This window comes from Apium graveolens, chromosome 6 (genome assembly GCF_009905375.1).
Source record: "Apium graveolens cultivar Ventura chromosome 6, ASM990537v1, whole genome shotgun sequence".
In the NCBI taxonomy this organism is placed as follows: Eukaryota; Viridiplantae; Streptophyta; class Magnoliopsida; order Apiales; family Apiaceae; genus Apium; species Apium graveolens.
Window position 1 is genome coordinate 241,776,527 of NC_133652.1, and position 72,089 is coordinate 241,848,615.

At 35.3% G+C, this 72,089-nt stretch overlaps 3 protein-coding genes and 1 long non-coding RNA gene across 9 annotated transcripts in view; all 4 read left to right on the top strand.

Moving 5' to 3' along the window:
• LOC141667819 ((+)-borneol dehydrogenase 2) overlaps window positions 1-3,265 on the top strand; it is a 3,337-nt gene extending 72 nt beyond the window's left edge. The window contains exons 1-3 of one of the 3 annotated variants that reach the window (XM_074474448.1): window positions 66-84; window positions 1,938-2,036; window positions 2,203-3,265. In XM_074474448.1, the coding sequence (XP_074330549.1) occupies window positions 2,005-2,036; window positions 2,203-2,995 (825 nt within the window). In that variant the 5' untranslated portion in view covers window positions 66-84; window positions 1,938-2,004 and the 3' untranslated portion in view covers window positions 2,996-3,265. Of the gene's footprint in view, window positions 85-156; window positions 339-1,937; window positions 2,037-2,202 lie in introns of those variants that run through there. The other 2 variants (XM_074474449.1, XM_074474447.1) reach the window with 2 other exon arrangements.
• A 3,160-nt stretch (window positions 3,266-6,425) lies between these two features.
• LOC141665822 (actin-depolymerizing factor 1-like) lies at window positions 6,426-9,233 on the top strand. Its single transcript, XM_074471804.1, has 6 exons — window positions 6,426-6,497; window positions 7,570-7,656; window positions 7,894-7,980; window positions 8,216-8,302; window positions 8,538-8,797; window positions 8,888-9,233. Exons 1-6 carry the CDS (start codon window positions 6,426-6,428, stop codon window positions 9,036-9,038), a joined length of 744 nt encoding a protein of 247 aa, XP_074327905.1. The 3' UTR covers window positions 9,039-9,233.
• Window positions 9,234-10,709: 1,476 nt separating this feature from the next.
• Window positions 10,710-16,004, top strand: LOC141666919 (uncharacterized). Of its 2 annotated transcripts, XR_012552416.1 has the most exons (3): window positions 10,803-11,000; window positions 13,464-13,639; window positions 15,187-16,004. It is a non-coding gene; the product is annotated as an uncharacterized LOC141666919 (long non-coding RNA). The 2 variants fall into 2 exon arrangements; XR_012552415.1 differs by lacking the exon at window positions 15,187-16,004 and having other exon boundaries at window positions 10,710-11,000; window positions 13,464-13,527.
• Window positions 16,005-16,876: 872 nt separating this feature from the next.
• Window positions 16,877-27,510, top strand: LOC141666917 (uncharacterized). 3 transcript variants are annotated; one of them, XM_074473164.1, is made up of 7 exons: window positions 16,877-17,026; window positions 17,964-18,341; window positions 20,278-20,450; window positions 23,078-23,173; window positions 24,693-24,949; window positions 26,522-26,742; window positions 26,859-27,510. In XM_074473164.1, exons 2-7 carry the CDS (start codon window positions 17,988-17,990, stop codon window positions 27,210-27,212), a joined length of 1,455 nt encoding a protein of 484 aa, XP_074329265.1. In that variant the 5' UTR covers window positions 16,877-17,026; window positions 17,964-17,987; the 3' UTR covers window positions 27,213-27,510. The 3 variants fall into 3 exon arrangements, with proteins under 3 accessions (XP_074329265.1, XP_074329267.1, XP_074329266.1); XM_074473166.1 differs by having other exon boundaries at window positions 16,885-17,026; window positions 17,817-18,341; XM_074473165.1 differs by having other exon boundaries at window positions 16,885-17,026; window positions 17,832-18,341.
• Window positions 27,511-72,089: the final 44,579 nt, after the last annotated feature.

The following is a 72,089-nucleotide window of genomic DNA, read 5'->3' on the forward strand; positions in this document are numbered from 1 at the left end:
TTTCACAATTAAGAACGTGCAGGGAGAGTTACTTACAAACATGGAATCTAACACCTCTTCTCTCTCTTCTCTTTCAGCTCAAAGGTATTTACATCTTTTCACTTTTCTTGCTTATTTTTTTTGTTAAATAATTTTTTATAATACTAGTACAATGACTGTTTGAAGTTTATATCTTAAGTGTGTGTTTGTGTGATCAAACCAGCACAAGTCAATAAGATTTTATCGAATGTGTTTGTTTGGTTGTTTAGCTTATTTAGAGTAGATTTGGTTTGTTCTAATCAAGAAAATAAGCTGTTTAATGATTACACAACCCACACACCATGTTGAAATGAACTCAGGTTTGATCCTTAAACCTTTTACCGAGATGAGAAAATATAAATTAAGCTTTTAAGAAATGGGTTAGTTACTACTGGTAGGCTGAAGCTAATACATACATATTGTGATACTGAATCTTAGAATAGTTTCAGAATACGTCGATCTTCTTTTTTTTCATCAACTGCCTGTTTTTTCATGTTAAGAAGTTTTTAGTGCCGTGTGTTAATACTTTTAAGACAATTGTATTTTTTGTGTATGTTTATTTTATTTCCTGTGTTTAGGTGTTAGATGGGTGGTGGACCTGGTGGTCAATTAACATAGTAACTAACATGAGGCTATTCTGGGTTTTTAGTTAGATCTACCCGTTTGATCTTAGTTTGGAAGGTGGAGTTTGGGCCGGCTATTAATTGATTTATAGCCTTGAGTAGCAATTTGGTAGCATGGGATCGAGCTAAACTGCTAAGATGTGAAGAGCGGCTGATAGTTCTACTTTGGGATTAGATTTATTTATGCTTATTAATCTGATTGGCAGTCAAGACTCAAGACACCAACTACCGTCTACCCATGTACCCCAAAGAAAATTAATTATTTAATGAGCTGTAGGAAGAAGATTATTTCCAATATCGAAGATGCCATGTATCACAGGTTACCATATTAGAGATTGTGAACCAGTGGCCTAAACCTTACATGTCCTTTTATACAGTTTAGAAGGCCCACCCACCCTACTCTAAAGTCTCCGGGTTCCGCTAATCTATTGGCTCTTGATCTGTAGAAAAATGGCTGTCTTCAGTTATCTCTGTGGGTATATGGCTGAAGGCAGATATCAGCGGGACCTAGATGAGGAATGAATGGGATCGGATCATCCATACACTTCAATTAATATTATGGAAGTGCTTCGGACAGTTACCACACCTGCTTCCTCATTTAGTTCTGTGATTCGTAAAAGAAGTTTTCGCCTGAGGAGCTAGAGTTGAAACATCTTAATAACCCCTGCCTGACTATTAATAGTCTATGACTGAGATAAGGCCTCCAGTTGTTCCATTGATAATTTCCGAATATCATTTATAACAATCTCTTAGCTTTATCCCTACCCGTAGTTGATTAAGTGATAATCCGAACCTCCAGTTTAGGGCTAGATATGGATTAAACTTAAGTTGAAGTACAGAAAAATTGAACCCTAAAGTTGACAATGACAAATTTAACATGAAGGCGGAACTTTTGCTTAAATTTAATCATAAGTTTTACCCTTTACTTTGTTATTTCTTTGCCTTGCCATTCCCACTATGTTCATAAACCTTGGTGAAGCTTAGTCATAGTTTCTCTTTTCTCTCAGTAAATTCGGAATGTCCATTTACTAAATTTGGGGTTTAATATGCACCTTTATGAACTATAAATTTCCATGTTCATCTTGGCGGCCCACCTTAAATTTCCCAGGAAAATAAACTATACGGGCTTTCGTTAGTGCTATAACTCAAGCAACAAACACAAGATTTAGGGAACAAAAAATGTTGGCTTTAGCTTATCAAATAAAGATCTTGGTAAAACTTGAGATAGCTGTTAATGGAGCCTATGCTGAAGCATACTCCACTGAAGCGTATTGTATATTTTCGTTTGCTCTTTAGGAGGCTGCAGATGTAATGTTTAGTATGGGAAAAGAAAGTGAAGTGATCGACCTAGTTGCATCAAAGGATGGTCCAATCTCATTATTTCCTTGTGCCTGAGTATGTGATATTGCTTTGTTTATGGTTACTATTGATCAGTTCACCTTACATGATGCTATACTTAAGTTCTATGCAGCATTCTGAATTTGATGACTTTCGTTTACAATCTGCAGTTGTTCATTTACACTCTCACTTGTTACTCAATATGTTTTTATTTTCTTTTCAGATTAGCAGGAAAAGTTGCATTGGTTACTGGCGGTGCTTCTGGGATAGGAGAGAGCATTGTGCGACTATTTGTGAGGCATGGCGCAAAAGTCTGTATTGTCGATATTCAAGATGACATGGGCCAACTTCTCTGTGAAACTCTTGGTGCAGACACATGTTTTTACCATTGTGACGTGACGGTTGAGAATGATGTTTGTAGTGCAGTGGACTTTACTGTTGAGAAATTTGGGGTGCTCGATGTTATGGTTAACAATGCAGGTATAGCAGAACCGCCCTGTCCGGATATCCGCAATACAGACATGTCAGTGTTTGAAAAGGTGTTTTCTGTGAATGTGAAGGGTACTTTTCTAGGAATGAAACATGCAGCTCGCATAATGATCCCTGTGAAGAAGGGTTCAATAATTTCCCTGAGCAGTGTAAGCAGCACCATGGGGGGGTTGGGCCCGCATGCATACACCGGTACCAAGCATGCTATTTTGGGGCTAACAAAAAATGTAGCAGCTGAGCTGGGAGCACATGGAATACGAGTGAACTGTGTTTCACCTTATGCAGTCGGGACGCCTATGGCTCTTGCGCACTTACCTGAGAAGGAAAGGACAGAGGATGCTATGGTAGGTTTCCGTGCTTTTGTTGCGAAACAAGCTAACCTTCAAAGTGTGGAGTTGACCACGAATGACGTAGCAAATTCTGTACTGTTTCTAGCGAGTGATGAAGCAAGGTACATAAGTGGAGCGAATCTTATGATTGATGGAGGTTTTGCATGTGTAAATCACTCACTTGGGGTCTTCCGGTGAGAGAGATTGTGTTTCAAGATATTCACAGGTTGTTTGGATATGTGCGGGTGCAAGATATCACAGTATTAGTTTCAGATATAAAATTTGTGGTATGAATTTCTTTCTTAGTGGTTAAAGACAGACAGTGCTTCTAAAGTGAGGGAGATGGTCAAATTGACATCCTATTATTAAGAAGAAGTAGCCTGATTTTACTTTAATCAAATTTCGACAAACTGGTATAAAGCCTTTACCATTAGGTCCTTGCTTTGCAAGATAACCCATATTTCAGTACGTACTGTTAGCGAACTTTATTTGTCTTATCCTCGTAAAAACACTTCCTAATGCACTGGTTTTTAACGAGAAAGATATTTTTTTATTATTATAATTTATTGGAATATAACTTTCCCTAGTCAAACGAGAAAGATATTTTTTTTCAAATTAAAACTTTCTTTCACAAGTTTTCATAATTTTTTAATGATAATCAAAATATCGGGAAAAAAAATCAAAAAGATTAATTGTCAGACAAATAAACTATTTTCCATGAAAGATAAATATGTTGGGAACAATAGTTTAGGCAGTGTTGTAAAAATCGGGGAGATCAGAGAATATCTGTAGAGTTATCGATTTATGATTAATCGGAGTAAGAATCAAATGTATTATAACGTTAAATTATATTAAATTATAGTATTATGATTATATTAGTTAATATATATATATATATCATAATTATATAATGGATTTTTTAAATGTGTGAACATGAGCACATATTAATAGTTAGTGCTTCATGAGGAGTCACAAAATATTGATAGAGAGCTCGTTAATTTCTTGGAGCAACATCGTCATCCGATGACTCGGAGTCTCTTTGAGTATAAAGCCCAGAGAATTATTGATTCTCCGGAATAGGAGCTAAGCCACGTTTGTATTGAGGCGTCCGCCCTTGTGCTTCACCCCTATCAGAGTGTCCACTCCCTCCTACTTCAGGGTATAAAGGCATCCCGTAAGGGGGGTTAGTGGTCACGATCGTCGAGTACTCATACCCAGTGGGTCGAGAGCTCACAGGTGTTGGAGATTCGTCCCTTTAGGAGCCGGGGGATTCGACCCTTGTGGTTGAGCCTCAATTTCCCCTACTAGGGTTCCTCCTTGGGGGAGGCATAAGTTGAATGTGGTGGTACCTCCACCGTTGATGTTATTGTTCGCGATGGTAACAAGATGTCTACATATCTCTGTGTTGTAGAGAATCAAGCCAAAAACGTAGTTCTACATTTAGGGGTAGAGCCGTTTATATAGTGGTGAGTTTAGGGTTAAACTTATGTTGGGAGACTTGGTCTCCAACTTAGATGGTGAATAGGAGTCCTCTTGGGGAAGGGGATCCAGAACCTTCTATGTAGGACTTTGAGTCCGTTTAGAACACGTGTCTCTACTCTTCCAGTCGTATTGGACCTAGTCCGTGAACAGCTCGTCTGTACGTGGACTTGGATGACCTCCGCTGGTGGGTCTTGGTTGTTTGGACCGTCGTAGGCCTGTTACGAAGCTTAAACCAGACAAGCCTGCTACGAAATTTGGACCAGACAAGTCTGTGTGACATTTTTCGGACAAGAAGCCCAAGTACAACTAATGCCATATTAATGTGACTTTAGGACATATTTTTATCTATATCAATATTAATAGGTTAAATCGAGTATTTTTAGAAGGGTGAATCCTGTTCTCCCCACATTAAGGGACCAACGTCCTCCGCCGCTGGAGTCAAAAGCCGTGCAATTTCAAATAGTATTTAATTCTTACCGGAGTAGTGTATTAATTTTAAAAAACTCAAAAGTTTTCCAAACTCCCCCAACTTTACTCTCTTATTATTATTTCCCATTTCTCGATTTACACTATCCTCTTCACAAACCCCCCCCCCCCCTCAATTACGTTACGCAATGGTACTTCCCCCTCTCTTGCTATCATTTGACTGCATTTCTTATTCTCTATTTGTTTTTATACATTTGTTATTATTTGCACGTAGTTTAGGTGTTTGATCTTTGATCGCTTTGATATTTTTAGGTTCAGTTTTTTTAATTCTAATCTATCTGTTTGTTTTGTAAATGCAATTTTTAACTCATGGATCTGTTGTTTTCGTATAACTAGCTAGGTTCCTGTACATACATACGAACCTGCAGGTGTTTGTTCCGTTTGCGAATTGATTTGATTTATTGGTAGGACCATGACAGGGTAATTTCTATACGACGATGAGTAATTTAGTGAATTAAAGCTCTGCTTTGTAGTGTTTGTAGCTCCTATATATAAACATGTTTATATGCACACCCTTTTACCAAAATTTCTCATTGTTCAAGATCAGCATTTGGTATGATATTCTTACAGGGTTAATAACTCATTTTATATCATATACTAAGATATGTAGAAAATTGCTCAGTTGTTATTTACTTAACATGCCTCATAAGAATTAACATTTACTTCGCCATATAATAGGAAGGACAATGAATTTATGAAAATAAAAGGCTATAATAGGTGGAAATTTAGGGCTTAAATAGTTTATTAGTTCTTGTCTTTTATGTTCTAAATTCAAGCTGTTCGAAACCTTAAGTACTTCGTCAGTACTCGGTACCCAGGGTACTTGATGGCTCAGTCATTTTTTTTTCAGGATTAATGGCCCAGTCATTGAATATAAAAAGGACTAGAAACCCAGGGTACTTGGTCGGTAACCCCAGATTACTTAATGACTCGACCTCTGTTTATGTACTTTATAATTTTTTAAGCGTTTGTAGTATAACACTATAATTTGAGATGCAAAGTTTTGAATGTATGTTTTGAGATAGATATATAAGATGCATCACCGTTGAGGATGCTAATTGCCACTAGTGCTTGGTTTTTAAAATTTCTGGTTTACAAGTTTTTTAGTGATAGGTTACATACATATAGATGTAGACGCAGGCAAATACCATGTTGAAGAATTGAGTAATCTTATTTGCTTTATTTCATATAATCTAAGTTGGTATTTTTGGCAATTTAATCTATAATCTGCAGCATTGGAATTTTTTTAACCACTAAATCATTTAAAAGTTTTGCAAGTTAGCCAGGGATTTCCTTTTAACAAACTGCAGTTAGATTGATCTTTTGGGTTGTTTCCCACTGTTTCAATAATCTTTGAGAAACCTCAGATCTTTTGGCAAATAGTAAATCAAATCGTAAATATGTCCAAGTGAGCTTTAACTACTCATTCTGTTCAGTTAAGTTAATATAGAAGCTGTGAATTCTATATATTTGGAGGAAAGCCAGAAACTGGTAAAAAAAATCCGGTGATTAATCTGATCCATAATTTAAAAATAGTGTAAAATTTGAATGTTTCACAGACAAGGTTGCGTGCGTACTTAGTGCTTGTGCTAAGGAAAGTAGTTCAACCTAGTGGACACGTGGAGGGAGCAGGCGAAGCGTGTCATTCGTAAAGGAAGGAATGATACCGCGGTTGATTACTCAGATTTGTTCTCACGTCCTTGTGCCTAAAAGGACAAGAAACCCAGTGTGGGTATGGGTGTTATGTCTGGAAGGCTGTTTTAACACCTTAAAGTGCACGGGGATGGAGGAATTCAACATTTAAGTTGATCTATTTATCTAAATTTTTAAGTTTCCTAATGTAGTCCATCAAGGCATTTACCATTGAACCATGTAGCGAAATTTTTTAGTAGCATATGGAGTAATATGAAGTATGAGTAGTTTTTTAATATCAAAATGTATGTGATTGGGTTTTTTTTAATTATATGTAGATCTTACTAAGTGTCAAAAATTAAGTTTCTGTGTCATCCTTGTCATTAGCTCTGCTTGTGTCTTGAACATGGTATCCTTGTCATTAGTTTCTGTGAACTTGTGAGTCTAGTATTTTACCAGAGAGTTAGTATATTTCTTGCATGAATTCTATGATTAAATTACTAATCCTAAAGTTTTAATTTCTTTTGTTGTCTCCCCAATAATATGCTCCATGTTTTGCGTTTCTTTCTTGATTATTCAGCAAACAACTGGTGATGGTAGTACAATCACTTGCCTATTAAATGAGTAACTCAGATTCTTAGCTTAGTGTTGTTGATGAAACATACCCAACTCAAACTGTACTTCCATTACTCTCTTTTTAAAATAAATAAATAGTTTATATGCACTTTAGAGCATATTGCCATGTTCTGCTTAATATAGTTTGCAAAGAATTGCATAGCAAATAGGTTAGTTTCAGCTCTGCATATGCTATTAAGGGGGTTCGAGTACTTGGCTCTGTTTCTATGTTCATACATAGGTCAGTGAGATTTATATAAGCATGCAGGCACAAATACATAGCGGTACTTGCAGAATGCAAATAAACTTTACGTTGCATTAGAGGTAGGAGTTGAGGACTTGGAAAGTTTGTTATTATAGTGTATAAATGTATTTTACATAATCAGCTCACAATATATAATAAGAAACAATTTTTGTTTCCCAGGAATTATTTGTTATATTGTTTTTATTGATTGTGGCTGTGGTTAGTTTAGAGAAGTAAATTAGATGTCTAAAAGACAAATATGTAGTACTTTCTTCTTTTTTTGTTTTTATCTCTTCCTGTATTGAATATGTAGGCTAATGCGGCATCAGGGATCGATGTGCACGACGATTGCAAGCTAAAGTTCTTGGAACTGAAAGCAAAAAGAACTTTTCGCTTCATAGTGTTCATTTATTTATTTCATTATTGTAGTGTATAAATGTATTTTACATAATCAGCTCACAATGTTTAAAAAGAAACAATTTTGGCTTCCCAGGAATTATTTGTTATATTGTTTTTATTGATTGTGGCTGTGTGTAGTTTAGAGAAGTAAATTAGATGTCTAAGAGATAAATATGTAGAGGATCAAATATTTTACTTTTTTTTTGTCCTTTTATCTCTTCCTGTATTGAATATGTAGGCTAATGCGGCATCAGGAATCGCCGTGCACGACGATTGCAAGCTAAAGTTCTTGGAACTGAAAGCAAAAAGAACTTTTCGCTTCATAGTGTTCATTTATTTATTTCATTATTGTAGTGTATAAATGTATTTTACATAATCAGCTCACAATGTTTAAAAAGAAACAATTTTGGCTTCCCAGGAATTATTTGTTATATTGTTTTTATTGATTGTGGCTGTGTGTAGTTTAGAGAAGTAAATTAGATGTCTAAGAGACAAATATGTAGAGGATCAAATATTTTACTTTTTTTGTCCTTTTATCTCTTCCTGTATTGAATATGTAGGCTAATGCGGCATCAGGAATCGCCGTGCACGACGATTGCAAGCTAAAGTTCTTGGAACTGAAAGCGAAAAGAACTTTTCGCTTCATAGTGTTCATTTATTTATTTCATTATTGTAGTGTATAAATGTATTTTACATAATCAGCTCACAATGTTTAAAAAGAAACAATTTTGGCTTCCCAGGAATTATTTGTTATATTGTTTTTATTGATTGTGGCTGTGTGTAGTTTAGAGAAGTAAATTAGATGTCTAAGAGACAAATATGTAGAGGATCAAATATTTTACTTTTTTTGTCCTTTTATCTCTTCCTGTATTGAATATGTAGGCTAATGCGGCATCAGGAATCGCCGTGCACGACGATTGCAAGCTAAAGTTCTTGGAACTGAAAGCAAAAAGAACTTTTCGCTTCATAGTGTTCAAAATTGAGGAGAAGCAAGTAATTGTGGAGAAGCTTGGTGAGCCAGCAGAGAGCTATGAAGATTTTGCAGCTAGCCTTCCTGAAGATGAGTGCCGTTATGCGGTTTATGACTATGATTTTGTGACTCTGGAGAATTGCCAGAAGAGCAGAATTTTCTTCATTGCATGGTAAGTACAATATGCAAAGTCTCAATAATGCTTATTTTGCATTCCATTTCTTTCAGTTCATTTAATTTTTATGTATATATGGTTGCAAAGGTGTCCCGATACTGCGAAGGTAAGGAGCAAAATGATTTACGCAAGCTCTAAGGACAGATTCAAGAGGGAACTCGATGGCATCCAGGTTGAGTTGCAAGCTACTGATCCAACAGAAATGGGACTTGATGTTTTTAGTAGCCGAGCCAATTAAAATGTCATCTTTTTTGTCTTTAGTGGAGCCCTGAGCCCTGTGTACTCTCTGCCTTTGCTCAAGGAGCACCTTGTTGGCATTGTTTCTCTTATAATCATGATATTATATCTGGTCTGTTGTTCGGGATTATATGTAGAACAGTTTCAGCCAGTTTAAGCATATTTTATGATGGTTGTGTGACCACGTTTTATCGAATACTGTATTTGGTCTTTTCTTACATGATCGAAATTGAGCAATATGAGCATCCCCTTGGTGCCCGTTTGGGGTTTTTAAAAAAACGTAATTTATGACTTAAAGATAATAACTTATAAGTTATTTAGGCGTTTGAATAATTTTACTTATAAGTTATTGAAGTGTTTGGTAAATAATAACTTCTAAGTTATAATTTTTCTAAGAAGAAATTTAAAATTTTAATATTTAATATAAAATTCAACAGAAATTTTAAAAAATTACTAAAAACAAAAAGTAAAGTAAAAATTACAATATTTAGAGCATTAACTATGCATTGCACATCTATAATATACTATAATAACCCGAATAAGGTATAATTTGTAGTTTGGTTATCCCTTATTTTGATTATCCATTTACATCACGATCGTCAAATCTTTTTCATCAAATAATTAGAGCCGTTAGATCCAAATACTAAAAAATATAGAACACAAGGTCTCAGGTTCGAATCCCGTGAACAACAAATATTTATATTATTATTTATAAGATACTTATAAGTTTTCAAGTTCGAATCTCGTTAACAACAAATATTTATATTATTATTTATAAAGATACATGTAAGTTTTCAGGTTTGAATCTCACCAACAACAAATATTTTCATTATTATTTATGAATAACATCCCATCAATCATATATTATTTATACTATTTGAACTTAACTTGAAATTATAATTATATAATCATTATATAGTATATAATTAATATATAAAATTTTAATAAATTATATAAAATAAAATTAAAAAATATATAAATATTAATTAAGACCTGTGTATCGCACGGGTTGTAAGCTGGTATATATAATACTCCATTCGTCCATTTTAAGTTGTCATATTTTCTATTTAGTGGTCAAATTAACGATTTTTTGTGTAAAGATTAAACATTACTCTTATATTAATTAAAAAAAATAGAAAATTATTTATTAAAGTAGATTAAATATATTTTTTAATGACATAATTTTTTTATTTGGATCATTATAAAATATTTATAAATTTTGATTAAAGTCTGGTCAATTTGACAGTACAAAAGTAAAATGCGAGGGAGTAATAATTTAGGCACTCTACCAATATTTTAATTATAATTTATTAGCTTGTGAGCAAATTGCGGGGAATATACAATAATAACAAAAAATCAAGACATTGAGTTAGTTACTGTTCAACATAAACAAAAGGAAAGTAAGCGGAAATGGAAAAAATGAAATGCGAAATCGGGAATGTATCACTAGACTCACTTTCTAATTATTAGCATCTATACTATACTAAACTATATTTTAATTATAATTTATTAGCTTGTGAGCAAATTGCGGGGAATATACAATAATAACAAAAAATCAAGACATTGAGTTAGTTACTGTTCAACATAAACAAAAGGAAAGTAAGCGGAAATAGAAAAAATGAAATGCGAAATCGGGAATGTATCACTAGACTCACTTTCTAATTATTAGCATCTATATTATACTAAACTATAATAGTCAAACAAGAGTATAATTTGTAGTTTGATTAATCCTGATTTTGGTTGTCCTTTCTAAAATTATTATATTATTATATTATTATAATTAAATAAGTGTAAATAATATCCTTTTAGAGAATACACACGCCACGCCACGGACGCCTGAGCATTCCCTCGGCAATTCATTCTACACATTCTCTCTACAGTTTAGTTCATTCTCTGAGCAACTCATTCTACACACGGCCTTTTGCACCGCTACCGCTTCATACGCGTCACTTCGTACATACAGGTCTGCCACTTTCTTTAGATTTTTCCATTACAATTAGTTTAAATTCGCAGGCTTCCACGGGAACAAGATTCTGCTTTGAATTAGTTTAAATTGATTTTTTTTTGTTATCTACTGTTGTTTTCTTGCTTCTTCTTCGAATTAGTTATGATTCTTTAAACTATTTTTGTTGCTTTTATATTGTTTGATAAAATGCCGAAGTCAAGTATCTTTGAGGGTAAGAGATTAAGAAACGTGGTAAGAGTTGTTGCCCCTCAACCATAATTTTGGTTCCACCCTGGTTGCGTTATTACCTCCGCAATAACCAGTAAGCATATAAACAGACAAAAAATGGGAGACAAAGTACCTAATAGTGTGATGATGATATAAATTAAAGAGTATGTACCCAAAACAGATATCACAAGTTAAAGCATCTATAGTAAACATGTATATTAATACAAGAATGTAAAGAGATACTCATATAGAATGAAATGTACATATCAAAAATCAGGAACTGGTCATACATTTTAGGTGATACAACAGAAAATTAGTTGCTTTTCCACTTTGACGGTTCTACAACTTACCAATAGATATCACCAATGGACTAAAAGTATATTCAAGAGTGCGATGAACATGCAAGAAAAAATGTTTCAATCAGATATGCATATGTATGTACTTTGACAAAAAAAATAAAAAATAAACCAAACCTCTGAAAAACGGATAAAATGTAGTTAAACAGCTCAGGAGTGCAACCAAAAGATCATGATTTCACTACAAAGGCCCTTAACATAATACTAGTGCTATAGGTGACATACTGACCGTTGACACAAGCAATGATAATGTAAATTGCCAAATATGTCAGTGGCTAATTGGCCACCAGAATTTTTTTACCACTTTTATACAGTTTACAGTGCCAGAAACTTATGTGTTAGTTCAATCTAACAGGAAAAAAACTAATTTCTAAGTTTCCAAGCTAAGATATTGTTGATAGTTTAGATACTGGTTTGTCTTTGATATTGGTTTGTTAGGTTATCAGCTTTTCCGGAATATAAGATGGTGGACATTATAAAAGGAGGTTGTATATGATGATATTAAGTCCTATTACCTTGAGATTGTGATAGAGCCAGTAATCTAATAACTAGAAGTATAGTATATGATCTAATTAAGTTCTTTTACCATTTTGAGGTTATTAGTCCGTAAACACTTTCACAGTGTCAATTGTGACCACACCTGGATCAACCAACTGATTATACATAGACCAACGCCAGAAATCATTGATAAGTCTAATAAACCTTCCACTAACTATAAATTGATAACTGGTATTGAATTCAGTAATAATACTTTCCTAGAAAATCTGAGGTATTTCATTAATTATTTTCTTATTATTGAAGTAATAAATTACATTTGATTTAGATTACAAAATGTGATATCATGTTTATTTGTGCGTTTACTCTTGATTAATTGTTCATTATGTTTACATTGTTTCGTTATATATCCTGGTCTAATATATACTAGCCTATAACCCGTGCGATGCACGGATTGCTTTTAACATTCGATAATTTTTAATAATATATTTTATAATATAAATTGAAAAACATAATAAGTTATAACAATATATGTTTTATAATAATTTGAGACTTAACTGAAAATAAATAATATAATATAATATGTTGTTCACGGTACTCGAGCCCTGTAGAAATTGTTAAAATAAGAATATAAAAGTTTAAATATAATAAGTTCTTGACGGGGTTCGAACCCTGAATCCATGAGAGCAATTTAAATATTAATATAATAATATTTTATTATTGCATCCAACAGTTCTCATCTTTCTAATTTTAGATCCGACGGTTGTTATTTGTTGTACCAAACAACTGTATTAAGCAACCGACTACCAAATAGAGGGTGTTCTGCTTATAATAGTATAGTATAGATATGTTCCCATATCAAGGTTTTATATAATGCTCAGGTTGGTTTCCATAAGGACTACTTTATTGAACTACTTGGTGAAATGTCATCTCATATATTATCTGATATAACCAGTCAAACCAAACCGAAGACACGCATTATATACCAATCATAGAGCAATGTTTGACTACTTGAGGGTAAGATGAAAGCATCCTGAATCTTTCGGGGAAAGAAGAAATAATGAATAAATACATGAAACAGAGGACTTGGGCTTTTCTTTGCATTTGAAATATCAAGGTTAACGTCAGGCAAATGCTTTTCTTTCGGTATTAATTATCAAATTTAGAAAGCTATAGTAGTACATATGTATCTTTAGTGTACAAGAAAGTATTATCCATGATAATGAAGCGCAATTATGTTTACTTTTTTACTTTAATTAATTAGTTGAAAAAACAAATGTACGACATTTTAGCCAGCCTGGTTTATCTTTCCTATTTCACAACACCTCGAGTATTTGAAATATCAAGGTTAACGTTAGACAAATGCTTTATAATTACTTAAAGCGTGGTCCTCTCTTTGCAGTTCTTGGCTTTGAGAGAGACACACTACCAGCAACACCTTTACGGGAGTCAAGACTCTGGACGGGTAGATCTTTTCTTTCCCCACAATACTTTTAGTATTATGAAGTGTTGACCTTTTTTTTTCAGGTCATAGTTGTGATGTTGACCCAATACTAGAAACAACTTTAGAGGATTCAGGTTTGTGTACTGGTTTGTTTATCTTTCCTATTTTGTAACACCTTGAGTAGTTTTGAATTAGAGACGTTCAAAATGACGAATCCACTTTTAAAAGTTCAAGGTTAACGTTATGCAAATGCATTATAATTACTAAAACACATTGGAAGTTCTTTTTCCCCACAATAGTTTGACTACTCGAAAATCACTAACACTTTTAGTGGATTCAGAGCTATGGACATGGACTGGTACTCCCTGTCTTTCTTTTTTAAAAATATCATGTGTCATCATCAAGTATCCATCTCCTAGAAACAATTGTTTCAATTCAATATCTGATGAAACATTCACTATGTTTGTTGGTTATTATATGCTAAATCGTATTAGTTCAGGGTGGTATTAATTATCAATTTTTATAAAACCTAAAGCAGTACAGATGTATGTTTAGCGTACAAGAAAAATATATGCATGACTATGAAGCACAATTATGTTTACTTTACACTTTGATTAATTAGTTGAAAAAATAAATGTATGACATTGTAGCCAGCCTGTAAGCCACAAAGAGTAACATCCTTCTATACTGCAACAAAGTCAGACCCTGTTAGTTTAGTGTAGAAATGATCCTTCCATGTATTAATTATGTGTATATACATATGTCTAATTATATGTGCCTAATACTACACATAATGTGTTGGTACAACATATATACATTAAGGTTGATTTAGTAATTTGGTTATATCATTATTAACAAGTAGTTTAACTGAAAAAAAGGTCTGAGTATTAATTCATGTTCTTATAGACTAAGAGAATATATAAATACAAATATACACATATTTCAAACTAAGTTCAAATACCAACTTGCTTAGCTTATCAACCAGATGCGTAAAGAAAAAATCACAAAAAACAGGGTTAGTTGGTTGTGTTTTAACTCATATTTGGAAATACCTCCCAAGTTGTAAATGGTGGACGGAGTGACACCTACCAAGTGATGGTCCTTGCAGCTACAATCCTGTACTATTCTTGATGCAACAACCATTTTTCAAATAAAAAATTGTTTCAAAAAAGGGTTGCCAGGAGAATAGCTGCAACCATCCTTCCCACGAGTCTTACTGGCTTCATCTAAAAGCTCTCAACATGCCATAACGTGTCAACTACTTTTAGCAAGCAAAAATTTTGATCCAAATGCTGCAAAAAATCAAACAGTTTATGCCATAAATGCCATAAATGGCTCTGAACATGCCATAAATGGCTCTGAACATGCCATAAATGGCTGTACCATGCACAGTTTATGCCGATTTCAAGCCTTAAGCTTCTCAAGTTCATGTGATTGCCTGCAAATGTTACTCAAAATCAAACAGTGTGCAACTGATAATTAAGATCGACTTTGAGTAGAGTTCACCCTTCAGTTTATATACAGAAACGTCTTGAAACGAAATATCACCAAAACCCTTTTGTTTCATGCATAACAGTATTGTAATTTTCCATCGTTTCAACTTTCAATTTATTCTCCATTCAAATAACATCACTGGAATATTTTAACAATAAATTTATATTATATTTTATCTTTCTAACAGGAAACAAAATTAATCTATCAGCCGTACAAAGTATATACCTGGTGACGTGGGGATGAAAAGACTATTTACTCAAAAAAACAAAAGTAAGTGGGACAATACATGACCCATGATTTTATTCATACGGGACTTATGACAAAATAACCATTTTCCTCCTTAATTCTTAATGTCCTGGCCAAGCATTCAAGAATTAGTCCCAAACTTTTTTCTTAATTACAATTAACACCCGGCACATAATTAAAGATTCGCTTAACCCCTTGTGGTATTTGTAACCGACACTGAATTAAAGATTCGATTAACCCCTTGTGATATTTGTAATCGGAACCGAAACCGAGGTGGAACTTGGAAGATGACAAAAAAATCGACGTTTAAATATTCAAATTGTAGGGCGTATATGTCTCCATCATTAAAATTGATCAAATAAAAGAATTCATTATATGTGATCGCCCGCGAAACACTAACCCTTGTCTATTGAAATTGTGCACCAATAAAATAAGTTTCGTTTATTAATAAAGAGCATTTTCTGTAAATTCTTAGCTCATTTCAGATTGTTTTACATCAAAAAAATGGAATATACACATGAGCCCATATAATTTAAAATCGTTACTTTTTCCCCCTTAAATACTGAAAACGTTTTTCTTTTAAATTCTTGGACCGAAAATGGTGCTACTCGATCAGTTTAAAAGTAAAATGATACATTTTCGGTACTTAAAAAGCAAGATTTTGAACAATAAGAGTTGATAGGCATATTGGTGCAATCTTAACTTTAAAAAATCATTAATTCTGAAAATAAAATCTTATTTTTTGGTGTGAGGCTGAAAATCTCTTTACTTCATTTTTATCGATAAAAGAAAAGCATATGATCTCTTTTTATTATGATGAAGCTAGTAATGCAATTTTTGCACTTTCCAATTTGGTTACACTTAGGGCTTGTTTACTTACTCATTTTTTTAGAAAAATTTTCTTTGAAAATTAAAAAAAAGATGAAAACATGTTCATATTCACTATTTTCTAAATATAAAATTTTAAAAACAGAAAAACGTATTTTCTAGACTTTTTTAAATTACAACTAAGATTTAAAAAAGTATAGAAAACTATCATTTATATAGTTTTCAACAATCTTCCATATAAATTGGGTACCAGTTTTTTATTTTAGGAAAACTGGAAAATACGCCGCAAAAATGGGATAATTAAAGTTACGTGTATAATTCCATTTATCTACTTAAATGCTTATTAATATCGTAGGTTACATCTCAAAAATAATATTAACACCGTATCTTATTTTATATTTTTAATTTTAAACACAAACATGCCATGTGGTCATGGAATTAAGTATAATAATGTACAGGAGGAAGAGGAGGATACTCATTCATTTAATTAAGTTTATAAAGTTAGAAAAATAATATAATTATAATTTAAATATGTTTAATTAAATGAAATCACAGGAGCATGATTATTTATTTAAGTTCATAAAATTAGGAAAATAAGAAATTGGCATGATTTGACTTAAACATTTTTTTTATTTATCTTGTTTTGGAAAATGGTTTACACTTGGAACACATTTTCTCAATTTTGAACAATTTTCATGAAAAGGAAAATTCAGAAAATTGTAGAAAATTCAGAAAAAGAAAAATGGACAGGCCCTCGATTCCAACGGGTAAATTTGTATTGCAGTCGTTTCAATGAACCGACCGGGTTGGTTTTATTGATTAGTTAATGCCGGACCGGGTTGGTTTTATTAATTGGTAAGTGCGGTCCAGCGGCAAACAGACACGCACACATCGCCTTTCTCAACAACGCTGTAAGAACTTGACAAGCGCCCCAATTATTCATTCACTATCAGGTGCGTTTTCTATTATTTTCTTTTAATTTAATTTAATTACATATCGTTTCACTTTTAATTACGATTCCATATGCATGTATGTATATGTATGTATGTATGTATATTCTGGTTATGTTTCTTCGTTTCCTCGTGCTTGTTTGAATATATTGAATTGCCGTGTGTCTGTGTGTGTGTTTATATAATCATACATCATTTTTTTGTTATTAATTATTAGAATTACCTGAATTTTCAATTTTTTATTTTCTAAAAATTATACTACATTTTTTTATAGGCTAGTGGGAATTTGTATTATAGCTGTTAGATAGATGAATACATTTAGTGAAATGATTGTCGATTGAGCTACGGTATGATGGATATCTGGTCGAATGTTAATGAGAATATCTGGATTCTTGATCAGCTTGCAGGACATAGTACCAAGTAGATTTTATTTCTGTCTTACACATCTTTTCAACCTATTGCAACTTTCCGTACCCAATATTATCACTAGTTATTCTTGAGATTACTACATTGGTTCTTAAGTATTATCGGTACAACATACTTCAGACATTTCCAAAGTACCGAGACATACACTCTTTATTTTTTGATTCTAGAGTTTTGAACATGTTTCAGTTGAAGATAACTATCTGAAAATTTTAATCTCTTGGAACTTTTCTTTCGTAGGAGGAAATTCTTTGCAATCGTTCCAATTTTTAATTCTTTATAAATGTGATGGAATTAGTAAAAATGCATGTGAATTTTCTGTATATGTAAAAAAGTTATATACTTTAGCTGCTTATTTTTATTTTTCTAGTTACATCTCTCTTAGGTTGGTGTTTATTTGGACCTTCACTTTACAAGCTCAAGCACATATATTTGTTGTAAATGATCCTGTAATGGAACTCCTCTGTATGCTATCACGGTTTCTCTAAATTAGAACTCATAGTTAGACCATTTTTAGCTGTTTCTGGACTACATTTGCTCAATGGACGACTCATTTCAAAGTCCTGGTCCACAAAGGAACAATATATCTACAAATGCGATTAATAGGGAAAAGGCTTCTGGAGTACGCTTGGTCTCTTCTAGATCTAAGTCTTTCACTCGTGAATCTTTGGAAAAGCTTGTCACACTTAATGGTGGAAAATTTGGAAAAGGAACTTTTGGCCATGTAGCAGTTTTCTTGGTCAAAGTTGCTGTTTTAGAGGCTGTACGGAAGCTCTCAAAATCTAAATATCCATTCATATGGTCTGGGTTGCAAGCATTGCAACTCATTACCTATTCACCATTTAAATGGATGCAAAGATGGGCTCCTTTCAGAGTTTTGGCTAACAGCATGAAGGTTTGTCCTTGCAAAACATATTTTAAGCTTTCCCCCACTAGAAAATAGGTTAATACGTGAATCGAGAAAAAAGATTATCAGTTACCAAATAAATATGTATCTGTAATTAAGCTAATTCCTTTAGTAGAATGACAATTTAGTATGAATCCATGCTCACATGTTAAAATTATCTTGTTCACACTTAACAACCTGCATGAAGTCATCTTGCCATTTTTCTGACTAGATGTATTTCATTGTTAGTCAGGTATGCGTTAGGGTTTACTTTCCCTCATAAAATAATTATTCAGTCAAAGAGTTTAAAGATTTTTTTTTAAAAAAAGTTGTATGTTAAAAAAGCAAATAATTAACATCTGGAATATTTAATGTCTTCCCCAAATGAAACAGGCAAAGTTTTTGACACAAAAACTATAATACAGTTTATATCATAACAATAAGAGAGAACATTTATTCAAAAAGAGGAGAGAACAGGGCCATAAATTTTCTGATGGTATCTACTACAGATCTGGTATGTCGATTTGGGGTAAATAGAGTGAGGTACTATGTCTGATTTTGACACTGAAGTGAGATGACGGCTATATATAAAGAGTTTTACGAATTATATGGCAATGAAAACCTAGCCTTTAAATCTAACTCAAGTTAAGGCTCTTGATTGAAATGGGTTATAAATGAATTGAAATGAAGATCTGATTAGACTTTTGCGCAGGTCTACCTGTCTAATGAAAGAAGAAATTTGCAAAACAGACAGGGGTACTTTTTTGTGACAACAATTTAAAATGTGCCTTTTCTGAGTTTTTATACGGGGTGTTCCCTCCCGGGGATTGATTCTGTCAGTTTTTATCTCATGAACTATTCTTATAGTCTGTAATCCACATGAAATAAGAGGAATAAGCTGGCGTATAGATACTTTGAACTTCAACTCAAGGATAGTTGCTGCATTTAATATTATTTGAAACCAGAAACTAATAAGATTCATGTCTATTGTTTTATTTTGTAAAATAAAACGACAAAAGTCTGTAATAGATTTCTAATGCAATAAAGCACAGTGGGTCTCATGGGTGATGCAGGATGACAGTTAGAACAATCAAAACAATAGAAATTAAAATAAATCAATAATTTGGTCTTTTTAAAAAAAAAATTAAACTATAGAAAGGAATAAAAATTGTTATCTGCTTAAGTTTCCTATGCGTTTGCATTCTATATATTTTTTGCATCAGGAAAGGGTTAAATATAAGTTATAGTTGAGATAAATATGCTGAGACGAGTTAAACGAGTCGAAATTTTAGCCGAGCAGGTTTTAATCTCAGCTCAAATCCGTTTACTTGTCAAACAACTTTAATGTTTAAACTTGAATTTGACCCGAGCCCACTTAAATAAGCGAACTCAAGTTTTGTTCATGAACATCTCGGGTTCATTTATAACACTGCTGAGTACTAAAATATGAGTAAAGTGGTCTATTTTCTAGTGTTTCTCTTTAAAATAATTGGAACATATTAAGGTGTATAACAGTACAAGTTTATTTAGTTATTTATTTTGTCTTCTTTGCCTCTAAATTTTGTATAGTTTTTAATGAATAGTCACACAAGTCCATGTTTCATATATTAAATAATCATATATAAAAATATAATATTGTATTGATTCCGCTTAGTGGTCCAATCAATCATTCCGATTATTCTCCTATCATGAGACCCTAGACAGTGCCTTCGCCAATTAAGCCAGATTTCTGTTTTTATAACACTGCTCTTCAGGAAATATTTCTGTTAGATTAAGACTGCTATAAATTATTACTTTTTCATGGATTCACGATTAATTGTGTGTTTATGCACTTTTAAGGCGTTGTCCACATTTGACACACTCTCATTATGGTTGTCTATAGTTACTCAATACCATTTGGTGTTCTAGAAATGATTTGATAGTTTTAAATTTTCTTTCATTGTAGATGTTATCGAGGCCCTTACTGTTCCTTTCTATTGCAACTGCTTTTACTGATGAATATGGGAGCGAAAATGTAATTTCAGATGGTCTAGAAGAATCTCATGAGTTAAGCAACGACCAAGCAGTACCCGGAGAAAATTCCGATTTTCCTTCTGTACAATCTTTACCCGATACAGAGTATGTGGAATAGACATCACAAATGTATAACCAGCGCATTAATAGATAGTCACTATAGACATAAGAGAGATAAATAAGTCGAGACACGAGACACGATAGACTATTATGTTACAACTTGATACTAGAAATAGTACACGTTTAAATTTTAAAATTTAAAGCACTTTTAAGTTTCAGCTTTTGGATATCTTAAATGAATTATGCTTTCTATTATGCTGACCATTTAAGGTTCATGGTATAATGAGTTATAATTGCAGTATAATTACATCTACCCCATTTAGATGAATGAGTTATAATTACAGTATAATAACATCTACACCATTAAGATGACTCAGAGGACTAAGTTTGGGCTTAGATAGTTTCTTCGGTGCAAAATTGAAATATATAGTTTTATCTCAAACACCTTTTTATAAACAAATATAATTTTAATTTATGTGTAAATTTGTTGTCAATTTAAATATGATTGATGACCTAGGACTTGTTACAACTATACTGATTTATGACATTATCTGTTCTTTTTAACGAATTTAATTCACTTAATCTGCCTTAAAAGTTATAACTGATACATTCCTGAACAAATTTGAATCTGAACATGCTCACTATGTTCGTCGATCACACAAAGTATTTTTTTAATAAAGCAAACGGGACAAAGGGCCCCTGCCCCTCCCTCTACTTGCCCACACTTTGTCCTACTCTGTTAGGAAACATAATAAATAGGATAATTATTAAATCAGTTACAAATCTGAATAATTAGTGTGTGCATCAGTTATGGATTTCAAAGGGAGGATTTGGTGGGAATAATAATATTTTAGCTTTAATTTAGGGATTGTGAGTAGAGGTTGGGGTTATAAATAGGGAAGCCATTTATATGTTTGAGGAAGGAAGAAATAAGATTGACTTATGTGTGTTTGTGGAGAGTGGGTGGTCTCTCGAATACCACCTAGTTGTGTGTGCGTGTGTTTATCAATAAAAGAATTCGTTTCTTTTTATATTTATATATCCAAAGAGCGGGCCTGGACAGGCCCTAACAGTGGTATCAGAGCACCTTTGTTCTTGGGGCAACGTTGTTCTCGGGGCAACGATAGGTACAAAACAAGTTGTATGTAATGTTAGGAAACATAATAAATAGGATAATTATTAAATCAGTTACAAATCTGAATAATTAGTGTGTGCATCAGTTATGGATTTCAAAGGGAGGATTTGGTGGGAATAATAATATTTTAGCTTTAATTTAGGGATTGTGAGTAGAGGTTGGGGTTATAAATAGGGAAGCCATTTATATGTTTGAGGAAGGAAGAAATAAGATTGACTTATGTGTGTTTGTGGAGAGTGGGTGGTCTCTCGAATACCACCTAGTTGTGTGTGCGTGTGTTTATCAATAAAAGAATTCGTTTCTTTTTATATTTATATATCCAAAGAGCGGGTCTGGACAGGTCCTAACAGTGGTATCAGAGCACCTTTGTTCTTGGGGCAACGTTGTTCTCGGGGCAACGATAGGTACAAAACAAGTTGTATCAAATCGACGACTTAGAAAAAAAAAAACTGAAATAATGCAAGCAGAATATCAGAAGTTCAACATTGAAAAGCTTCAAAATGACATTTCGTTCCTCAAAGAAGGTATGGTTGCCATACTTGCAAAAATGGACAGTTATAGTCGCGAGACTAGTGGACCATCACCGTCTGTTGTTGAGAATCGGCAAGGCTTGAAACGGGTCACGAATTCGGTCCACAAAATTGAGGAGAAGCTGAAAGGAGTACAAGCGACTGAAAGAGATCTTAAATCAGATTCTGAAATGATTGGTTTTGGAAAACTTCAAGAACAAGAGACTTGTTTGTCTAATGTCTCATCGCATCCAAGTGCATCCATGGACTCTTTATCGCGAAGAATTGAAACAGTCATGTTCGAAGGCGTAAAACTTGAAAGTCGGTCGTGCGTAAAACTTGAAGGTCGGTCGTTGGAGGCTGAACGTTATGTTAAAATTAGTAACCTCTCATCACCAACTAAAAAGGTCTGGTCAGTTGTAGTATACTTGAGACACGATCCTTTGTTCTTGTACAATTGTGGGGAATGTCAAGCACCTTCTTGTACTTGGGAGGAATTTAGAAAATTATTGGCGGAGAGCCAGGGGTTCTCGATTAGAAAGAAAAGGAAAAAGAAAGAATGAAACTATTTTCTCATTTGAACCTTGAGGACAAGGTTCAAGTTTGGGCGGCCGGTAATGTTAGGAAACATAATAAATAGGATAATTATTAAATCAGTTACAAATCTGAATAATTAGTGTGTGCATCAGTTATGGATTTCAAAGGGAGGATTTGGTGGGAATAATAATATTTTAGCTTTAATTTAGGGATTGTGAGTAGAGGTTGGGGTTATAAATAGGGAAGCCATTTATATGTTTGAGGAAGGAAGAAATAAGATTGACTTATGTGTGTTTGTGGAGAGTGGGTGGTCTCTCGAATACCACCTAGTTGTGTGTGCGTGTGTTTATCAATAAAAGAATTCGTTTCTTTTTATATTTATATATCCAAAGAGCGGGCCTGGACAGGTCCTAACATACTCACGCAACTGTAGTGTCAATCATTATTTATTTTTTTCTGGTTTTTTATTTAAAATCTTATGTACTTCTCAGGATAAATGATGAAGCTACTCAAAGTCTTCAACTTACAAGTTGGTTGCAGCGCTTTTACACAGAGTTTGAAAATGAAGGGATTGCTTTACCTGAAAGGTGATCAGCTGGACTCAGAGTAATTTCGTGAATATTAACCTATCAATAAATAGTCGTTGTTAAAGGGAATTAGTAGGAAATATAGTAAATAAAGTTTACTAATGTACACATTCATAAATCTTTTGATTGCCTAGGCATACCTTGTGCTTAAGGGATTTTTCCATAGTTAGAAGTTTGAGTAGCTGCATTGTTTTGGTAAATTTACTATCAAAGTAACAAGTTTGCTATATTAAATAATAACATTGGGTCATACACTTCCTTTAAAAAACTTCAGGTGAGGTGAAATTCTATAAACTTAAAGAATGTATAATTTGGACTTAAGGATATTCTAGATATATAGATTCTGGATCTTGCTTGGAATTGTGAAATTTGGGAGCAAACATTGTGTCATGTGAAAAATGTCAATAGTAGACTATATTTAAGATCAACCTTTGTATCCTTTGTTGTAATCTACAAAGAGCAGATGCTTTCGGATGTACTGGTTCTGAAAACAAAAGTTGATTGACTGCCAAAAATGAGAAGCAAGATTAGAATTGATTCAGTTTTAAACCTCAATACGCCCTGCGTTCCATGTTTAAATGTACTCTTGTTATCATTTTCATCCTGGGATGTCCCAGTTTAAATGATAAGTTCTGTAATTAGTACAACTACTATAGAAGATTCCAGTATCAAACTTAAATTGATCGAAAAATTAACAGTTTCTTAGAGATGTGCATTTTGGACACACACACACACACACACTCTATAACGATGCGATTTTTATAATAAATTTCTAAAATAAGGGAGTGTATGTGAGAGGGGTATTTTGTTCTTTTTAATTAGCATGCTGAAAATATGGATGCTGGGAGCTTCGAGAACTAATTACTCTTTTTAAGCCACCTTTATACATCCATAAAGTTATATTGATGCAAAGCTCAAATATATGTAGACCGCACATAAAGGCTTTTCTCGCCCAATGTGAATTAAGTTGGTCTTTTCTATTTGCTTTTGTATTATTTCGTGTTAAAAAATCTCGCACATAATCAAGTCACATGATTAATTATTCTCAAGTAATTAAGTTCATGTTAGTAATTTGGATGAATAGCATGGTGACCGGGTTGCTGAGGAAAAGATACGTGAAAACTGCTGATGAAAAGTTAAGCTTAATATTAGTGAGGGTAAATTAGGAGATTCTGGAGATATTATCAATACATATTGACATATGCTTTCTAAAATAAGCTATGGAAATCAGATCAAAGTCTTGGGACTAGAATCTTCAATTTTGTTTATTTATTCTTCTCTCTTTCTGTCTTCACCCCAACATTTCCTCAATTTTTTCCCGTACTGATGATATAGATAATATTATTGATCGTCTCACCTTATCAAGGTAAAGTTATGGGTTCCCACCTTTTTTTTCAAGCTTGTTGGAGGAGTACTGCTATAGGTTTCAATAATTCTTAGTTTCCAGCTTGAGTTTATTTCCGAACTACTTGGATTCTTCTATTGAATAGGAGGATGACATGGTAGTGTGTTTGTGCAGAATTAATGAAGATGAACTCCGTATATTTTACACTGCTGCAAATAGTGATTTTACATCTTTCTTATCATCGGTTAAGAAGACAATCCGCTGGAGGGAGACATACAGAATGCTTTCAGCTGAAGAACTTGAGATGTGGTCGAATTTGGTATTCTGGCATGGAACTGATGTGAAACAGAGACCCTGCCTCGTTGTTCGCCTTGGTTTAGCCTGTGTGAGCTTGCCATCTAGTGACAGACCTCGCTTTGCTCAAGCAGTCGGTAAGATATAACACATAAAGCATTCAAGCCCCAGCATCTAAATATGTACTATTCAAATTGATTGTTATAAAGCCTTTGGACTTCTATGAACCTACTGTCTAATTCGATCAACAATACAAATTCTATGGCAAATGAATTCTCAAATTTCAAACTTATATAATTATTTGATTTTTAGATAAATGTGATTTGCTTTATTTTGTCCGCTCGATCCAAAATGCAGTCTATGTCTATCAGTCTCTATTTTGTGTTCTGCTCAAACACATATCTTTCAAATATCTTAATTATATTTAGATAGGTGACATACTTGTATGTCATTTAAATAAAATTTGGTTGCTTTCCTGGAGTAAAGATTTGCAATGTGCCAGGATCTGCTCGACTGCAAATTACACAAATAAGGCCACTGTTGCAAGTCAACAAGTATTAGTACTACTTGGCGGGTCAAAGATTGTTTGTCAAAATTATAAATTCCAGAATTAGATTGTCATTTGGTTATGTTAAATACAAATGAATTGGACTAGTTACACAAACCTCTCCCTTCTCTCTTTTTCTCTCTGTCTATCTCCATAACTGAATACTGATCTCTTTTATCTGAGAACCTAAGATACTCTGATGTAATGACATCTGTATCATTTTGCTTTAGACTCGTAGTTTCTGTTTTTTTTCATTTGTTTTGTATAATTTGTTCTGTCTTGCATGGAGTGTCTGACACATATGTCAACCCCCCGTGCTGTGTTTTAGTGTTGAGTGTTGGAAGAGGTACTTTTTTTACTTGGTGAAGCTTATATAACATAGATGATATTACTTAAGTTATTAATCTCTCGGCAAACTTCAAAATTTTTACTTGACACATGAGTTGCACAAGTATTTGGGAGGAGTTGGAAATATTCATCTCTTGTATGAGCTTGGAAGTACTTGTAGGGCGGCATACAGAGCACTAGCTGTCATTAGATTAGAGTTTATTTACGATTTTACAACTCCTATGCTATAAGTGTCCGACATGGATAGTCTACATGTTTTTGGCTTAATGTAAGTGTCTAAGTCTAAGTGTCGAGTATCCGACACGGATACTCCAAGATAAATTGAAAAGTCTGAGTAACATAGCACAACTCTTCATGCTCCAGTATCTGCTCAATTGAAGATGTTGTGGGAGGTGTCTATTCGTCCTTTAATTGATGGAATCAACTTATGATCTGTTTTGGAGCTTGGAATTCCTTTAAAATAATTGATTGGGTAAAAATGACATATTTGGATTCTCAAAAGAATTTAGACATGGATTTTATTCAAAACCATGATGTTCAAATACAAGCGTAAGTTTGTGAATCTGGAAGAACAATTTTATACATGTCATTTGAATTGAATTATATGTTCCCAGACACATTTTTAGGTTATTTAGGTGATACATCTGCATGCTGTCACAAGAAACTCTGTTCAGATTAACATCTATTCTGAACAAAACTTCTTTAGTAAGAAGCCACAAGCATGATTACTCGGATTGCTGGTCCTTACTGTGCATTTGCATTGTCTCATACCTGCCACGAAAGATTAACTAGAGATTCTGGTTTCTTAATGCAGTATCTCAAGTAGAGTTTGGGGTCTTACATCTGGTTGACTACCAAAATCCTCAAATTACAGTTTTGGTGGATTGTGAAGGGTTAACTTCTCTGGGGTTTCCTATGCAAATGATGCGATCATGTTCTACCCTTCTGCAAGATAATTTTCCAAACCGTCTTGGTTGTCTGCTTGTTATACGACTTCCTCCAGTAGCTCGAGTTATTGCACAAACTGTTATTCAGGTAAGGACGTTCTCCATCTAAAAGATGAATTCAACATAATTTTACATGCAATCGTAATCAACAAGTTCTCATATACTGTTGCAATTCCTACATATGAATACTTTTGAATTCCTCAGGTTTTGAAACCTATTACTCGCCAAAAGTTGAATGTCATTGGAGGGATGTACCAAAACATTCTCCATTCACATCTCCAAACTCTTCCATCATATCTCGGAGGAGTATGCACGTGCAACACATGTGCGAACCTCGACATCTGGTTAATGCAGCCGCCTCATATATATGTAGCAGCAACCAGTCAACAGAGAAATGAAGATAATGATAGCAGCCAAAATTTTCTACTACCACATTCTAGTACTCCAGTCGATACCTACACAAATGGTAGCTATGACCAGGTCTTGAGAAGTGCAGTAATAAGCATCCTCATCATCTGGGCTTTGATTGCATTTTTAAGTGGCCTGACTGAAACTTGAATTCTTTCCTCTGAGGTACGAGCCTTACCTATATCTCACAGGGGCCACCTACTTCTCAAAGCTGCATGTGTATGTACATAATAATAGAATTAGCTGTTGTATGTTGCCATTTCTTGTTCAATATCAATACTTAGATTTGTACTATAATAATATGTATATTTGTTTTGCATTGTTCTGATATTATGAGAACAGATATGTAAAGCCTAGAGTTAACTGAGTTGAGATGTACTGTAGCTTAAAATATTTTTAGAAATCTGAGAGAATAAAATTAATAGTAATGTTTGAATAGTTCCTTTTACTCTTTTTTTTAAGAAAAATATAATTGTAAAGGGATATTAATGCGCACCTGCCCATATCTCTAAAAACATGAATAACATTTGGTTGCTGCCAATAGCTTCTTATATCGTCCTTCACTTCTTTACAGGCTTGTAGTATCGTAGTATCATCGGGTGATTTTCTGTTCGTCTTACTTTGGGGAATTCGGAGATGATGTCTACAAAATTTTGGGTCTTTAGTTAAAAGATGGCAGGCTGAGTTCAATGGCGGATCAAGACCAATTTGGCCGTGGGGGCACAAAAAAAATTCAACAGATATTGACATGATTCATTCCAAAATAATCTCAAGTATATTACTCCAAAGTCCAAACAGACAAATTAGCAAAATAAGCTTCAAACATATTACTACAAACAGAATATTACACCTTACACGCTCAACTCATACGAGTCGTACCAAAATTAGTTCTAGCAGTATAGATTAGTACAACTTACTACACTCAACTCATACGAGTCGTACAGATAATGGGGGTGTTCGGTTAATGGTTAATGTTTCCGGTTAACCGAAATCAGAACCTTAAATCCAAGTGTTAGTATTTGGATTATCAATTTAGTGGTGGAGAATGAGAACTCCATTCTCTCTTGATGGGAACGCATCATATCTTTTGGATTTTTATTTCATTCCCATTCCCATTAACCCCCATTCCCATTTCCGATTCTCATTCCACCATGAATCCAAACGCCCCCTTTTACTAAAGTGAAATTCACCTTGTCTTCATTTCTTGGAATTGGTTTAATATGTACCCTGTTGATACGCTTTCAAACATATCCTTCTCAATATAGGTTAGTAAGCAATCATTCATCCCCATTCGATTGCGTAGCGATATTTTTACTATCTTCGTAGCAGAAAAGGCTAGTTTAACCGTGGCGGTTGCAACATGCAAGATTAATGTCAACTTTATCCGAGAATATAAGGTTGTAACATGCAAGATTAATGCCAACTTTATTTGAGAATATATCAATGGATACACAATATTGTACTTTGGTTTCATCCATTTTTTGAGCCAGGTCACCAATTCCATAAATTAAAAAAAATCGATTTGATCCTTCACATCCACAAAATAGTTTTGAAGTTGATTTTCAAGCAACATAAGGTCCGTTGAAGAAAACTTGGACGGATAAAACATGGCAAATTTGATTTTTTTTTTTTAAAATATCGAAAGCAGAGAAGGGGTTGGAGTGAAGCAAGTCAGTATTTACCTCGTTAAATCGACCGTTTAACTCCACAATATGAGCATCAATCACCGTGTAAAATAGATTTGTCCGGTAATAGTCTTTGTTTGTAATTTCTTCAGCAAATAAGTCTTCCATTCTTGGAATACTTAATTGAGTTCATTAAACAAAATTCATTGGTTGCAAGAGTGTAATGGGACGTACAATACAGTTTCAGTGAATATCAGGGGATCAACTTTTTTAAAAGTTTAAGGTGTTGGAATTCGGGCCTGACATGCAGTAACAGACCTATGTTAGGGTGCGGAGGCCTGGCCTTTTAATTTAAATTTAATTAGGCTTGCGAGCCTTACGAACGCTTGATTAAATACCCGAAAAGCTTGAGCTTGATTTTTTTGAGTTGATTACATTCGGCTGAGGGATAACGGCCCATAATAGTTTGGCTTGTTTGCGCCTTTAGTTGTAGCATTGAATATTGGTTCAACATGAATTCAACGGTGCATTGCCAGAAATTCAGCGCTGGTGCGTTAAGGTTGGCTTGAAGAAGGATTACAAGTTCTCGATGGAGACAATATAAGTGGATCACCATCTGTCTAATTTTCTACGTTGAGTCCAAAAGTATTAATTATAGACTGGCTCCAAAAGTAGTATAGATCACATTAACTCTGGGTTTGATGTATTGTTCAAGGAATTATTAGGGTTTGAACTTTGAAATCTTAGTATTAGGGGAAAGTCAGTTGACAAAACATTTTACTTCCAATTCGAAGTTAATTCCTGGAAGCTTCCAAGGTCAAATTATAATGGCATACTCAGTTGGATAAGAGTATTGCGGAGGCCACTAGTACATGTTGCTGCTAGTTTCATACATGGTAAGTAAAAAGGTTAATTAGTAGTGCGGCCTTTCAGTCTTGTGAAGAGTAGAAATGACGTGGGGAACCAAAAAGTTGTACATCTTGATAGGTTATCACTATGAACCTCTTCTACACAACCCCAGTTTTCTTCGCTTCTCTTTACTTTTTGCCTTCCTTCTTATGCACAGACCTAATTTTTTCCTCTTTGTTGGGTTGAGTCCACATCATTTTAGTCGACTAACTGGAATATGGCATCACACAAATTACAAATTCAACAGGGGTAATGATCATGTTTAGTATGTCTACAATTTATTTATGCAACCTCACTACAAGGTTGCCTTTTAAGTGGGATTATATATATATAATTTTTTTTGTCTGAGATCCATGCTTAGACTGCTAGTGGTGGACATTGCACTATATTTGTGGAAACAATATTGGTATCACGTTTCTTTGTGCTCTTGCTTAGTTTTGGTAATGCTGTGCATAATCTTAATTTCTTTTTAACTCATATTGGATATTACAAACTCACAGATGTTAAAGCCTGACTGTTGACTGTTCAGTTCAGTTTTTAAATTTATGATTTATACATGGTTCTGGAAAGCTAGGAATGGATCCTTTGTTGCATAAGTAACTTCCGCGTACATCTCACCTTTCCGGTAACTAGTCATGAACATGTTTGGTTATGTTGTTTCAAAACATAATTGTTTTTCTAGTTCCACAGTTGCCAGTGTAGTTGAATGTAGCTGCGGATTAACAATGAGTGGAAGTACTATGAAATGCAATTATGAACAGTCATTGTTTGTTCAATATGATGTATTGTATAGTTGTTGAGTTACATATTTCTTTTGTAATGTTATATTTAGCGTAATGTTATATTTAGCGTCAAGTTGACGATGCTCGAAATTTGTAAAATTTGTTGATGCTAGTGTAACTTAACTCATACGAAAATCCTAAAATATGCTAAAGTTAAAATATGAGCAACATAACGCCAAATAGTTGACTAATTTCTCCAAATACAACAGAAATTGAGTGATTCCAAGCATGATCTTGTTACCAGGAAAGATGGAGGGGGCGAGTGAAGCTTGAAACTCAAAAATTTGTCGCCCGAAAAAAAGGCGGGCATAATAAGCCCTAACTATAAAATTGTCCCCTGGATGCAACTTTTGATGCTAACTAAACGCAACAAACCATGAAAAAAACCTGATTTTCCATTGAACTGAGAGATCCCACCACGCATCATCAATTGTGGCTTTGTCAGGGAGTGACACGCCCATTTTTAACAAAAACCTTTCTGCGGCTATCTTTTGAAGTCAGGTCAGCCACATATATAAAGCAGTCTCAAGATTTTGTTGTTAATGATATCACCAAGTCTTTTAAATGACTAAGACCTAAGACCTCAAATAATTTAATCTAAAGTGGCTTTATTTACTAAACAAGTAATTTTAGTGCTAAAATTCTTTCGCTTAATTCTTAGGATTAACTTTATATAAGCATGTCTGTCCACATGAAGAGTGGATGATCAAAGATTTTGCTTTAACTAATTTCTTGGAGATTTTCAGGCAAATACCCTGCTTGACCCTTCCTCCTCCTCAAGGGATCTTATGGGACATTACATATACAAGGCCCTCTAAAAGTAGCAATATTAGTAATGGAGATCCTAAGTATAACCCACTTCTATGAGCTCTGTCTACTGCTAATTACGATTGTTAATTACTACCAATAAATGTCAACAAACTTTACTTTAAATCCAGATTTTATTCTGGTCATTGTTACGGATTGTCTCATCACATTTGCTTGGCCTTTTCTGTATAAGCTAAAGCCAAACGATAAATGATGCAATCTACTCAAGCTTCTTGCTCACAAAACTCTCAACTGTCTTTGTCATTTGTATTGGTTTCCTCACCTTCATCTTCATGGTTCAACACCTTGGAGCTAGATTAAGCCTGTGTAAATCATATTTTTCTGCAAGAGGACAAATTTCTTACATGTCAGGATACAATTTCAGTTTTGTAGGCCTCTCGGAAAATTAATCGAGATATTTGAATTAATAATTTTCAAAACCAGTAATTGTTTGCCTGCATTACGCACAATATTTTCAAATATAATCAACTAAGCCGCGTTTTGCGATGGCCTTATAATATCTATCTATACTAGTATATTAAATACGAAATAATGAAAGTTTGGTTTGTAGTCGGGTTGGTCACTGTAATTATAGTAATATTTAAAATAAAAAAACTCTCATAAATAGATAATATTCACGATAGAATTATAATATGTCTAATAATTTTGATTTAAACAAAATAATATATAATATTCACCCGGGTCAGACTAAATAAAATAATACTATTGATCCAATCTTAAATAAAAAATAAAAATGAACTACATATAATTAGTTGAATTTGCAGGCTCGGACTAAAACAAAGTAACTACTTCTACAAGAAGTAGCCTCCAAGCAACCTAAATTCAGAAGGAAACTAAACTCCAAATTCCAATAAAAAAAATGAGACTTGCCCACCAACTCACCCAATTCTACCCTAATTCCTAAACTCTCAACGTCTATATAAAGGGTCTTACCCTTCAACTTCAGCAGGACGTTTTTCTGGACAAGAGCTCCATACGTCAACATTATGAAATCACGTTTTGGAAGACAACTTTAAGCATCGTAAAACCGCGAAGGCATCTTACAAGCCACGAGACCATTACCTGGAACGACGTTTTAGACTTAGTCCTTGAAGGACATGAAAGTCACTCCGTCCTTTGTGAGCTCTCGCCCTCATAGCCTCGAGGGCAAATATCACCAAGAACTATGTTTTGGCTTGATCGCCAAGATACGTAACCATCTTGTGAGGGTAGATTCAAGACACGAAACACAAGCGCAGCTTATCAAACTCTAACATTAAATACGCGCAATAAATAAATACATGTTTTTTATCCGCAAAGCAAAATAAAATTTAAAAAATTATATAATATTAAATCAATTCGTGCATCGCACGGGTATTAGGTTAGTTTTCTTAAATCTAAATTATTTATGAAAATAATTGTATGAATAAATTCATCTTGATATATTATGCCATGGACTTTGCTACATAAATAAATGAATATACTGGCGCTATTTGCATTGTTGATAACGTTGAAAGTCATCGTAAAACATCATCAACTAAATCGCGCTTCATGTTAATTATTTATAAAAAAAAACTGTATTATGATGCCATGAAATTTTGGTACATAGATGAACATACATGCACACTCTATTGCGTTGTTGTTAACGACTTAACACCGAAAGCCATCGCCCGGCATCACCGTAGACCAATATAAAAAATTAAAAATATACAAATAAAGTAAAAATATTTTATTATATTATATAAAGAAGATACACACATATTAAACAAAGAACGTATAAATAAGTGACACTTTGACATGATAAAATCAAATGTATTATTCTTACGTGTATATATAGTAAATTTACAAATTTAACTAAATGGAAAGAGGGGAATATGTCGAATTTTTTTAATTATTGGGAACTTGCCGTAATATTTTGACTTGAAGAGAAATTTTAGGAGAATTATGATGATTTTCTTTAATCAATGTTGACTTGCCGTTTACATTTTAACATGAAGAGAAATTGTACGAGAAATATGAAAAATTTCTTTAATTTAAGTGTTTACATTTTGACAAAAAAAGAATATAATATAATTGTGACAAAAAAAGTGTTTACATTTTGACTTGATGATAAAGTTTAGAAGAATATAATATAATTGAGATTTTTTCAACTCAGTAATTCAAAATTTAAGAAAATTAGAAAATTTCTTTAATTAATGGAGACTTGATGTTTACATTTCGACTTGAGGAGAAAGTTTAGCAGAATATAAAATAATTGAGATTTCTTGTACACAATAATTCAAATTTTAAGAAAAATAGGATGAGACGATATAAGAGGCGTCATATCATTTCTCCCGTCTTCTTCTTTATATAAATATATTAATTTTTGTCCATAAATTTAAGAAATATAAATCTTCATATAATTTTACAGACCAATAACAATTTCAGTTGATAATTAGATTTATCAATGATTATATATATAAGGTCATTGCTCCACGAAAAACACTATTATATAAAAAATAATAAAATACACCATAGAATTTGACATATAACCGTATTTATATTCTAATTTTCACATCCAAAATGGGTTTTATGAATAAAAATAGAATCCAACACAAAAATATGATCAAATAGACATTACTACATTTATTTTCATTATTACAAATTATATGGAAATTCTATACTGATTTTTATACTGGATTCTATTTTATATTTGATATTTAATTTTAGATGAGATTCTACATTAAATTCGATATTTCAAACTTAATTATTATTAAATATTGTGACTCTAATCTTAACAAATTATTTGTTTATGTAAAAAAAATATTATGATAGCATTCTTATTATTTTTTTATATTAATTGTTCTTGGTGAAGTAGTGTTGGACAAACTTAGTATTTTAGACTAAGTTGTGAATCATTTTGAGACTCTATATGAGTGAGACACATTATGTGTTAGTGGTGTGTATTTATTGGAACGTATTCTTCTCTTCGAGGGGATTCCAACGCATATTAACACGCTCAAAATGAGTAAAAGGTGAATGAGAACTGATGTTCCAAAGTTTTACCTTTTAATATGAAAAGTGGTTTTGTACCACATCGAGAGTAGCACAAACCTATTCCTTAGTTTTTCTTATAAATACCATGTACCACATCGAAAAGAAAAACAAGTCCTTTCAAGCCTCTCTTTATAAATAGAGTCTTAGGGCACCAGTTTTATTAAGTCGAGGAAATAAGAGTCATCTCTTTCATTCTCGGTCTCTTTAGTATTAAATTTTTCCAATATTTCGGTGATAGTTCTCGGGCTCAGTTCAAGTTCGCTGAGAGTATATTCGATCTATCGATTATACTAGTATCTCGTTTTATCCTGGGAAGCAGGTCGCTAAACACGGATGGTGCGGGGCGAAACTGCTTTAAGGAGACAGTTTTCTGGACTCGAGATTAAATCCAATCTCTGTTTGTTTTCTCAAACCCTTCTCCTAATTTAATTGTTAATTCTCATATGCTTATGTGATTTAAGAATTAACAATGTTTTTGTGAAGTAGTTATATATTCAATATATATATATATATAACAATGTCTTTATCGTACAAGATTGATAACAATCTTAAAGCAGTTTTCTTCAATTTTCATACTTTCTTGTGAGTAGACGCAAAAATCAATTTGATTGTTTAAATTGGATTTATTTATGGGTATATGAGTGGCCATTATTTGCCTCATTAATTAAATTAAATTTAGTGCGTTAATTTCTTTGATCACTTGTTGCCATGTGCTTGAAATTAATATAAATTTGATTTTAAGTGATGCTTTGTTTAAGCATAACAGGTACGAGGCAAAAGTAAGCACAAAGTTGTTGGATAATTGGTTTCTTATAAGGCTATTGATGCTTTAATGGTTATTGATTTATGATCAACTTATATTCAAGTGGACATATTTGGTGACATCTCTTTCGGGTTGATCATTATAAATTGGTAGATTAAACCCAAATTTATAATTCGTCCATGTTTTTGCTATTAATGGATAGCTTATTATGTTTTGTTAACATGGTGATTGATTTCTTAATTCTGAATTGATTTTGGAATTATTAGTACACTGATACAAGAATCATATATGCTATAGTTTACATGCATGTTTGCAAGTTCATAACATGATATTGCTATGCAATTAAATGATATGGCTACATAAATGTGACCCTTCATGATGGAACTTGATTATTTGGTGATTAATTTTTTAATCATTGTTGAGTGATGATAAGACATCAATTATTATTGTTTAATCTTTAATAATGGAGTTATATCACAAACTTGTAATACTGGATAGAATGCAGTAACATGTTTGTTGTTAAATAATGTGACGAGGTGGGCAGCTGAAGTGAACCAGATTTACAATTGCTCAGGATTCTCCACATTAAAAAACCTAATGGGCCTGGAGTACAGGTTATGGGTCGGCACATAAATTATATTTTTCTGGTTGGATTTTTCCTCCAGTTAAATAGTAATTTCACGTGTTGGTGTCGGTCTGCTGCGGCAGTGACACACGAGCCTATTATAGTGATCCATGTGATACTTAATACGGCGAATATTGATATCAGTATTTATGCTGAACTTCGGAGAGAATCCGAAAAGTTGTTAACCCTAACGCATCAGTTGATCAAGGATCACTGAATGTGGGTTTATTGAAGATTTATGTTCTTCCTTGGGCCTTTTCTGGTTGTACCAGTAGGTGAGCCATAAATGTAGGTTCGTGTGAACCATGTAAATATTTTCGAGAAATTCGGTAATTGAATTTTTAATGATAAGAACTACGGGAAGTTCTTTTAACATGATATTAAAATCTTATAGGTTTTAATGAATAACGTAAAACCTGCTCAGATGAGAGGTAGTGACACGATACGTGTTTACTGTCTAGTTTGATAGTAAAACATTTGTCACTCGTACTCGTAGTCGAGTCAATATTGAAGCTAAATAGAGAGATGTGTGCTCTATAAACTCAAGGGTAAATCCAACTTAATACAGATAATTAAGATGGTTGTGAATAAATTTGATGATGAATAATCACCGGGCAAATTCTGTTTGCAACGTGAATATTCATGAGGTCGTTGCACCTTACTCGCATTATATAAATGGAGTAGATGCAGACTTGAGTTGCGCTTTGAGAGAGATGCAAAACGATTGTGATCAGCTCAGACTATCACTGAATTTGAGGATATTAGTTACGAAGGGCTAATCGTTCCTTAAACATGATACCACAGAAGGAAATAATTAAATTTCCTATTAGTTTTGGAATATTTTCTGACATTCTGTAAAATATTAAAATTGTGGGGGTATCTAAAATAGAAAATTATTGAATTTTCTATGAATAGTGGAATGTAATGAAACATTCTTGAAAATAATTGAAATGTGGGGGTATCTCGAAACTTGATACCAATACCTCTGTTGGTAGCATGAGATCCAAAATCAATTGAGATATTTTGGATGGATACATAGACAATGGTTGAGTCTAATAATATCCGATATATGAATCTAATTTTTGAGATTCGTAAGAATACTATTACAGAGTTTAGGAATGCTTATGCGATAAGCTAGTAGATCCTAGTAGATCTGTAATTAAAAGTCATCTAAATGAACTTACGAGTTATTGGATGAATGTGAGGATGAACCTGCAGAGAGCAAAAGACTTGGATAATTGCTAGTCCCGAATGTCTTGATAATTTGCTTGAAGGTGAACTCGTAAATTTAATAGAAGCAATGCGCTTCACGTATAATTTCTTGATAAGTGAATATATCAAGAGAAAATTTGACTATTACTGAGAGTCAATAAATCAAGATTTTCTAGCATTAAGAAATAGAGAGAGTGGTTCTGTTTGACAGAATCTTGTTTAAAAAAAAAATATATAGATCTTCTTACGAGATAGAAGCATTAGGACCCAGATGAATTTTTAAATTGGGAAAATATATCTGGGTCTGAAGGAAGTATAAGGTCAGACTGATACAAAAAAATATTACAGTCGAAAGTGATGACCTTATATAATTTATGAAATATTCTCGAGTTTTGAGAATAAGGTTCATTAAGATGATACTAAAATTATCGTATAGTGAAATTTAAAAGTGCATCAATGAACATTGAGATGGTCTTTCTAAATAGATATTTGGAGAAATATCTATTTACATGAACCCGAGGGTTGCTCTAGATAAAGCAAGAGTAGAAAATCTGTATTTTCGGTGATCATGTTGAGTGAAACAACATTGACACGAAATAATGGCATATTAAATTTGATATTGCTATGATAAGCAATGGCTTCAAATAAATGACATGGTTGCCATTTTGAGGACGCTCAATATTGGTTGCTATGTGAATAAGGATTGCCAGTTTAAGGACGCTTAAACTCGGTAATGATGCAAACTGAAATTGCTGGTTTTTTGGGACGCTAAAAGCTGGTAATATCAATAACAAGTGAAGCCTTAAGTAATAACTAGTAAAGTTATTTCATAAATATGAAATATGTCAATATGAGATGTCAAACTGATTCAAAATCAGAGAATTGACAAGTGTGCATGTGTTATTTACACATGATATGCAAGTCATAATTGATTGCATGTGAGTGATCTGATCATTACGAGAAGTAATGACAAGAGGATCATCTCTGAAAATCTTGATGAGATTGAAAAGTTTTGATTTGAAGATTACAATCTTCGTGACTTTCAAAGTTTTAGATGATACATGTCACATGTTGGTGATGTGAATTTTGAAGAGGTCAACGAAGCTAAAGTTGTCATAGCTGGAATGGATTTATATATATCCAAGCGTAGATGAACAAGGATCTCTCAAGAAGGATTGCAAGTCTGTTGTACTTTTTAAAATTGTACAAAATTAGACATAGGCTACACAGTTGGTAAACTGGGTAGATGCACGAGTACAATGGAAATTGGTCACTTGGAAGTGATTGCAATGAGATTTAAGGTGTATGATATGTGCTCGTGAGCTTGGACTTCAATACGAAAGATATCTAATTGTACTATGTGAATATAGTATGTAAATTAGATATTTGACTTTAAGAACTTAAAAGTCATTCGAGAATACATTTCACACTTAGCAGTCGTGTCATGGAAATCCTAAACTTAGCTCGATTCATGATGGAATACGAGTCTGGTGCATAAAATAAATGCAGTTAAAAGGCCGAGTAGCCACTTTGTAAGGATATTCCTAAATGACAAGGAAAATGTGTCTTCAATATGCATATATCGTGTAATCAATATGCAAATTGGGAGATCACATTATTGTGTATGAAATGGTATGTCTCACATCTATGATGAGGACATAATACCATTAAACAACTATTCTCAACGAGAATTATCATGATTGACTATGTAAAGTTAAATGATAATGTTTGGATCCACTAACCAGATGGTTAAACTGAGCGAATCTGTTTAAGTCAAGGGAATCTAGTTAGACCGAGAGATAGTTGTCAAATCATTGAGAGGAATGGGCCTTGCCTATTGCTTAACGGCGTCATGGTGGACACCCAACCTTGCTGACTGGAGATCCCAAGAACTTGGTTCAATGGGACAACTAAATCATGATGACCAAATCACTGTGGGGGTAACCCCTGGCCTATTTCTATGATGATGAAACAGTGAGACCCGTAAGGTACGAGGCTAAGCTTTATGCTTTTAATGATCTTTGACGAATACAGGGATTTCAAGTTTGAATACATAATATTCGGTTAAGTAAACGCGGGTTACTCTATAAGATAAAGATCACCTATGTAAGAGAGAAGTATGGCCGCTTCAAAGGAGAATTGCGAGGCACAATTCTTTAGAAACTCTTGCAGAACCAGGACGATGTTCCAGGGCCAAAATGGACATAATCATGAGAACTGAATGAGTCAGGAAAGATATAGTGATGAGTATGTCATCGTTTACACAAACGGTCGAACAGTTCAAGGATATCGCGTCATACTGTCTACCAGTAAAGTCGATATACTTATTCGAGCGAAGGTTCAAGGAGCATTCTCTACCTATCGTATGCTATATCCGACCGCCGGAACTATCACCAAGTCAAGCTCCGCGTCTGTCTGTCTATGTGGTGTCTATGTGGTGCGTGCTACTGGACCATCAATCTCATTTGTGGGGGATTGTTGGACAAACTTAGTATTTTAGACTAAGTTGTGAATCATTTTGAGACTCTATATGAGTGAGACACATTATGTGTTAGTGGTGTGTATTTATTGGAACGTATTCTTCTCTTCGAGGGGATTCCAACGCATATTAACACGCTCAAAATGAGTAAAAGGTGAATGAGAACTGATGTTCCAAAGTTTTACCTTTTAATATGAAAAGTGGTTTTGTACCACATCGAGAGTAGCACAAACCTATTCCTTAGTTTTTCTTATAAATACCATGTACCACATCGAAAAGAAAAACAAGTCCTTTCAAGCCTCTCTTTATAAATAGAGTCTTAGGGCACCAGTTTTATTAAGTCGAGGAAATAAGAGTCATCTCTTTCATTCTCGGTCTCTTTAGTATTAAATTTTTCCAATATTCCGGTGATAGTTCTCGGGCTCAGTTCAAGTTCGCTGAGAGTATATTCGATCTATCGATTATACTAGTATCTCGTTTTATCCTGGGAAGCAGGTCGCTAAACACGGATGGTGCGGGGCGAAACTGCTTTAAGGAGACAGTTTTCTGGACTCGAGATTAAATCCAATCTCTGTTTGTTTTCTCAAACCCTTCTCCTAATTTAATTGTTAATTCTCATATGCTTATGTGATTTAAGAATTAACAATGTTTTTGTGAAGTAGTTATATATTCAATATATATATATATAACAATGTCTTTATCGTACAAGATTGATAACAAGTAGAACTCTGTGTGTGTATATATATACTCTTACTCCAATATAAACTAAATTAAAATACAAATTACAAACTGCACCACACCCAATTTAATTATATCCTACCACACACAACTCCACCTAATTCTCTCTATTTTTAATTGAATTTTTCCCGTTAATTGATAAACTCTTTATAAAATATAACTTCACTATATTTTTCTAAATCTTCCGACCATCAGTATGAATATCATATTTGATATATTTCGGCGATAAATCAATAATTATGTCTACGAGAATCAATAAAATTTACTGGTTACTCGAATAGTACTGATTTAGTTAAGCTTAAATATTTAAAAATTTTAGTTCAGTGATTTAGTTAAGCTTAAATATTTATTCTAAAGTAGTCATTTATACATGTGACTTAGACTATTGGGTCCTTTTACTTGAAATATCATATCCAGTTGGACTCTTTTCTTATGAAAATAATCATGGCCTTATGATTGCGATAGTAGTTTTGCCCGGAAAATATACTGGCGAGTGACAGTAACTTTTTCCGCATAACATACTATCAAGAGACAATAGCTTTTTCCGCATAACATATTGTCAAGCAAAAATAGCTTTATGTACAATATATTGTCATACTTCATATATTTTGATTTCATAGCTTCCTTCAAATATAATGTCATGTGTTCATGAGTTACTATAAGCAAAATAGACTTTGATGTCATAACATATATTTTTGATTTCAACACATTTTGATGTTGTCCCTTGTGAATGTACTGTCATGAAGAGTATGCTCTCACTTTCTTTTAACATTCTGTTAATTAAACATCTGGTCATGTAGACAATAATTTCAAGTACGCTTTCAAAATTGTATATATCATTGTGCCTGAAGAACAAAAATGAACTATTACATACCATGAACTTTATTATGCTTATCATCAAACTAGTTAATAGGAAATACACTAGAGGTTTGTATGATATAGTTCACTTGACCATTTTTAGGCTAAGTTAATAAAATGTGAAATTATCATTTGCAATAACCTTAATTATCTTAACATTTTATGTATGATTCTTTGTACTCTATGTTAGAAAATGTGGGATTAGCCCCATATTTTAAGTCATTTTGAGCTGGAAATATGAGGAGTGGAAGTTGCGTGTGCGCAACTAGTGATACTTGGAGTGTGTTCTCCTTCGAGAGAGTTTCCCAAGACACTTTGCATTACTTAAATTAATTGAGGGATGAAGAAGATATGATTGTCCAAAGATGGTCCTTTAAGTGAAAAATTTGTACGTAACTCGAAATGGAAAAAAGATTTCCATAGCTTTATATAGTAACACATATTTATATTGTTCACTTGTTGTGTCAGCTATGTATTGCATTATCACTTACGCGGGGATGTAGGGGGTGGCCGAGGTGCGAATTGTGGGATTTCGAGGGGTAATCTGAGGCTTGCAAAGCCTTTGGACTTGCCCGTACATCTTGTCCACATGAACGACGTGCATACACGAATATAACAGAAAATTGGCCCAAATATCACAGTCTAATTTTTCTAAATTTATCTTCCACCGGATTTACACTATTAAATAATTAATTTATTTTTGAAGAATTATTTGAATTTATTTGATGAAATATTAATTTAATATAATTATAAATTATTTGATTAGCTAACATTAATTAACCTATTTTAATTAATTATAAAGTGTAGCGCACAAGTAATTAAGAGTCTACAAATATAATATTATAGGTATTAGGGTTTCGTATCAAATACAACCGCTCACATCTCCACCCCTATTCTCTTCGTCTTTCACCTATGTCCTCCACTGGTGATAATTCAAACTCGCTAAAAGTGACGCACTGCTACAATGTAATCCGTTTTATCCTGGAAGGCGATTCGTTCATAGATACGGTGATGACTAATATGTTTTAAGGAGACAGTCATGCACTGGACTCGATTTCGTTCCTTAACTCCTCGTTCCTTTCATTTAATTTGTTCTATCACTGTTTTTATACATGCTTCTTTTATTCACAGCACGCACACGATTGCTGTTGTTGCTTATTTTTTTTAGCAGATTATACACCACTTAATAAATATTTCTTTCTATAGAGTACAAAAAACTTCAACTATTATCTCATACAACTACATAGTATTTAGATACATACACTGTAACAAGTTAAATTATAATAGATACAAAATATTTCAACTATGGTCTCCAAATTGCTTTCAAGTACAACCTTTTAATATACATTATTTTCATGTAAAAGTTTTCAATTTTAGTATCAACGGTATATCTATTTTCAAGTATCGATCAAGACATTATTATTTCAACTGCTAATATACATATCGATAAACTAAAAGTCAATCGATAAGATGGCTGTAATGTTGTGCAAGACATGCATGTACAATAATAAGACTAATTCAAATTGACAACCCTAAGTAAGTTGTATTGTAATATAAGTTTACATTTTGTATTATATCACTTAAGTCTGTAAAAATGTTCAAGGGCAGACTGGAGTCTTTTTCTGTAAATAGTGTCAAGCCTAAGAATTATATCTAGAAGAAGATCAAGAAGATTATGCCTCAGAAGAATTATAAAGAAGCTTGGAGTTGAATAAATCTGTTTTGAGAAAAATATTATAAGTCAAGATCTCTACAAGTCACAGATTAAGTGGTATAGAGAAGTCATTATAGAACTCCAGAATGACTTATCGACAAGTCGGGAAAAGCTACTAGAGAACTCAAAGATATCGACAAGCCAATTTGAAGACTTGATGAATGGAGATATCGACAAGTCATTTCTTCACTTGAGAACTCTGAGTTATCGATAAGCCAATTTATCACTAGAGAACTCATAGTTATCGATAAGCTAATTTGTCACTAGAGAACTCAGAGTTATCGATAAGCCAAGTTGTCACTAAAGAACTCAGAGTTATCGATAAGCAAAAGTGAAGACATGAAGATAAGAGATCTCGACAAGCCAAATTCTCTTATAGAGAACTCAGAGACTTCGATAAGTCAAAACAACTATAGAGTGAGTAGAGATCTCGATAAATCAATATACTTATCGAGATGTCAAGTTCTCTATATATCAAACTGGAGATCTCGAGGTAAAACTCAAAGTACAAAGTACAGACCGGTTCATATCCAAGATTATCAATCAACAAATAATCTAATCAGTTAGATTGACAAGTCTACAAAAGCATCTTGAAGAGTACAAGATCAAAGGCCAAGATTAACTGGAAAAGTAAAGTCACAGGCGTGCAAGATTAGCAAAGATATACTAAGCCAAAAATAGAAAGATTTGATTATCCAAAAATAAGATTTAGTACATGCCTTTGCATGCTGTGTAAAAACCAGTGTTTACTGTTCTATAAAGTAAACACTGGATGCTTTCTTAGAAGTAACAATTTAGATCAGAAAAATCTTGTATTCTCTCAAGGAAGAAGCTAAGCTCTTTATCAACAAAGAGCTTAGAAATTTTGTAACAAAACATTCTTAATTTTAATATTAAATTAAGTGAGTTTTGAAAGATTTGTGTTCACTGTTTTATCTATCTAAATTCAGCACTAACACATTTAACTACAAGATTTTAAATTATTTTGTTCATCACCATAAATACTTCAAAAAAGCAGAAAAACACAAAATACATTCACCCTCCCCCTCATTGTGTAATTCATTACCTAACAAGTGGTATCAGAGCAAAATCTGAAAGTAAACAGATTCAAGATCTTGGAAGAATGAATATACAGAAAATCAGTAGCATCAAAATCCCAACTTTTGATAAAACTAACTACACTATTTGGAAGAATAAAATGTTGCTCTTTATCAGGATGACCAATCCATTATATATTCAGATTCTCAAGAATGAGACTTTCACTCCTATGGTAAGAGTTGAGGAATCTAAAGATGGAGATATGATCATTCTAGCTCATTATGCTCCTAAAGATCCTTCAGAGTACACTGAGCCCGAGAAAGAAAAAGTCTTCCTAGACAGTGGCTTGCAGCTGATCTTGATAGAGTCACTTGACAATGTAATATACAATAACATTGTCAACTGTGAAACTGCTAAATAGATCTGGGAGAAGATTGAAATACTTTGTGAAAGAACAGAGGAAGTTAAGTCAAATCAAAGAAGGAAACTGTTTTCACAATATAAGGGTTTCATGGCTAAGCCGAAGGAAAGTATTACTGATGTGTTTGAAAGGTTTAACAAGCTGATTAATAACTTGCAGCTGCATGATAAATCTTATGAAGCTGAAGAAGTGAACTTGAAGTTTTTGCTCACACTCCCTGATCATTTGGAACAAAAAATTTCAGCAATCAGAGAAGGGAGAGACTTGAGCAGAATAACTCTGGAAGTTCTATATGGAATTTTAAAAATATATAAATTAGAAATGATTCAAAGGAAATCATTAAGAGTTGGTCAAGGGAATGTTGTAGATGGTTCAAGTGCTCTAATTGTCAATGAAATCCTGACCTCAAATGACGAGCCAAGATCCCAGACTCCAGCTGCCTCAACAAGTGAGCAAAGAAACAATGATTCACAGGAACAAGTCATACTGGAATTAGAAGAAGATGAGTTCTACACCCTGGATGAACTTGATGAGCCAGACCAGTCAATGGCCTCTCTGGAAAGAAATTTCTCTAACATTAGAGTAAAGAAGCCAAGATTCTTCAACGGTAAAGGACAATCATTCAACAAAGATAGCAGCTTGAAAGGAAAAGGGAAGTACACATCTGATAGCAAAAATGGTTACAAAACTGGATCTGTTGACATATCAAAGATAAGGTGCTATAAATGTGATGAGCTAGGCCATTTTGCTATAGAATGTAGGAAACCCAAGAAAGCAAAGAAAGAAAAAGCTTATCTTGAACTAGAAGCAAAATATGAAGCTCTTCTGAAAAAACAACAAAGCAAAGCCTATATTGCATACGAAAAGAGTTGGGATGATTCTGACAATGATGAAGATAAGGAAGTTGGAAATTATGCATTTATGACCTTGGAGCAAGGAGAGTCATCCTCATCAAAAACACAGGTACCAACTCTTACCATCATTGATTTAAATGTGAGTCAATATAAGGAAACTGTAGAAAAGATGAGCACAGAAATGTTTAACATTCATACAATTATGGTTGTTGCTAATGAAGAGGTTAGCAGACTGACGAAGATAAATGAGAAGCTTGAAAATGAGAAACAAGAAACTGAGTTGTTGCTGGTAGAGCTTGAAGCTGTGAAACAAGAAAATGCATATCTGAAGAACAAGCTCAAGTGTGCAAATGAGATTGAAGTTGTGTTAAGGGAAACATTAGAAAAGAATGAAGTCAAGTTAAAATATTTCAGGAATGCATCTGAGTTGGTTGGACAATACCATGAGAAGAACAAGCCATGTGCAAATATTGCTATTGGTCTTGATTATGATGCCTTGAACAATAAGAAGAAAGCTGTAGGTGAAAAAGGGAAATGAAATAAAAATAAAGATGTTCCAGCTATGCTGAAAAAGGTTGGTTCACCTATGTTTAAAGCATATGAAGTAGATTTCAGTGAGGAAGAGTTGATCATAAAGCAAGAAATTGTTGATGAACATAATGAGAAGAAAAATGCAGAAACAACTCAAACTTCCAAAGCTGAAAAGAAGCTCATGGATAACGAAGATTCCAAGACACCTGTCAAGGAAACAAAAACTAAAGATGCAAGAAAGAAGAAGAAGAATGAAAATGGGAAGATTGGGATAAAAAAAAATCAACAATTTTGCTTATGTTGCAGATGCTCCAAGGAAGAAATGTGAAAAGTGTGGCTCTGTGAAACATCTAACTCACCTTTGTAAAAAGGTTGTTAGCAAGCCAGTTGAAGGAGCTTGCAAGTATAATAAAACCAAAGCAAATGATCCCTATTCATTTTGTGATAAGTTTGACTACATTCTCTGTAACTTAAAGGTAATGAAAAGTTACCACAAGCTAGGAGTAGATCTCAAAGAAGTCAGTATTAGATGTACAGCTACAAGGGACAATGCACACATATCTATGAATGCTATTCTTTCCGAGACTTCTAACTCTACTTCTGCTAAGTCAGTTAACAAGACGAAAGTACCCAACACTGCTTGGGTTGCTAAACACACTTAAAACTCATTATGTGTAGGGAAAAATGAAGAAGGTCATATGGATCATAGATAATGGATGTTCCAGGCATATGACAGGTGATAAGGCCCTGCTATCATAATTTGAGGAGAAGGTTGGCCCATTTGATGACCTTTGGAGACAACAAAGGATTCACAATGCGATATGGCAATATTGTTTCTGGAAATATTATCATTGATGATATAGCATTGGTAGCTGGTCTTGAAGTAAATCTTCTCAGCGTCAGCCAATTTGTAGACAAAGGTTTTAAAGTTCTATTTGACAAAGAAGAATGTATTTTCATCAGCAAGAAAACCAATGAAGCTGCTCTGAAAGGAGCAAGGAAAGGAAGCTTGTTTGTTGCAGACTTGGACTCAACAAATGAGGATGGAATTTGTTGCTTCTACACCAAGGCATCCATAGAGCAAAGCAAGTTATGGTATAAGAAACTCTCACATCTAAACTACAAGGTAATCAACACTCAAGTCATGAAAGAGCCGGTGAGAGACATGCCAAAATTAGAGTTTGCTGAAATTGAAGTATGTGAAAATTGTGAATTCCATAAGTACACAATTGCAACTTATTCACATGGACATGTTTGGGCCAGTAAATGTCTTATCAATTTCAATAAATAAATATGCACTTGTGATGGTGGATGACTACTCAAGATACACATGGGTAGAATTTATGCACTCTAAGGATGAGACTCCACACATCATAATTGAGCACATAAAGAAGATAGAGAAATAAGCTGAAGATCAAAAATATGTGAAGAGATTGAGAAGTGATAATGAAACAGAATTCAGAAATGTAATATTGAGTGAATTCTGCAAAAACAAAGGCATTTGTTCAAAAGTTTTCTGCTGCTAGAACACCTCAAAAAAATGGGGTAATTGAGAGAAAGAACAGAACTTTAGTAGAAGCTGCAAGGACAATGCTGCAAGATGCCAATCTGCCAACTAGTTTTTGGGAAGAAGCTGTAAACACTACATGCTATACTCAAAACATATATCTCATTAACAAGATTCGTGACAAATCACCTTACTCAATTATGTCTAAGAGAAAGCCTACTGTAAAGCATCTTCATGTGTTTGGAAGCAAGTATTATATTTTAAAAGACAACTCTAAATATGTGAGAAAATTTGACTCAAAGGTTTTTGAAGCAATTTTTTCGGGATATTCATCAGATAGAACTGCCTATAAGGTCTATGTAATTGGTCGAAAGAAAATTATGGAAAGCACATATGTGACTTTTAATGATGACAAGTGTCCAAGCTTGGAATGCCTTGATGATAATGAAGCTGAAGCCCTTGCATTTGAAAATCTCAACATTAACAGTGATTCTGATGAAGAGGATGAAGGCAATGCACAACAGATGATGAATGAAGAGACTACTGAACAAAAAAATCATAGAAATGGAAGCTCATCTCAAACACCTGAATTTGATAGCACAAACTCAGGGGAGAAAGAGAAGAAGGATCTACCAGTCATACTAATAATGAAGAAAATGATGAAGGCACTAGTCAATAAACTCACACCAGGAAATGGGATATGAGTCACAATTCAAGTGCATTAATTGGTGATCCAAATGCTGGTGTAAGGACTAGAAATGCTACTGCTAATGAGTGCCTACATGCATGCTTTTTGTCACAAGTAGAGCCCAAGAAAACTGAAGAAAATCTAATGGATATTGATTGGATATTTTCCATATAAGAAGAGCTTAATCAGTTTGAAAGAAACAAAGTTTGGGAGTTAGTTCCTGCACCAAAGAACAGAAGTGTAATTAGAACAAAATGGGTGTTCAAGAACAAGATGGATGAAAATGGTATTGTTATGGATTGAAAACTAGGGTATATTAATTACTGTATTTATTACTAGGGTTCGTGAGCTTCGAGGCTCGATTTGACTGCTCTTGTGTCTTGTGACTCAATCTGCCTTAATAAGATGCCTACGTACCTTGCTGATTGCCAAGGATCAAGTCAAAAAATGTAGTTATGATTTGGTGGAGGGTGAGACCCCTTATATAGGTGTTAGGAGTCCTTGAATTGGACTAGAGTTGGGAGACTTGGTGGACAAGTCTCTGAATTATAATGGACTTTGGAGTCCTAGAAAGTAGGAGACTGATTCCTTATCCTATAAGATCTCTGGGAGGCCAATCTCCAAGGAATTATGTCCTTATTTGGACTTTATCATCAGCTGATTTATCCCTTATTAATTAATTATGAAATTATTTAATATTCAGGGTTTTGGGCCCTTTCTAATGGGCTTAACTGTCAGCCCAATTTTGGTATAATTAATGCGATATTAATTATGCAATCATGGTTTATTTTACTCCCTATCATTCCCCCCCCAACTTCTGGGAAACCGTAAAAGATTTCGCAGAAGTTAAGTTTATTTGCTCCCTTACAGGGTATCGTTTTTGCGTAAAGTGTGGAACGACCTACACATTTATAACGATTTTCCTTGTGCGTGGCTTCAGGGATATTTTAGAACCTCCCTATTACTCTTCTTTTGCTTTATTCCTACTATTTAAGAATTCTCTGGTATTTTTCCTTAATTTTCAGGATTTTCCCTTAATTTATGGGATTTTCATTAATTTCCAGGATTTTTCCCTTAATTTCTAGGATTTACAGGAATTTTCCCTTAATTTTCAGAAAACATTCATAATTTTTATGAGGAATTTACTTATTTAAAGGCTTTATTCCTAATTTCCATAAAATATTCATAATTTTCAGGAATTTTTTAAGGAATTTCCTTAATTTTCTGCAATTTTTCCAGGAATTCCCCCCTTCTTCTTTTCTTTTCTCTTTTTCTTCTTCCTTTTTAATGTAATTTCGACCAGGATCCTGTTCGAATAATGCTTCAATGTGCTCTGGTCGACAGCCATTTCGGTCAGGACCATTCGACCAGGATTCCTGATCTATTTCGGTCAGGATTTTGACCCTGGTCCTTCAGTTCTGACCGAATTATCCTCCTGTTTTTCCTGGCCATGGCCTATTTCGATCAGGGTTGTTCGATCAGGATTCCTGACCGAAATTTGGTCAAGATTTTGACGTTGAATATGATTTTCTGACCGAATAAAGGTCCCTTGATTTCTGCTCGTGCTCTACTTTGATTAGGAGTATTTGACCAGAATTCCTGATCGAAATTCGGTCAGGAATTGTCTTGTTGACCTCAATTTTGACCGAATTAAGGAGCCTTAATTCCTGATCGAAGCTTTATTCGACTAGGAGCTTTCGACCAAGATCTTGGTCCTAATTTTTGGTCATAATTTCTTGTTTTTGACCGAATTAACAGCCAATAATTTCTAATCGAAGGTGATTTCGATTGGGACTATTCGATTAGAAACCCTGACCTATTTTAGGTCAGGAATTTTGATAAATAATTTATTTTTTTTTGGCCCATTATTTTTCCGGGGTTTTTATTTTAGATCCATAAATGGGCCTTATCACTGGGCTTGACTTGATCATGGGCCTCGTCGTGGGTTTTCATTTTTTGACAGGCTCATCAATTGGGCCTATAATACGTGCTTGTTATATTCCCAGGCCCAAAAACATTTGGGCTCCTTAGAACTTTCCAGAACTCTATAGAACACACACATATACATATTTATTATATATATATATATTCTGTTTAGTTTGTTCTGGAATCTTCCAGAATTCGGGCCATGACTCGGGTTGGGCCTTTTTTGACCGGTTACAGCCGGTTAAAATTCTTTTTTACCGGCCCATTTATCGGCTGGTGAGGCTATATAAGAGTGAGGGGGAGTGTGATTTCTTTCACACTTCTTATTTCACAATCCATTTCTCACTTTTCTCCAAAGCTTTCCCCTCTTTCCCTTCTCTCCCTGCCTTCAAGAGTTTCCTGGTGGGAAAATAGCCTTTTCCGGCCACCTTTTTTCTCCTTTTAAAGCTTTCAAGCTATCTTCTATCTCCATCAATGGCGGATAAAATTTCCCAGAGAGCGGCTAAAATTGCTTCTGCTTCAAAACGAGGTAACGATATCGAAATCCGCTCTTCTTATATGTCATTGCTAGACATGATTACCACTAGGGGGCTGAATACCCATCTAATGCCCATTTAGATTCATTTGATTACTGTAATAAATGGTATAACGTAGATGCCATCAACAATCTTAACACCACATACAATGCTCGTCCCCCACTTATGATAGTTCCTGATGAAGGTGGTGATTGCACATGCCACTGGAAGCCCGACACTCTTTTTATATATGCAAATGCCCTTACTGCTGGGCTTAGGTTTCCATTTCATGACTTCATTCCTATTTTATTAGTAGACCTACAAATTAGTCCTTGTCAGCTTCCCCCTAATGCTTGGAGAACATTTTATGTTTCATGGTCTTGTGTCTTAGAAGCGGTTTCCCTTTATCAATAGTTGTTTTTAGGAAAATCTTTCAGTGTTACAATAGCTCCCAAAATTCTTGTGGCTGGTTCTATATTAGACAGAGGCCCAAATGCAAGCAGATTTTTAACAGTGCCTCAATCCCTGATAATAACCAACACTGGAGGGATAGCTTCGTTGGGCTTAAGTGGGAAAATGGAGACCGGGGCACCCTCTTTAGATCTTCCTTCGGGAAGGTCAGCGATGGTAGCCTCAAATCCATTCACCTTACCCCCAAGGAGACTATCATCTATGATGAGCTCACAAAGGATGAAGGTGCCACCCCCAGCTGGACTTCATTAGAGGAGTTTTTCCTGATCCATGTGGGGATTTCCTCAGTTATTGCACAAGGTATTTTACTTCCCTTCTTGTTTTTAATTTCTTTCATGCATTATTGACACCACTTATTTTTGTTTCTCTTTGGTTTTTGCAGCCGCTAAAGAAATCAATGAAGATAACCTTCCAGTCGTTGAAGAGATAGCGAGGATAAAAAAGGGCCGGCTCGCAGGGTTGGATACTCGAGGGAAGGCTTTGGAGCCCAATTTCTTGAGGAAGCATAATGAGCCTATGGTAGAGGCTTCCTCATGGGGAACTGAAGTCCCAACTGCTCCTACTTCTGCTGTTGCTCCCGCTTCTGTCGCCACTGGTGCTTTCCAGCCTCTTTGGGGATTTCGCCAAGGGGACACCGTGGTTGGATCCACGAAGCATTCCTGGGATTGGTCCTACCACGATGTGACCCCTAAGGACTTCACTGATATCGTGGCTGGTCCAGATTTGGAGAGGATAAAGCTCATGGGTGCTCAGACTTTGGCCTCAGTATGATTTTTTCTTAAACTCCCTTTTTTATACACGTGTAGCATTCTCTTTCCTTACATTTTTTGTTTACTGTTTTGTTTCAGTTTAATGCTTATTTTCAAGCTACTGTGAGGCAAGATGAATCGTGGAAGAAGGCCTCAGATAACGCTGATAACACTCTTAGGAGGCAGCAGAAGAAGTACGCTTCGCTAGAGAGAAAGATGAAGCATAAGGAGGAGGAGCTAGGAGAGTCAAATGCTGAAATGGTCGTTCTGAGGGTCGAGAAGGACAGAGTGATTGATTCTTATATGGACTCGGAGGAGTTTACCCAGTCTTTGAGGGTGAGGGATAACACGGTGTTCCCTGGTTTTTTCAGGACTGGCTGGGACACGACCCTTGGAACCGTGAACGAGGCTTGTCCCGATATTAATCCGATGGACTATGTGTTCCCTAATGACGAGACTCTGTTACAGAGGTTTCACACTCGTGTAGTTATCTCGGATGACATCCCTCAGGACCAACTTCTCCCTCTTCCGGAGTCGTCTTCCAGGCCTGCAACAACGGATCACAGCTCTTCTTCCTCCGAGTTTGGCAATACTGAGACATCTAGTGAGAGCGGAGGAGATGACGACATGGATGCCGAGGGCATCTTTGCTCCTTAGCATTTTTTATTGGCCCTGCGTGGCTTATTTATCTGCATCTTATTTATCGAACTTTGTACCTTTTTATTCGTACTTTTGATTATCGAACTTTATGCTCTTATTGCACTTAGTTTATCTACCATAACTTGTGTGCCATTGGAACTTTAACCATATTTTGGAAATTTTATAAATTTCATAAACTTTCGGGACTTACCCCTTGAAAGGAATATGTCCTAAGTCCAATCATGTATGAGGATTTAGGAATAACTTTTCTGTAATCTGTTTTGATTTCATTGATATTAATAAAAGACTTATTTTGTTTTTATTACGGGCTTTATCTATTTAAGTGTTTAAATAAGATATACCATAGTTTAGAGTAAAGCTTTTTATGGATTATGATGAGATCATAATAGTGAGACCTAAAAAGATGATAACTCTAAACTTAAATAGTTCCTGGTCATAGGATTACTAACTGGTAATTAATAATCTGCAAAGATCGGTACATACTATGCTTGCTTCATTATGAAGGATGTCTGTTCTCATAGACATTTGTGTGGTGATACTATAGCTAGTATGTAGGTGCTTATTATGGAATAAGTTCACTGAACATGACTCGCACAGCTGAACAACCGATGGAGTTCACTCATGTGTCAGCAGTTGTTCACATAGTGATAGTTGTACAAGTATCCTTAGACTTGAGGTCATCATAGTCATCTTGTGTACACTGAACTATGCTTTGGTTTAGTTCTTAGTCTCCAGGGACAATTATTAGGGCTCTTCTGGGTATAGGAATTTGTACACGAAGATAGTGTATGATCAATAAAGGATCTACCCCTTCCAGTGAAGGAAGCGAATGTTCAAGGCTGATCCACTTATGCTAGTTCAGGAATCTCTGGCCAGAGTAAATGAAATTAGAAAGGAGTTTCTAATTTGCATAGAACTACGCATAGTAAATGGTAAGCAAAGTGATTGAATTAGATAGGCTTGACACGAGATCCATGCCTTGTATTTAATCGGGACATTGTAGGGTAGAAGGAGTTTATTGTACGGTAACTATTCATTGACAGGTTCTTGGTATTCTAAGCAGTGAATTCATATTGTCCGGATAGTCGCGATATGTTGAGAAGCATCCCTCACGATGTAGAATAAATGTGATTAATTAATTAATCATATTTAATAAATTAGAGAATTTATATAAATAATGATAAAATAGTTTTATTATTATTTATTTCTACTACCGGCTTAATATTGAACCTACAGGGTCACACCATAAAAAGAGAATGATTTAATGGTGGAGGAATTAATTAATAATGGCTAATAATTATTTATTTATGAAATAAATAATTAATTGGAAAATTTAATAATTGATTAAATGAGATTTAATTGATTATAAATTAATTAAGAAAAGTTCTTAATATTATTAATTAAAGGATTTAATTTTTGGAAATTAAATCAAGAGAGAGAATTATTTCTTAAGTGTTTAGAAAAAGGATTAATAATTAAAAGGTGTTTTAATTATTAATGAGAATAATAAATGGGATAATAATAATATTATTTATGGGAAAATTTCAGCTGAAAATTTTGCCTATAAATACACTATTATAGACCCTAATTTTATTCCAACCAACACAAATCTCAAAAAGTTTGGAAAACCCAATTCTCTCCACCTCCTTCCTCCTCCTTAACATCGTTTTCTTGGTGGATACCGGTGGAGTGCTTCACACTTGAGGAGCAACTGCTAAGGATCTCTGATCGTTGTCTCCGAATTATTTTAAAAGGTTAGATTCGATCCCTCGAATTTTTATTCACGATTTATATGCTTTTATTTGGATTTTATATATGTAAAAGTGTTTTGCCATGCCCCCGCTGCGTTAAAAATCCAACACCCCTTACATAAGTCTTAATAAACTTTAACCTTGAAAGATTAGTCTTATAAAACTAAGACATGAAATCCTAAATAAACAAAGCTTCAAGGTGCTTTCCAACTGACTTGTCATTTTGACAAGTGAAAATCATGCTCATATATCTTACACATAATAAACTTTCAGGTTCTGTGCATGCCAAGTTCTTGGGACTTCAAAACCCTCCATAGTCTCCAGCTTGTAGGATCCCCGTCCTTGAACACTTTTGATCTTGTATGGCCCCTCCCAATTTTGGGCAAGTTTTCCCTTCTGCCATACACCAGAAGCTTCCACCTTCCTCAGAACCATGTCTCATTGCTTGTAAAACCTTTCTTTCACCCTTAAGTTGTAGTAAAAAGAAGCTTTTTTATGATATTCCACTATCTTGGCATGTGCCTCATCCCGTACTTCATCAATTATATCCAGAACTAACCTTCGTCCTTCCTCATTTTCTTCACCAATGTATGCTTGGATCCTGGGAGACGAGTGTGATATTTCCACAGGAACAACCGCTTCTGCCCCTTATGCTAACATGAAGGGAGTTGCTCCAGTAGTGACTCTACAAGTAGTCCTATAAGCCCATAGTATTGGGAGTATTTCATCCACCGAGTTATTCCTTGATTTCTCGATCCTCTTCTTCAGTCCATCCAGGATTATACGATTCGCCACTTCCGATTGCCCATTGGCTTGCGGGTGAGCTACGGAGGTAAGACGCAACTCAATCATATTCTCCTCGCAATACTTCTTGAATTCCTCATTGTTGAACTGTGTTCCATTATCGGTAACCAGGATACGGGATATTTTATATCGGCACATGATATTTTTCCACAGGAATTGTGCAACCTACTTAGTTGTGACCTTATCCAAAGGTTTGGCTTCAATCCACTTGGTAAAATAATCAATGGCTACAATCAAGAACTTCCTTTGAGCTGTGGCCTTGGGAAAAGGCCCAGGTATATACATTCCCCATATAGCAAAAGGGATGGGAGAATTAATGGAATTCAACATCTCAGGAGGTTGTCGAACAACTGGTGCATGTTTCCGACAACGTTCATACTTTCTCACATAGTCTTTGGCATTGGCCATCATCTCTGGCCAATAAAAGCCTAAACAGGTTATCTTATGAGCCAGTGCTTTGCCCCCCAGGTGTTGCCCACAGATACCTTTGTGTACTTCTCCAAGAGCCAAACGTGCCTCGTCAGGTCTGAGACATCTTAAGTAAGGAACCACATAAGATCTCTTGTACAAAATCCCATCGATCAAGGAGTATCTCAGTGCTCGAATAGTCAATTTTCGTGCTTCAGTCACATCATTTGGTAGCCAACCAGTTTGAATATGGGCCTTAATGGGATCTATCCATAATGTCCCCAGCCCTATAGGGGCTACAAGCTTTATATCAATGCTACGTGTTTCCAAAGCACAGAAGTACACACTTCCTGAACTCTTCTCTATCTCTGATGAAGCGAACTTAGACATCGTATCTGCCTTAGCATTTTCCTACCTTGGAATGTGCTCAACGTGGTATTCATTGAACTGAGTCATTACAACCCTTACTAGGAGGACATATTTAGCCATTGTATCATCTCTCGCCTCAAACTCTCCCTTGACCTGGGATATGACCAACTTCGAATCCCCACAGACTTTAAGTTCTTGACCCTCGGTGTTCCTGCTAGGCCGAGGCCAGCTATCAGGGCTTCATATTTTGCTTCATTATTCGTAATTGAGAAGTCTAGCTTCATAGCATATTCAATCAGGAACCCATCTGGGCTTTATAAAACTAGCCCTGCTCCGCTTGAATTTATTTTTGAAGCTTCATCAAAATAGAGAACCCAATATTCCTTCTCTTCAATGCCTTTTTCTTTGTCTCCTTTATCATCTTCTGCGTCTTGAGCTATAGTATCTTCCTGCCCCCCGACTTCTTGGTTGGGTATGGTACATTCCACTATGAAGTTAGCTAATGCCTGGGCTTTTACGACCGTTCGTGGCTTGTACTTGACGTTGAATTCTCTCATATCTATTGTCCATTTAATCAGCCTCCCACTAGCTTTGGGACTGTGAATGATGTTTCTCAAGGGATGTTTTGTTAGCACTTCAATTTTATGAGCCTGGAAGTAAGGATGTAACTTCCTTGAAGCCATCACCAAGGCTAAAGCAAACTTCTCAACAGTTGAATAATTCAACTCGGCTCCATGCAGAATTTTACTAACATAGTCTATGGGTTTCTGGATTTTAAGTTCCTCCTTAACCAATACAGCGCTCAAGGCATTTTCTGAAACGGCCAAGTATAAGTACAAAGTTTCATTCAGAGTTGGCTTGGCCAACAACGGTGCTTGAACCATATATTTCTTCAATCCTTCAAATTCCTAATGGATTTCCTCAGTCCATATGAAATCTTTAACCTTCTTCAGGGATTTAAAGAATGGCAAACACTTGTATCCGGATTTGGAGATGAAACGTCCTAGAGCTGCAACTCTTCTAGTGAATTTCTGAACGTTCTTTATAGAATGCGGCGGTTCCATATACAAGATAGCCTTTATTTTATCAGGATTGGTGATAAGTGGCATTTTATACCACTTAGAACGTCTTATAATGGCTTGAATTGATGTCTTGAAATCAATTATTTTGTGTATTTGATGCATTTTTCTAGTGTTTTGCATTTTCAGGATATAACTTGTGTAATTAGGAAGATTTCATCATAATAAGCCTAGGGAAGTACTTGGAACCAGTTGTGGGGAGTTGTGCGAAGAATTCAGCAAAATCAGGTTCAAAAAGTTGATTTTTCCAGAAGCAGTGCAGGCTCCCGCCTGGGATGTAGGGAGACTGCCTGGAGATGCAGGCGCCAGCCTGGGAACTTAGGCGGCCGCCTGGGGTCGTAATTTTATAATCTGGATTTTTATAATTTGAGTTCTATTGGGCTTCTGACGGTGTTGTTTCTTATGGACTTCTATATAAGTAATCTTGAGAGACGTTTCACAAAAAGAAGTAATCAACAAGCGACAAACAAGGAACAAGGAGAGAAGATTAAGAAGACCGTTTTAGCATACCACAACAAAGAAGAGGAAGCATACGTTATCTTGTGATTCTTTTATTCGTTGTAACAGTGCATGCTAGTCTTCTTTACTTTCAACCTTAATACTCTTGTGACGTACTTTGGTTTTAATAAGTATTTTTATTAGTTACATCGTTGTGTGATTATCATGTTTTCATATGAACCCATGGTGACGATGAGTTTTATCATGGGCTAATCGTGATCATGGGGTCGTAGCGGATTTACTATGGATTTCTTTAGTTAATTGTTTAATATCTTGGTATGTGATGATTGTATGATATCTAGTATAGGTTGTGCTTATTCGTCTTATGTGCGTCACGAACAGATAAGATAGCCGGTTAATCTCTTGTGAAGCGATAGTGAATATTGAGATTTAGAACTTGCCATGCTAGCATAGGTTCATGTATTGTATGCATGATTAGTGGGTAACTCTAACCGTTTTACTTGCCCTGTGTAATCATAATGAATAACTTGCACTTAAATCGTTATATTGTCAAATTCTGTAGACATATAGGGTCTCAACATAATTGATGCCTATTCAACTTCTATCTTAATTGTGGATGCTTGGTAGAATGGTACTTGTGCAACGAAAGTTGGTTTTATCAGTTTCGTGTTGTTCGATTAATATCATCACCGTTACATGCTAAGGGTAATAACAATAACTATTGAATGAAGTAGTAATGAAGTTATGATCTCATGTGTGTTTAATATTATTAATTCAAGTGTTAATTTAAGTGTTTTATTCTCGTAGTTAATAGTAGTTAATAATTAGTTAGTCAACCTTAAGTGTTATTGTCTTGACATTGAGAAGTAATCATATAGTGGTGAGTAAGTGTTAATTGAACATAATTAGTCAGAGTCTCTGTGGGAACGAACTAGAAATCATTCTATATTACTTGCGAACGCGTATACTTGCGTGAATTATTAGCGCATGCTTTGTGCCTAACAAGTTTTTGGCGCCGATGCCGGGGACTCGGTGTTAATTTATTTAGTTTATGTACTTGCCATCAGTGGTCATTAGGACTCATTGATTAAGATTTGTTACTTATTATTTCCGGTTGTGTTTCAGGTACTCTAGCGAGTGTTTATGCAAACACGTTCTCGCACTCGCAAGAGGACTCTACATACGGCTGAGGAGACAAATTCACTTCTTGACATTCCGGAGAAGTTAGATTTTGAAGATTCGGATAAAGAGAGTGAAAAGAAAGAACCGGTAATCATGGGTGATCGTATAGTTCCAGTAGATCCAGCTCTTATGGACTATTCTCGGCCTAAAATTGATGACATTCAGTCAAGCATCATTCATCCGGCTATTCAGGCTAATACTTTTGAAATCAAGCCGGACACTATTCAGATGGTGCAGAATTCTGTTTCTTTCGGAGGTGCCGCAACTGAAGATCCCAACATGCATATTAGGAATTTTGTCGAGATCTGCAGTACTTTCAAATATAATGGTGTTACTGATGAGGCTATCAAGCTGAGATTTTTCCCATTCTCTCTGAGGGATAAAGCTAAGGACCGGTTACATTCTTTACCAGCTGGGTCCATCACTACTTGGGAAGACCTTGCGCAAAAGTTTCTGGTGAAGTTCTATCCAATGGCCAAGACTGCAGCTATGAGGAGTACTCTTACTCAGTTTGCGCAGCAATCAACAGAATCAATGTGCGAAGCTTGGGTGCGCTATAAGAAGATGTTGAGAAAGTGTCCACATCATGGTATGCCTGACTGGATGGTGATCATTGGGTTCTACAATGGTTTGGGGGCCCAATCTCGGCCCATGCTCAATGCAGCTGCTGGAGGCGCCTTGTGGGCCAAAAGTTATACCGAGGCCTATAATCTCATTGAAACCATGGCTGCAAACGATCATCAAAACCCAACTCAAAGGATGATGCCTAGGAAAGTAGCATGTATTCTGAAAGTTGATGCAGCTTTAGCTATTGCAGTGCAACTCCAATCGCTGTCTATGAAGGTCGATTCTTTAGCCAACTATGGAGTCAATCAGATAGCTATTGTTTGTGAGCTTTGTGCAGGCTCTCATGCTACGGATTAGTGTTCTCTTGTTAATGAATCTGTTCAGTATGTGAACAATTATCAGCGACCGCAGCAATCGGTGCCAGCTACTTATCATTCTAATAACAGAAATCATCTCAATTTCAGTTGGAGCAACAATCAGAATGCTATTCAGCAACCATATCAGCAAGCTGTAAGTAAACATTTTAATCCACCTGGATTCCAGCAACCTCAGCAATATGCTCAAAGGCAATCATAACCTCAACAAGGAGGTGTTGCTCCACCTTCTAGTGCTGATTTCGAGGAGCTAAAGTTGTTATGCAAAAGTCAGGTTGTTTCTATCAAGACCTTGGAGAATCGAATCGGTCAAATAGCCAATTCCGTGCTCAATCGTCAACCTGGCACACTTTCCAGCGATACTAAAGTGCTAGGCAGGAAGGAAGCTAAAGAGTAAGTCAAAGCTATTACCTTAAGGTCTGGAAAAGTTGTTGATGCTGAAAAAGCAAAAGATGGAGAAGCTGAAGTTGTAAATGAAGAAGAAAAGCAAAAAGAGAAAGATGGGGAACCAAGGAAGACTACAGTTGAACACACTCTGCATGGGGGTAATACAGGGGAGAAACAGCTCTATCCTCCACCACCTTTTCCTAAGCGATTACAAAAACAGAAGCTGGATAAGCAGTTTGGTAAGTTTCTAGATGTGTTCAAGAAACTTCACATCAACATACCTTTCGTTGAGGCTCTGGAGCAAATGCCAAGTTTTGCGAAATTCATGAAAGGTATTCTTTCAAGAAAGGTGAAACTGGATGATCTTGATACCGTTGCTCTGACGGAAGAGTGCAGTGCTGTGTTGCAACAAAAATTACCTCCAAAGCTTAAGGATCCACGTAGCTTCACCATTCCTTGCACCATTGGCAAGTTGTTATTCGACAAGTGCCTTTGCGATTTAGGAGCAAACATCAATCTGATGCGTTGTCTATCTTTAAAAAGATGAATTTGCCTGATCTAAAGCCCACCTACATGTCTCTACAATTGGCTGATCGTTCTATTACATACCCACGAGGCATCGTGGAGGACGTGTTAGTAAAGGTGGATACGCTCATCTTTCCTGCAGACTTTGTCATTCTGGATTTTGAGGAAGATAAGAAGATCCCCATAATTTTGGGAAGACCTTTCTTGGCTACAGGTCGTACCTTGATAGATGTGCAAAAAGGTGAACGTACTATGCGGGTGCAAGATCAGGATGTGAAATTTAATGTATTCAATGCAATGAAATTCGCTACAGAAGATGAGGAGTGCTTCAAGGTGGATTTGATTGATTCTGCAGTAACTTCAGAACTTGATCATGTGCTTATTGGGGGAATTTGACAGTGAAGATGAGGAAGGCAATGAGCAAATACAATATCTAAATGCTTCTCCTTGGAAGCGAAAGCTAGACATGCCATTTGAATCTCTTAGTAATACTGATCTCAAGAATGCTGAGGGAAAGCTCAAACCATCTATTGAAGAAGCACCTACTTTGGAGCTTAAACCATTGCCTGAACATTTGAGGTATGCTTTTTTAGGTGATACATCTATTTTTCCTGTTATTATTGCATCTGACCTTTCAGGTAATGATGAGGACAAGCTCTTGAGGATCTTGAGAGAATTCAAATCGGCCATCAGATGTACTATAGCAGATATAAAAGGGATCAGGCCTTCGTACTACATGCATACTAGAGGAAGGTAGCAAACCGACTGTTGAGCAACATTGAAGACTTAATCCTATCATGAAAGAAGTGGTGAAGAAGGAAATTCTAAAGTGGCTGGATGCTGGAATCATATATCCTATTTCTGACAGTTCTTGGGTGAGCCCCGTGCAATGTGTACCTAAGAAAGGAGGTATTACTGTGGTAGCAAATGAGAAGAATGAGCTCATCCCCACTCGAACAGTCACAGGATGGAGGGTATGTATGGACTACAGAAAGTTGAATGAAGCCACGAGGAAGGATCACTTCCCTCTTCCATTTATTGATCAGATGCTTGACAGGTTGGCTGGTCATGAGTATTATTGTCTTCTGGATGGCTATTCGGGTTACAATCAGATTTGCATTACACTAGAAGATCAAGAAAAGACTACTTTCACTTGTCCATTTGGCACGTTTGCTTTTCGTAGAGTTTCTTTTGGCTTATGTGGTGCACCTGCCACTTTTCAGAGATGCATGATGGCTATATTCTCTGATATGATTGGAAATAATGTCGAAGTGTTCATGGTCGACTTCTCCGTCTTTGGACATTTGTTTGATGAATGTTTGAATAATCTTCGTTCGGTGCTCAAAAAGTGTGTGGAAACTAATTTGGTGCTCAATTGGGAAAAATGTCACTTTATGGTGCAACAAGGCATCATTCTTGGGCATAAGGTCTCTAGCAAGGGCCTTGAGGTGGATAAAGCCAAGGTGGGAGTCATTGAAAATCTTCCGCCACCTATTTCTGTGAAAGGAATCCATAGTTTTCTTGGTCATGCGGGTTTTTATCGGCATTTCATCAAGGACTTCTCGAGAAAGATGTGCCTTTCAAATTTGATGATGAATGCTTGGCAGCATTCGAGACTCTCAAGAAAAGTTTAATAACTGCATCAGTTATTCCGACACCTGATTGGACAGAACCTTTTGAGATGTTGTGTGATGCAAGTGATTATGCAGTGGGAGCAGTTCTTGGGCAGCGTAAGAATAATATCTTTCATGTGGTCTACTATGCTAGTAAGACGCTAAATGGAGCTCAAATGAACTACACCACTACTGAGAAGGAGCTCTTGGCTATAGTTTTTGGTTTCGAAAAATTTCGATCTTATCTACTTAGGACAAAGGTGACAGTATTCACTGATCACGCTGCCATTCGCAATCTGGTCTGAAAAAGGATTCGAAGCCTAGACTTATTCGTTGGGTGCTATTGCTAGAGGAATTTTAGTTAGAGATCAAGGATCGAAAAGGTCCTGAAAATCAAGTAGCTGACCATCTCTCTAGACTGGAGAATCCCGATTCTACTTCACATGATAAGATATTGATCAACGAATCTTTTCCGGATGAGCAGTTGTTCGCAGTTCAAGAGGAAGAGCCATGATTCGAAGACATTGTGAACTATCTTGTCAGCAATATAATGCCTCCTAATATGAATGCGGCTCAAAAGAAGAAGTTTCTGCATGAGGTGAAGTGGTACATGTGGGATGAACCATATTTGTTTAGACAAGGAGCTGACCAGATCATCAGGAGATGTATCCTATTTTGTGAGACGGAGGGGATATTACGAGATTGTCATTCCACAGTTTATGATGGACATTATGGTGGTGAAAAGACAGCAGCTCGTATTCTTCAAGCAGGTTTTTTCTAGCCTACGTTGTTTAAGGATGCACATCAGTTCATTTTAAGGTGTGATCGTTGCCAAAGAGTTGGGAATCTTACTATAAAGGATGAGATGCCTTTAAATGTGATGCTTGAAGTTGAGGTCTTCGATGTTTGGGGAATCAATTTCATGGGACCATTTATCTCATCCTGCAATAATCAGTACATCTTGCTAGCAGTCGATTATGTCTCGAAATGGGTAGAAGTCAAGGCTCTACCGACGAATGATGCAAAGGTAGTGTTGAATTTTCTTCATAAGCAGATATTCACAAGGTTTGGAATGCCACGAGTTATCATAAGTGATGAGGGGTCATTTCTGCAATCGTAAGTTCACTTCTATGATGCAGCGCTATAATGTGAATCATCGTATTGCTACTGCCTATCATTCGCAAAATAATGGTCAAGCTGAAGTGTCTAACAGAGAGATCAAGCGCATTCTAGAGAAAGTTGTTTATCCGTCAAGAAAAGATTGGTCTTTGAAGCTCGATAAAGCTGTTTGGGCGTATAGAACAGCATACAAGACTCCACTTGGGATGTCCCCATTTCAACTGGTCTATGGTTAGGGATGTCATTTACCTGCGGAGCTTGAGCATAAGGCTTATTGGGCATTGAAGAAGTTAAACCTTGATCTAGAGGCAGCTGGGAAGAAGCGAATGCTTCAGTTAAATGAACTTGATGAATTTCGACTTCAAGCGTACGAGAACAACAAAATGTACAAGGAAAAAGTAAAAAGGTGGCACGACAGGAAGTTATCTCCTAAGTTATTTGTGCTGGGGCAACAAGTTCTTTTATTCAACTCTCATCTCCGACTTTTTCCAGGAAAGTTGAAATCAAGGTGGTCTGGACCATTTATCGTCAAAACTGTGTTTCCACACGGAGCGGTGGAGATTTTTGAGAACGATCCGGGCCAAACAATCAAAGTTAATGGTCAGAGATTGAAGCATTATTATGGGGATACGGTAAACCGGGAAGTGGTTAGTACCGTTTTATTTTCAACTTGATCGAACTACTCTACGTCAAGCTAATGATGTAAAAGAAGCGCTTCTTGGGAGGCAACCCAAGATATGAGACCATAGGAACCCTTAGAATTTAGTACTCTATCCAAAAACCCAAAAACAAATCAGAAAATTGAAGGCAGAAAAATTTTCTTCCAGGAACCCTGCAGGCGCCCGCCTGCTAGTTCCAGGCGGCCGCTTGCTGGCAGGCGCCCGCCTGCTAGTTCCAAGCGACTGCCTGGAGACTGACTGGTTGAAAAATTGTTTCAGCCTTATAAAAAACCAAAAAAATAGAAAAAACACAAAAAAAACAAAATACCACAGCATTACAAACCCCATTACCCATGATTTCCATCTCTCAATCACCCATGAACCCTACTCCTACTCTAATTCTAACCCTAATCTTACCCTATATATACACACATCCTCTCCATATACACTCCCATATACTTTCAACTTACAAACCCTTTCCTACACACAAAACACAACTCTATAACTGTTATTCTCAGTTTTAATGGCCCCAAAGAGATCTCGAACTGTCGATAGCAGCAACACCATTTCGACTGCTGATTCTTCAAGGGGTACTGCTGCGAGGCCCCGATTGGTGGATAGGGCTGCTGAGGAGGAGTATGCTAGGCTTCTGACTAAGCCGATTCTGAAGGAGAGGGAATTTTTGCCATCAGGGAGGGATGGTGAGTTATTGCCGATGATTGCAGAGAAGGGTTGGATTACTTTTTACGAGTCGCCTGAGGCGGTCCCAATGAGTGTTGTTCGCGAGTTCTATGCGAACACCAAGGCCGACAAGAATGGGTACTCTGTTGTTCGTGGGCTTACTGTTGATTATCAGCCCGAGGCGATTCGCCGTGTTATTGGGCAGCGACAAAGGAAGCCCCAGGAGGAGAATTGGAATGAGAAGACCCCCGAGGATTTTGACTCGGATTTGATTATTGCTACTCTCTGTCAGCCGCACACAGTGTGGATGTTTAAGACTGGATCTAATGAGTATCGTTCTTTTCCGGCTGCTGCGATGAACAGGTATGCCCGTGCATGGAATGCCTTTATTTGTGCTAATATTTTGCCTTCTTCGCATGCACATGAGGTTACAGTTGAGAGAGCCAGGTTATTGTGGGGGATTCTGAATGAGGAGCATTATGTGGACCTTGGTGAGTTCATCTACAAAGGGATTTTGAAGTTTTTGAGGGGGAGGACACATAACAACATCCCTTATGCCTATGTTGTCACGAAGCTGTGCAAGGCAGTTAAAGTCCACTGGCCTTCTTATGAGCAGCTGCAGATGTCGACCGCTCCTATTGATTCATCGACGCTGAATGCGATGCAGGAGTGGACGGGTGGAGAGCCCGAGGAGCATGGTTTGGGATATCATCTTCCAGGAGGACGTCCAGCAGCTGGTGCTATGATGGCTAGGCCCAGTCAGGCTCATGGTGAGGCAGGTTCTTCTAGAGCCCAGGGAGGTGATGGTTCAGGGATGGCTGATGTCCAGTATAAGAGGCTTTCCAGGAGGATGGATACGATGTATGAGTCTCACTAAAACTAAAGGTTAAGTGATTTTGCTCATTATAGTGATTTCAGGGTGACACCAATGGGTTTATGAGTACAATTGACATACTTACACTTCAAGTTTACCTCTCAAACTTCTACACTAGACTCTTCTGACCATGAGGCAACCATTCAAAACTATTTCCTTATCAAAAACCATTTTATGACGCTACGAATTACAACCGGTGATCAGCCGCGAAGTAATCCTGAACCTCGCTGGGTTCTAGAACATTAATGGAATCCCTAGGCAACTTTTAAGCCTACAAATTAAGAGCGGAAAGGACTTGCATCTCAGTCCAGATCCACTATCTAAAGAAAATATTTGTCCCCCTTTGGGACTGGAAATCCAAATTTTAACTTTTTATTTTAAAAACTGATGCCAAATGACGGTTAATTTCTTAAACAGTGAGCATCTTATCAAGGGTTCTGGATCAACTTTGAAGCACAGGGAATAGGTCCACTAAATTTCAAGGCCATGATCAACTAGACTATACTTTATCAAGGGAATTACAAGGTTTATATTCACAAGGAATTTGACAATGAGATTTAGCAGGGTTATCGAATAGTATGAAGGAACTAAGTCAAACTAGGTTCAAGGTAATGGTTCCAGATAAGACATAGGTATTTAAATATAAAGAAGGTGAGCATCAGTTCAAAGTATAACAGGGTATCATGTTTTAGGGGTAATAATAGGGTTATCAAGCAATCATGAACGACTTTTAAGGGATAAATGACTTTTAGGTATCAAGATAAGGTTACTGAGTATAACTTGCACAGGGTTCCATATCACAATTACTTGGTATATTAGCATGGTATGACTTTTGAATTACTTGCATATAAATCTCCAAGCAAAGTTAAACTACTTGCAATAGATACTTGAGGGTTCATGGAATTTGCATATAATACGAAAGATAGATTTGAAACCATTATATCAAGGTGAATTAGAATACTCGCATCATATATAAAAGCTGGGCTAACACTATCTTGCAGTATAAACTAAAAGGTAGGTTGAAACACCTGCCTTGAGAAAGACTTGACTTGACTGGGAAGTGGGAGCAAGTGGAGCTTCACTCGACTTTAATGGCAAGTTTACCCTCATCTCGAGAGCCTACACAAAATATTAATATCATCATTATAATATATACTCACTAACTCAACCTAATTATAAACCGAAATTACGCACATTGGTACTTAGGCCTATATACACATAAACGCTTATAATTACCTTATAAGCAGAATAGTTCACATAGCCACACATGTTCACATAGCACATTTAAGTAAATAATAATATATCCATACACACTATATTTCATCACTAGGTTTGGATGATGTAACACCCTCCAGACCCGGGGTATAAGTCTGGGGGTTACTAGCTAATCACCAAACCTGTACTATCTGATTAACAATTAATAAAGAAAAGAAATTAAACCCCTTTAACACTAATCAGGATCTTTTTAGGTTGAAGTATGAAAACAAGAACCACTATCTATTTTATTACAAACCATTTTCAAATTCTCATAAACTCCCTTTATTACAAACCATGGTCTATTTCATTTTAAACTAAGTTCAACTTTTATTCAAACACACACACTATCTATCAACACTCCACCTACTCGGGTAACTCAAAGCTTTCTTCCTGGATTGGGATCAACACCTTGGGTATGAGAGGATCCCGATGCTTGACCCACTTCTTTACCACTCGAGTCCTGATGGATTTCATATTCCTTCTTAACTGAAAATAATAAGGTGAATAACAACAAAAAAGGGTGAGCCAAAAATTGCTCAACAAGTCCACAAAATATAAGCGGTGTTAAATCATTTTAAATGAACCCGTAATCCCGGGTATATCTGCAAAGATATAACCCCACGAGAATAGAAAGAAGGCCATTACTGGCGAGTACAAATGAACTAAACTGGACACAAGTTTGCATCTATATTCTGCTGATCAGTTAGAATATAATGCAGATCTATATCTCACTATATAGATCCAGTCGGGTACCCAGGCACTACGGCCCGTGTCGAGGCACCAGTCAAATCCCGATCCTCAGGATTAAGACACACTCAATCCCAAAAATATCATTATCCAGTCCATTGATTAGTAACCGGAACAATCGGTATGCTTTGATATATTCTAAACACCAGAACATATCAATCTCAATGCATCATCAACGGGATATGAATCAGAAATCCAAAGAAACGGAGAAATCAAGGATCGATATGAAATATGAACAAAGGAATAGCAAGTGTATATCAGTGATTAAGAACAAGAATCAAAAGAGTGCAAATGTAATAAGCATTTGAATAAATATCACTATTCTGAAAGTAGAATAGGGGAAAAACTTGCCTTCTGCGCGACTCACTACAATTAGATCACTTTTTTCTATCACCTTGGACTAATATCGACTGAACTTGCCTGGCTGGCTTAGCTTCTGTTAGAAAAATAGACTGATTAAGTAATTTCGTACTTCAATTGCATCTTGAATCGACTACACACCGTTCTTATCATCTACCCATGCGCTTATGACTGACTCATGTATTATTTATTAGCAAATAAGACTCAATTAACCATGTAATACACATAAGCACATAAGCACATAACCATGTTTTTATAGTTAAAATAATTTTTAGAACCAAAATTGACTCGCTGATCGCTCAACTGATCGTTATCTGACTCGTTTCCCATTTTTCCGAAATTTTTCGGACTCGTCTAGGCACGCATTTCGACTGATAATCAAACAAGTAATAAAATAAACTAATTTCTAGAAGAAATTAAGCTTTGATATTATTTTTAATGAAAAGAATTCATTTTTCTGAGTCAACAGGCTTTCGTTTCACTCGAATCGGACTAACGGTTGAATTATTATCAATTAAACACTGATAATTCCAATTTTTATTCACTATAAATAATTATTACTAATTTTTAAAACTCAAAAATAATTTTTAAATCATTATTTAAGAAAAATCAGAATTAAAAATGATTTTTCTATAATTTTTGGAATTAAAATAAATTTATTATGATTTATTGAAAATTATTTGATTAATTATCAAAATAATTAATCATTTTTAAATAATTAATAAATAGTTAATAATTAATAAATAAATAATAAATAATTAAGAAAATAATTCAATCTGATTTTTAGAAAATAATTCAGAATTATTTATAATATAAATCAATTAAATAATTAATTAATTAATCATTATAAAATAAATAAATCTGATTTTCAAAATAAAAATAAAATTAAAAATTAAAAATTCAGAAACATATGTCAGAAAACAATCCCTGACAAAATCAGATCAAACCCGGGTTGCAAATCGGGTTGCAACCGGGTCACCAAGAACATCCCGGGTCGGGGATGAACTCACCGGAAAATTTCCAAATTCCGGTGGGTTTCCCGGACTCCGGCGTCTCAATTCCTGGCCAAACGGATACCGTTGGGTACCGTTTTTTGATCCCAAAACATTCCAAATTACTCCCCCAATCTGTTTCAGGCCAAAATCGACCAGAAACATCCCTGCAACAATTTCTCCGATCAAAATCGACTTCAATTCCGGCCAAAAACCCATCTTTCGATTCTGTAAACCAAACTCAACGTTCTATAGTGGAAATTAAAGCTATGAACACACACAATCAAAGCCCTAAACTTTCAGGAACCAAAAATTCTCAGGAAATCATCGAGTTGTGTTTTGAAAATCTGACATAAACCCTAGAAATCGTGAATCACTATACAGACATCGTTCGTTCAATTAAACACCATGAATCAACTGTAAATCATCTAACAAAGCTATATCAATCATCAAATCATCAAAATAATCCTAGAATCAAAAAGTCCTAATTCGAGCATAAACCCTAGAAATCGAAAATCAAAATCAAGGCATTAAAACATGAAATTGATGCAGAAATCAGCTGGAAATAAAGGTTTGATTCTCGACCCGATTCTGGAAATCCCGACCCGGTTTCAAAGAAATTTCTGATTTTTAATTATTAATTATGATTAATTATATAAAAATTAGGCTATTTATAGTAGTAAAATTAATACTCCTAATTAAAATTAAGGCCCTAATTCTACACTTTTTAAAATTAATAAGCCCCTAATTTTGTAATTTTTGGGTATAAAAATTTAATTTATAAATATTTTATATATACAATATATATGCCAAAATTTCCCAAAAATTGTGAATATTGCAAAAATGCAAAGAAATAATATAAATGAAAGTCCTATAATTTTATAAAAATAAAAATGTGATTTTTGTGGGGTTTTTAACACCCAATGGGACCCGGAAAAAATCATTTTTCGTAAAATGAGAAAATTTAAAAAATATCCAGATGTTCAGAATATTGCGATTGTAAAAGCCGTTTGATGAAAAACAAGGCTCATTATTTTATTTGAAATACTGGCTTTAAAATCATTGTTTGGGTCGTAAAACGTTTGAAATGAAAGCGATGAATGCAAAATAAAATATCTGAAAAATACCTTAAAAATACAAAAATGACACGGAATGCACGTAACAAGTAACAATTAGATTTCAACTGATAATCACTCGTAATGACATATTAATACACATATTTTATTATCAATATGATATAATACAACGTAAATTTCCCGGTCGTTACATTCTCCCCCCCCCCTTAATAGGATTTTGTCCTCAGAATCTTCTATGAAAACAAATGGGGGTATTTCTCTAACATCTCACTTTCAAGTTCCCAGGTTGATTCTTCAATCATAGGATTTCTCCATAACACTCGCACTAAACATACAGACTTATTTCTCAATACTTTCTCTCGCCGATCTAAAAAATTATCGACTGCTCTACAAAAGACAAATCAGGTTGGATATCCATCGGTTCATACTCTATTATATGCCTAGAATCAGGATTATATCGCTTAAGCATCGACACGTGAAACACATTGTGAATATGTTGCAGATGAGGCGGTAAAGCTAATTCATACGCAAGTTTTCCCACTTTCTTCAAAATTTCAAACGGTCCGACGTATCGTGGCTTCAATTTACCCTTACTGCCAAATCTGGTCAATCCTTTCCATGGCGATATTTTGAGTAATACGTTTCTTCATCCTGATAGTCCATATCCTTTCTTGCCTGGTCTGCATGTTTGCGTTGCCTATTTTGTGCTGCATCGAGGCGTTTCCGAATAAGCTCAATCTTTTCCTTTGTTTGTTGAATTAATTCTGGACCCAAAATCTTGCGTTCTCCAACTTCATCCCAATGTATTGGTGATCTGCATTTTCTCCCGTATAGTGCGTCGTACGGTGGCATTCCAATGCTGGCGTGATAGCTGTTATTATAAGAAAATTCCACTAAAGGTAAATGCTCATCCCAACTGCCTTCAAAATCGATTGCACAAACTCGCAGCATGTCTTCAATCGTTTGAATAGTTCTTTCACTCTGTCCATCGGTTTACGGATGATAAGCGGTACTCATGTTCAATTTAGTTCCAAAACATTCTTGAAATTGTCTCTAAAAATCTTGAGTTGAAACGAGGATCTCGATCAGACACGATAGATATTGGAACTCCATGTCGCATCACAATTTCCTTAAGATACAAGTGCGCTAGCTTGTCAAGCGAAAATCTTTCATTAATCGGTAGAAAATGTGCCAACTTCGTGAGCCTGTCAATGATTACCCAAATCGCATCATGATTTGCCTTAGTCCTCGGTAGTCCTACCACAAAATCCATCGCTAGATGTTCCCATTTCCATTCTGGAATGTCTAACGGGTGTAATAATCCGCTCGGATGTTGATGTTCCGCTTTAACTCGCTGACATGTGTAGCATTTACTTACCCACTCCGCTATTTCCTTCTTCATATTCGGCCACCAAAAGTTTTTCTTCAGATCGCGATACATTTTTGTGCTTCCTGGATGAATGGAATACTTCGAATTGTGCGCATCTCGTAATATTTCTTCTTTTAATTCTGCCACGTTAGGGATCCAGATTCTCGATGCAAAGCATAAGATTCCTTTATTATCTTTCTGAGTTGTGATCTCTTCTCCCGTTAGGTCGTCATCTTGACTCATCATTTCATCTTGACAGCGGCGAATCTTCTCTAGCAACTCCGGTTGGAAGGTCATAGCGTAGATAACTTCTACAGATTCATTGGGAATACGAACCTCGATTTCCAATTTGTCAAATTCCTTGGCTAATTCTTCACATGAAGTTAACCGGTTCAATTTTTCTTTTCTGCTCAGCGCATCTGCTACAATATTTGCTTTCCCTGGATGATAACTGATCGTGACATCGTAATCCTTTATCAATTCCAACCATCGACGTTGTCACATGTTCAGCTCCTTTTGCGTAAAGATATACTTCAGACTTTTATGATCTGTGTAGATTTCACATTTTTCACCATATAGATAATATCTCCAAAGCTTCAACGTAAATACGATCGCTGCCAATTCCAGGTCATGCGTAGGATATTTCTGTTCATGAGGTTTAAGTTGTCTCGAAGCATATGCGATGACGTTATCGTGCTGCATCAATACACATCCTAGTCCGCGATACGAAGTGTCGCTGTAAATGACAAAATTTCCATGCTCGTCTGGCAATACTAGTAATGGTGCGGTTACTAACCGATTCTTCAACTCTTGGAAACTTTCTTCACACTTATCATTCCATACAAACTTCTCACTTTTTCGAGTTAACTTGGTCAACGGCGTTGCTATTTTCGAAAAATCTTTGACAAACCTTCGATAATATCCTGCCAATCCCAAGAAACTTCGAACTTCTGTCGGTGTCTTTGGGCGTTCCCAATTCAACACAGCTTCAATCTTCGCTGGATCGACTTGGATGCCTTCTCTACTGATAATATGCCCTAGAAATTGTACTTCCCTTAACCAGAATTCACATTTCAAAAATTTTGCATATAGTTGCTCTTTCCTCAGAATTTCCAAAGCTATCCTCAAGTGCTCCGCATGCTCTTCTTCTGTCCTTGAGTAAATGAAGATGTCATCAATGAATACAATCACAAATTTGTCCAAGTATCTCTTGAATACTCTGTTCATCAGATCCATGAATGATGTTGGCGCGTTTGTCAAACCGAATGCCATCACAAGAAACTCGTAATGTCCATACCTCGTGCGAAACGCAGTCTTGGGAATATCTTCGGCTTTAATTTTCAATTGATGATAGCCTGATCGCAGATCTATCTTCGAAAACTATGCTGCTCCTTTTAGCTGATTGAACAAATCATCGATCCTCGGTAAAGGATATTTGTTCTTGATAGTGAGTTTATTCAATTCCCG

Bases quoted from the DNA above. Each gene is read 5' to 3' on its own strand.
- LOC141665822 (XM_074471804.1), top strand. From the start codon at position 6,426: ATGATACCGCGGTTGATTACTCAGATTTGTTCTCACGTCCTTGTGCCT. The intron at 6,498-7,569 runs GTATGGGTGTTA...TTGAATATGTAG, and splicing joins GGACAAGAAACCCAGTGTGG to GCTAATGCGGCATCAGGGAT. The intron at 8,303-8,537 runs GTGTTCATTTAT...TTGAATATGTAG, and splicing joins AAAGAACTTTTCGCTTCATA to GCTAATGCGGCATCAGGAAT.
- LOC141666917 (XM_074473164.1), top strand. From the start codon at position 17,988: ATGGACGACTCATTTCAAAGTCCTGGTCCACAAAGGAACAATATATCT. The intron at 20,451-23,077 runs GTATGTGGAATA...TGTACTTCTCAG, and splicing joins CAATCTTTACCCGATACAGA to GATAAATGATGAAGCTACTC. The intron at 26,743-26,858 runs GTAAGGACGTTC...TGAATTCCTCAG, and splicing joins TTGCACAAACTGTTATTCAG to GTTTTGAAACCTATTACTCG.